Raw genomic sequence first — 59291 nt, 5'->3', positions numbered from 1 at the left:
GGGATAGGTTTTAAACAGTGAAACACAGTCTGATGAAATCTGTGCCCTGCAGAGGCAGATAATATTTATCAGCTGCAGATCTAGGCTCTCCCCACCAATCAACCCTACTTCCCCTGCTGCACCAAACAGTTACACAAGCCCCACATATACTGCATTAAAAGATAATCATTTTATAACCAACTCTTCCCTCCTGGGCTTCCAGTTTAGTTTCTAAGTCCCTGGACAACACTCCTAAGTGCAGTTAACTAGTAACAGTGGTCAGCAATATACCCTGCACTTCCCCCTTCCTAAACTTACACAGTACAACATGGAATTGCACTAGTTTACGTCTGACTGTATTCCGAACTTTCCTTCCAACTCAGGCAAATAAGAAACAGAATTGTCTCATTACTCTTGATTTCTCATTTTAGTGTCCTAGCAGTTCCACGGGGTCAGGAAATTCTTGGAAAATGTAATCAAATCCGCTGCAGCTGAGGCGTCTCCCCTCCCCCCACCTTTTGGGAGCCAATTTAACTTGTTCTCTATGATAGAAATAACTAAGTCTTGGAGATTTAAAAAAATAAAGCCTCACTTCCTAGTCACGCCGTTCTCTCTCCCTCTCTTTCCTGAAGACTGGATAATCTCAACTCTGTAATTCTCGTATTTTCCAGTTTTTTCTAGCGGCTATCGTTACACTGCACAAAGGACAGGAGGGGACAGGATAGCCAGGGTCGGTCATCGAACATTTTCATTCCAAATGGGGTGTTTTCCTTTTCTTTTTTAAGGACAGCCAGGGAAACACTGAAGGATAAGTAATGTACCTAGAGTATGAAAACTAGGGAAAACTGACAAACGAACATGTAGGAATCCCAGACAAATCTTCCCAAACCGTCCGAATGGAGTGGAAGTAAATTCTGATCCTCCACAACCCCTCAACTTGGCAACCCCAAGTCCCTGTAAAACAGAGTAATTGGCGGTGCGGCTCCGCATGACGTCATACCGCAGGCACTCCAATCCCACGTGGGGGAGCGCCTGGTCCGCCTCTCTTTAAACGGTACGCCACGCCTCCTTCTCTTTCTGACCAATCAAGTGCCGCTCTGTAGCCTCTTTCCTCCCTTTCCCGCCGTCCAGACCGCCCATCTTGGCACGCCGGTCTAATCAAGGAGGTCCTCCCTCTGCCGAAACTTACCGGCTCCCGGCGGAAGAGGGGCAGGGTTTCTATCTTTTGACTCCACCTTGGTCTGTGCAGCGCCGGCCAACCCGAGCCGTCAGATCGAGGGGGCGTGGCTTAGGGTCCCTTCCCGCAGTGTGCGGTTTACTGTTTGCAGGGGGCCGCTGGGCGCTAGACGAAGCAACCTCCAGCTGGTCTCTGGGTCGGGCGGGTCCTCCCAGAGGCGGCACCATGGAGCGCTCTCCTGGAGACGGCTCCGGTCCCAGCCTCGTGGACCAGCCCTCTGCTCCCTCCGAACCCCCTGACCAGCCCCCCGCCGCTCACACAAAGCCGGACCTGAGTTCTGGGAACCAACCTGCCGGCCCAGGCGCGGCGGGCGAGGCCCTGGCGCTGCTGACTTCGTTCGGGCGGCGGCTGCTGGTGCTGGTGCCGGTGTACCTGGCCGGCGCAGTGGGACTCAGCGTGGGTTTCGTGCTCTTCGGTCTCGCCCTCTACCTGGGCTGGCGCCGGGTCCGCGATGAGAAAGAACGGAGCCTTCGAGCAGCGCGGCAGCTGCTGGACGACGAGGAGCGGCTCACGGCGAAAACACTTTATATGAGCCATCGAGAGCTACCTGCCTGGGTGAGCGAGCACCCTCAGTGCTGCATAGTCCCCCTCCTAGTCCCCCGGTTCTAGGGGTCTCCCTCCTGTCCCTAAAGGCAGCTCCCCACCCTGGGACCACGGGAGGGAAACTCCCCTCTCGCCCCGCTAGCCGCCTGCCTGCTGGGACGCGCCACTCTTGGGACCGAGTAGCCACTCTTCCCCCTCCCCCCTCCTTTCCGCGCGCCCAGATCCCGATCCTTCCACAGAGTCAGGACTTCTTCCTCTGCTCCTGGGCAAGCAGTAAGAACATCTGGGGAGCCGGTCTCAGCCGTGGCCCGCCTTCCTAGCCATGCTGCTTGAGCGTTCCTCGCTTCTGGTGCCGCTCGCGCCTTGCTGCTCCCGGACATCCCCGTTGCGGCTCAGGCGCTTCCCTCGTCTCTCCAGTCTTCCTTGAGACTTTTTTTTTTTTTTTTTTTTTTGCCTATATAAGGCCATAAGGTTCTCCCTTTTCCCGCTCTTATCCCCGGGGACCCGCCGGGACCCAGGCCCAGGAGCACTGCCCAGGAGAGCCGCCGCCCCCGACCGACCCCCCCGCCCTCGCCTGGCAGCCCCAGGCAGTTGGGCCGCAGCGCAGCAGAGGCGACTGCGGGACGCAGGGCGGGGGTGCGGGGGGCAGGGTAGTGCGGCTGCTGCAGTGCCCGCTGCCCACACTCCACGGCCCTGGTCGGCCCCACCCTTTTCCGGACTGCGCGCCGCGCCGGCTGGGTCCGGGCACCCGGGCCCTAGGTCTGCGCGCCCTCGCCTCCTGCCTTCTCTCCAGCCCTGCTGGGGCAGCGCCCGTTACCCGGCCCCTCCCCGCCTCCGCTTTCCTGCCCTTCCCAGCAGAGGCGCCAGTCTGGGGGGAGAATGGCCGAGGAGAGGAACCAAAGTTGACACTAGGCAGATAGGGCCATGCTGCGCAGGCCCGGGACTGGAGAGGGGGGAAAGGGGGAGACCTCGTCCCAGGGGACGTGCAGCCCAGGCAGCAACTGTCTTTGTTCCTCCTGCTCCGCATCATGGAAAGCAGTCTCCTTCCTGAAGCGGGTGTCCCTCTTCCTCCCCAACACAAAGCACAGGTGTCCTTCCTTCCCATAAAAGGAGTCACACTGATGAAGAAGAAGAAAAACAACAGGGCTAGGGCCTAAATAGCTCTTCTGGCCCCTCTCTAACTCTAGGAGCTGCTTCCCTCTTCACCTTCTTGGTGTAGAAGCAGCTCCAGTCCGAGGTGAGGTGGGAAGGCTGCAAAAAGGGACCAAGACTTCTCCAATCCCAGGATTTCCTCCTTAAACTCTGATTTGTCAGGACCTCCCCCTCCAGAAAGAATGTAGCCTTCTCCTCCCTCCCCCGCTGCTCCAGCAGCTGTCATCATTTCACATCCCCCAGCTGTCCACAAAGCAACTTTGCGTGGCCCACAGCCTGTCAGGGCCCCCCATCAGACCGCGGCACCCCCAAACCCTGTGGAGGAGTGAATGCTCTGGACATCCCAGCACCCACCACCACCACCACCAAACCCTGGGTGTGAGGAGGTTCTGTCACAGCTTCTCCTTTCCTCTGTGGGCGTGCCATCCAGCATCTTAGTAGGAAACCCCAGGTGGAGGCTGTGCTCATCTCTCTCTCCCCCTTCCTTGCCTCCAGGTCAGCTTTCCAGATGTGGAAAAGGCTGAGTGGCTAAATAAGGTGAGCACTGATTGTCTGTTTTTCATGAGCGGGGAATGGGATTCGTTTCTCTAGCCAGACCCTGCCACGCTTCAGGTCTAGCCCCAGTGCCCTCTGTAGGCAGGATTCTGAAGGAACTTGTCTTTAGGGGGATGATTAGGCTCTCCTATGACAGGTTCCCTCTCCTTCCAGATTGTGGCCCAGGTGTGGCCCTTTCTGGGGCAGTACATGGAGAAGCTTCTGGCTGAAACTGTGGCCCCGGCTGTTCGAGGCTCTAACACCCATCTGCAGACATTTACATTTACACGAGTGGAACTGGGTGAAAAGGTATGTGCGTAGGAAGGAAAGTAACGGGAGGAAGGAGACAGGGCAGGGAAGGTGGGTGGCCCAGAAGGGGCTGAGATACTCCCCCCTTTCCCTTTTCTCTCTCTCAAGAATTTATCTCTCCACAGCCATTTCGTATCGTAGGCGTCAAGGTTCACCCTAGTCGGAGCAAAGAGCAGATCCTGTTGGATTTGAACATCAGGTAATACCGCTCATTCTTCCAGCCTCCCATTCAACAGGATCCTGGTCACTCTGACCGCTTCATCCCCTCTCCCCTCAGTTCAGCCCAGTACCAACTCTCTGTTCTCTTTCTTATCAACCGCCAGTTATGTAGGTGATGTGCAAATTGATGTGGAAGTGAAGAAATATTTCTGCAAAGCAGGAATCAAAGGCATGCAGGTGGGGCAGATGTCAGGGGCCCCCATAATAGGGAGACTTTGCCCTAAATTTCATCAGATGTGGGGAAGTGGGAGGTTGGAAAAACCAAGGCTGGGGAAGTTTGGGGCAGAAAGGCGGCGTTTTGTGGAGAAATGCTATGTTCTTCTCTTGCCCTAGCTACATGGTGTCTTACGGGTGATTCTCGAGCCACTCATAGGGGACCTTCCTATCGTGGGGGCTGTGTCGATGTTCTTCATCCGACGCCCGGTAAGGGAAAACATTGAGGGGAATGGGGAAGCAGGGAACACAGGATTGGGAGGGAGACGGTGGCCAGCTCTGGGGCTTGGGGGAGGAAGGGCTGAGGGGTCTGGCAACTGTTGGATGGGTGTGACCATGCCACCATGTCCTCTGTCCTGATCCCACTGCTCTTTCCTTCCAGACCCTAGATATCAACTGGACGGGGATGACCAACCTCCTGGATATCCCAGGACTCAGGTGTCAAGGATTTATTGAGCACCTAAATGTTCCAGCCCTGGGCTGCAGGTTTTTGGGATACAAAACAGTAAACGATGCAGCCAGTACCCTCCAGGAGCCTTGATCATCCTAGCTGGAGAGATGACAAATACCCCTGAGAAGTTCCATAGTGTGATTTTCCTCCTGTGGGGGAGCACGCGTTTGGGTAGAGAGTGAAGAGGGCTGCAGGCTGCTCCGTGGGGTAAACAGAAAACGAAGAGCTGGGACGGCAGTGAAGGTTCAGAGCAGTAGGTGGGGGATCCGGGTAGAAGAGTAGCAAAAAAGGATTCTCAAGAAAGGATGTCCCTCTAGCTTTAGGTCTCTTTTGGTTGTGGGAAACGGAGATGGGGTTGGGGGGATATTGGGAGTTGGGGCCACACTCACCTCTTTTTCTACTCCCCCATTCAGCTCCCTCTCTGACACCATGATCATGGACTCCATTGCCACCTTCCTGGTGTTGCCCAACCGATTATTGGTGCCCCTTGTGCCTGACCTTCATGATGTGGCCCAGTTGCGTTCCCCTCTTCCCAGGGTATGGCCTCTCCCCCATCCAATAAGTCCTCCTCTCAGGAACCTCTTCTGGGTCCTTAGTTTCTCATGATCTGATTCCTCTGCACAGGGCATTATTCGGATTCACCTGCTGGCTGCCCGAGGCCTGGGCTCCAAGGACAAATACGTGAAGGGCCTGATTGAGGGCAAGTCAGACCCATATGCACTTGTGCGAGTGGGCACCCAGGCGTTCTGCAGTCGAGTCATTGATGAGGACCTCAACCCCCAGTGGGGAGAGACTTACGAGGTGGGATAGCTGAGGAGTGGGACTGTCAAATGGGGGAGGCCCTGGGGACCAGCCGTGAGAGAAGATGCTGACTGGATGATCCTCATAATGTAGCCCATGAGACCCTTGTCCCTGTGTGTCCTTCAGGTGATGGTGCATGAGGTCCCAGGGCAGGAGATCGAGGTGGAGGTGTTTGACAAGGATCCAGACAAAGATGACTTTCTGGGCAGGTGAGACTCTGCCTGTGTTAGGATTCTAAAGCCTCAGTGCTACCAGGGTCACAGAGGTAATGACGGTCCTTTTCCAGACCTGAGGATTGTGTATCATTTTCCTTCCCGCCCTCCCCACCCCTCGCCTCCACCATGCGTGCCCGTGCACACGCACACGTGCACACACACGCACACACACAGAGTATCTGCTGAGTATAAGAAGGGAGTCTGAGATTGGCCACCTATTTCTAAGGTGGGTGAGTGGAGGACCCATGACACGCTCCTAGTTACAAGTCTCCCCTTTTTCCCTACTCACTGCCCCCCCCTCCAGGATGAAGCTGGATGTGGGGAAGGTGTTGCAGGCTGTGGTACTGGATGACGTAAGTTAGAGAAGAGGAAGAGGGAGCGGGGTCTCACCCACTGGGCTGACGTCTTGCTACATTGGTGGGGAAGAGGTTGTGTGAGTATCTGATCTCTGTTATACCTCACTTTCTTCTGCCTCTCCCGCCAGTGGTTTCCTCTGCAAGGTGGGCAAGGCCAAGTTCACTTAAAGCTAGAATGGCTGTCACTTTTACCAAATGCAGAAAAACTGGAGCAGGTAACCAACGTGGGAAATAGGAAGCTGGAAATATCGAGGACTAGAGGGCAAGGGTCTGACTACTCCCACCGCCGCCTTCCCTCCAGGTTCTGCAGTGGAATCGAGGAATCTCCTCCCGCCCAGAGCCCCCATCAGCCGCCATCTTAGTTGTCTATCTGGATCGGGCCCAGGATCTTCCTGTGAGTGTGGCTTCTGAGGGCGGCTGAACAGGAAGCTCTGGATGCAGCATTCCCATACCCGCTCTTGCCCTTCCCCCACTCGGCTTCAGAAGCAGCGGCATGTAACACAAGGGTTCCAAGGAGGGGATCAGAGCCACCTCAGGGAAAAGATTCTGAGAGCCCACCTTCCTTCACCGAGATAAAACCAAAAACAGCCAAGATGGTGACTTCTGAATTCTACCCCCACAGCTGAAGAAGGGGAACAAAGAACCCAACCCCATGGTACAACTGTCAATTCAGGATATGACCCAGGAGAGCAAGGTGAGGGCTAGGACAGCATTGTGGGAGATTGTGTGTGTGTGTGTGTGTGCGCGCACGCGCGCGTGTACGCACGTACATCTGGGTGGGAGGACTGTCCTTGGGATGAAGTCTCCCCTTTGGGCTGCCTGTAAAGGCAAAGATTTTCTGGAAAAACAGGAATGGTACTGCAGTACGCACCCTTGATCCCACCCTGTGCACCTCCAGGCTGTCTACTGCACCAACGGCCCAGTGTGGGAGGAGGCTTTCCGGTTCTTCTTACAAGATCCTCGAAGCCAGGAGCTTGATGTGCAGGTGAGATAATCACCTCCTGAGCCCCTCCTGAATACCCTCTTCTGCCTTCCCAGGTCTGTACCACGTCCCTCCCTCTTCCCTTTGATCATATTCCAGTCCATCTACCTAGACTCTCCATCTCCTTCATGCTCCCCACTCTTCCCCAACGGTCTCTCTAGAATCGTTATTTTTTTTAATATTTTTTTTATTTTGGAGAGCGCATGTGCGAATGGGCTGGAGGACAGAGGGAGAGAGAGAATCTCAAGCAGACTCCCCAGTGAGTGCAGAGCCTGATGCGGGGCTCGATCCCAGGACCCTGAGATCATGATATGAGCCAAAACCAAGAGTCAGTCAACCAGCTGAGCCACCCAGGCACCCCTCTAGAATCATTCTTTATAGGGGCACCTGGCTGGCTCAGTTAGAAGAGCATGCAACTCTTGATCTTGGGGATATGAATTCGAGCCCTATGCTGGGTAGAGATATTGCTTAACAAACTCCTTTTTTAAATATTTTATTTATTTGAGAGCGTATGAGTGGAGGGGAGGGGCAGAGGGAGAGGGAGAAGCAGACTCCCCACTGAGCAGGGAGCCTGACATGGGACTCGATCCCAGGACCTGGAGATCATGACCTGAGCCAAAGGCAGACGCTTAACTGACTGAGCCACCCAGGTACCCCTAAACTTTTAGAATCATTTTTTTAAATTAATTTACTTTTGAGAGAAAGTACACGTGCACAAGCAGAGGGGATGGGCAGAGGGAGAAGCAGACTCCCTGCTGAGCGGGGGGCCTGATGCAAGGCTCCATCCCAGGACTCTGGGATCATGACCTGAGCCGAAGGCAGATGCTTAATCGACTGAGCCACCCGGGCGTCCCTAGAATCATTCTTCATACCTGAGAGTTGTATACTTAAAATGAGTGATTTTGGGCACCTGGATGGTTCAGTCGTTAAGTGTCTGCCTTCGGCTCAGGTCATGATCCCAGCGTCCTGGGATTGAGCCCCGGATCGGGCTCCCTGCTCCGCGGGAGGCCTGCTTCTCCCTCTCCCACTCCCCCTGCTTGTGTTCCCTCTCTCGCTGTGTCTCTGTCAAATAAATAAAATCTTTAAAAATAAATAAAAAATAAAAGGAGTGATTTTATGGTCAATGATGCTCATTGAAATGATTATGTCTCTGTTTTCCTACTTCACCACATCCCCTCTTCCTCCTCTTCCTGCGCCTCTAGGTGAAGGATGACTCCAGGGCTCTGACGTTAGGGGCACTGACCCTGCCGCTGGCTCGCCTGTTGACTGCCCCTGAACTCACCTTGGACCAGTGGTTCCAGCTCAGCAGCTCTGGCCCAAACTCCAGGCTCTACATGAAACTGGTTATGAGGGTACGGAGACAGAGGAAGCGCTGAGGGTGGTGAGGGGCCTTGTAGATTCCTTGGTACTAAGAGTAAAGAAGAGGAATCCTCTAAGACCTAACGAGCTAGTGTATGTGGAAGCACCTAGCAGGCACACAAAAAAATGTTTGTTGACCAAACTGGGGAAAAAATGGTGTATGAGTAGCATGAGTGTGGAAGGAACCCTCTAGAGATGAGCCCAGCCAAGGCAGGGACCTGTTTTCCGAGCCTCTGCTCTGCCCCCAACCCCCACATCCCTTGCCTGCTGATGGCTCACTGTGCTTCTTCGATTGGACAAGTACACCACCCTCCCCAGATCTTGTACTTGGATTCATCAGAAGTGCACTTTCCCACTCTGCCTGGAACTCCTGGGGCTTGGGACCTGGACAGCGAGAGCCCCCAGACAGGCAGCAGCGTGGATGTCCCACCTCGACCTTCTCACACTACTCCTGATAGTCACTTTGGGACAGAGGTGAGTCTAGATCTGGAAAGGACTAGCTAGGGTCTGTTGCCTAGGTGTGCAAAGCCTGGTTCAGGGCTGGTTTTGACAGGTTTCTTTCTGACTGCCATCTGGTGCCTCTCTCTGTCCCTTTTGTAGAATGTGCTTCGGATCCATGTATTAGAGGCCCAGGACCTGATTGCCAAAGACCGTTTCTTGGGGGGACTGGTGAAGGGCAAGTCAGACCCCTATGTCAAACTAAAGCTGGCAGGACGAAGCTTCCGGAGCCGTGTTGTTCGGGAAGATCTCAATCCCCGCTGGAATGAGGTTTTTGAGGTCAGAACTGAGCAGCCAGGACTCCTCCAAGTCCCTTCTTCTCCCCTCTAGCTCTCAGAGTGGTCCGAAAGCCCTCTGGGGTTCGGGTGGTTGAGGGCAAGGTTCCTAGTCATTTGAAGAAGAAAAAGACACAACCCGTCTTTGCACTGTTTTCTCCCACTAGGTGATTGTCACATCAATCCCAGGCCAAGAGCTAGACATTGAGGTTTTTGACAAGGACCTGGACAAGGATGACTTTCTGGGCAGGTGAGAGGGTGAGGGTCCGGAGGGGAAGGCAGGCGAGGCCTCCGCAGGCCACGGGAGTCTGGCTCTGGGGAGATGGAGGCTTGGCTCTGATCACTGGCCTCTTGGTCTCTTTTTCTCCTCCACAGGTGCAAAGTGAGTCTCACTGCAGTCCTCAACACCGGCTTCCTCGATGAGGTGAGCAAGGCCTTCGTGACCCCTCCTGACCGTGACCCACGTCTCAGTCCCCTAGCCCCTCGGTCCCCACCCCCCGAAGTCTTAAGCCCGCCTGCGTCCGCAGTGGCTGACCCTGGAGGACGTGCCATCTGGCCGCCTGCACTTGCGTCTGGAGCGTCTGACGCCCCGGCCCACGGCCGCCGAGTTAGAGGAGGTAGGGAAGGGGCTCCGGCTGGGTCACGGCGGGCGCCGGCGTGTCCGGCTCGGCTCCGCAAGCCCACCGTGTCCTCCCGCAGGTGCTGCAGGTGAACAGTCTGATCCAGACGCAGAAGAGCGCGGAGCTGGCGGTGGCCCTGCTGTCGGTGTATCTGGAGCGGGCAGACGAGCTGCCGGTGAGAGCCGCTCCCCGCGCCCCATAGCCCCGGCCCTTCCTCCGCCTCCCTCAGGTTTGGGTGCTCCTGGGCCATCTGGAGTAGTAAATTCCAAATTCCTCTTTCCCGGGGTGGTGCTGGGGTGGGAAGAATGGTCTCTTTGAGGCCAGGAGGGTGGTGGCTGTCAAGTAACCACGGGGACCTGCTCGCTGGCCGGGGATGTCATCTGTGAGGGGAGCGGGAGATCAGCCTCACCGTGTAAGACCGTAGTTAATATTCAGTGCGATAGGGGCGCCTGGGTGGCTCAGTCAGTTAAGCGGCTGCCTTCGGCTCAGGTCACGATCCCAGGATCCTGGGATCAAGCCCCGCGTCGGGCTCCCTGCTCAGCGGGGAGCCTGCTTCTCCCTCTCTCTCTGCCTGCCTCTCTGCCTACTTGTGCTCTTTCTCTGTTAAATAAATAAATAAAATCTTTAAAAAAAAAAAAAAATTCAACGCGATACTCTCTCTCTAGCTCCGAAAAGGGACCAAGCCTCCCAGCCCTTACGCTACTCTCACCGTCGGAGATACTTCTCATAAGACGAAGGTATTAGGAAATGACGCAGGGCTATCTGGGAGGGATGAGAGCCGCAGAGGAGAGCGTTCCAAGGACTGACCATAACCCCTCATCTCCACCAGATGATTGCCCAAACTTCGGCCCCTGTCTGGGACGAGAGTGCCTCCTTTCTCATCAGGAAACCGAACACTGAGAGCCTGGAGCTGCAGGTACCATAAATTCATTCTATGAACATTTTGCCACCATGGGCTAGGCACTGAACCACGCACCGGGTATTCAGAGAGAAGATTTAGTTCTTGTCTTGACAAGTGCCACGGTGAAAGGCACTGTGGGGAAATGTGGAGACAGGAGCGCAGCCCCAGACGACCCCCGAGCTTAAGGGTAAACAGGCTCCAAGCAAGAAGAGAAGGAAAAGTCTCAGGCTGAGAAGGGAATGAGGAGAAAGAAGGCAAACTAGATCCAAGAGGCAGAGAGGAGCAGGAGCAAAAGGGCTCCTTACTCATGCTAAGAATGTGGATTTATCCTAAAGGCATAGGGAAACATTTGAAGGAGTGAGGGGTGACATACCCAGATTTGCCCTTTACAAAGATCCTACTGACAGCAGGGCGAAGGGCGGACTGAAGGAAGATGGTGCTGGAGGCAGGGAGGTCAGCTATCAGGCTCTGAAGCAAGACATGGTGAAGGCCGATGGTATTTATTTTATTTATTTTATTTTGTTTAAGATTTTATTTTTTTTATTAAAAAAAAATTTTTTTAAGATTTTATTTATTTGAGAGAGAGAATGAGATAGAGCATGAGAGGGGGGAGGGTCAGAGGGAGAAGCAGACTCCCTGCTGAACAGGGAGCCCGATGTGGGACTCGATCCCGGGACCCCAGGATCATGACCTGAGCCGAAGGCAGTCGCTTAACCAACTGAGCCACCCAGGCGCCCTAAAGATTTTATTTGACAGAAAGAGAGAGAGAGAGAGAGCAGGAACACAAGCAAGGGGAGAGGGAGAAACAAGCTTCCCACCGAGCAGGGAGCCCAATGCGGGGCTTGATCCCAGGACCCCGGGACCATGACCTGAGCCGAAGGCTGACGCTTAACGACTGAGCCACCCAGGCATCCGGCCAATGGTATTTAGTGGTGGTTATTTTGACGTGGGGGGAGAAAGAAGGAACAGCCTAGAAGTGGACTCCTGGGTTTTTTGCCTGGGGTAGCAGGACAGAGAAGGGTGCCATTGCTAACACAGGGAATGGACAAAGCAGGAGTTTTTTGTTTTGTTTTGTTTTTTAAAGATTTTATTTATTTGAGAGAGAGAGAGAGAGTGAGAGAGAGCCCAAGAGGGGGTAGGGTCAGAGGGAGAAGCAGACTCCCTGCCGAGCAGGGAGCCCGACATGGGACTCGATCCCAGGACTGCGGGATCATGACCTGAGCTGAAGGCAGTCGCAAAGCAGGAGTTTTTGAATCTGAGGTCTCTGAGACCATCCAAGGGGAGACAGCCATTCAGAAGGTACGGTGTTCTTGCCGCTCCCTCTTGTTTGAGCACCATGGGCAAGCCCCCGTAGCACCTGCAGTCCCGGGTGTGAGCAAGCAGCCTGAGGGCCTAGAGCGTGAGAAGACCCAGGAGGGACGGTTGAGCAGTGACGCAGTGATGGAGCAGACGGAGGAAGAGGGCCAAAGGGCCTGAGGTGTCGCCGGGGCAGGGGGGCATTTGCCAGGACAGAAGGGGGTCTGAAAAGATAGGAAGTGGCCAAATGTTTCGGAGAAACAAAATGAGACGACTATGACTGACTTTGAAACTGAGGTACCTGATATTTGGAGCAAGTTCAGTGGCGCGAATGGAGTAGAAACTGGATTTCACGGGGCTGAAGGGTGAACAAAAGTAAAGAGGTATGGGAGCCGGGAGAGGGGGCTGGAGGTAATCTAGGGATGCTTTTCCTCTTCTGGAGCGTGAGGAGTCAAAGACCTTCTGAAATTGGTAAAATAATTAGAGAATTACGTCAACAGAAACCAAGAGACCTTAGCATAACGTAACTGTTCCCAGCACTAGCAGAGACGTCCGTGAGCTCCGTTCCTGCCCTCGCACAGCCGGGAATGAGGAGACACTAAAGCTGGCAAATCGGGAGAGATACGGGCGTATTAGCTAGAATGATGCTAGAACTCAGAAGACAGGAAGGGTTTGCAGGTCCGTCCGTCTGGAGTGTGGAAATGAGGGGTGGATGGGCAGGAGCCATGCAGTTCCATGTTTGCTGTGCTTTTCCTCCACCCTGTGCAGCTGTTACAGCCCTCGGGTGTGATCTGTGACAGCTTAGGAAGTAGAGCACAGCCCAGTCTGGTTAGGAAAGGAAGCGGGGCCAGCGACACGGCTGCCCTGCGGCCGTCACAAAGGGGAGTCCCTCTCCAAAACCACCCAAGCGTTTGGACCTAGAACACCGGGGTTAAGTCGTTTGCCTCTTGATTCCACAGGTTCGGGGTGAGGGGATGGGCACCTTGGGCTCGCTCTCCCTGCCCCTCTCGGAGCTACTCGCGGCTGACCAGCTCTGCCTGGACCGCTGGTTCACGCTTAGCAGTGGTCAAGGGCAGGTGCTGCTGCGGGCACAGCTTGGGGTGAGTGCCAGGACCTGGCGGGCCGGGGGGACGGAGACCAGCGGCCGTGTTCTCACAGCCAGGGCGCTGAGCGGGCCCGGCCCAGTCACCGCTCTCTCGCCTGCCCAGATCCTGGTGTCGCAGCACTCGGGCGTGGAAGCGCACAGCCGCAGCCGCTCCTCTCTGAGCGAAGACCCGGAGCTCGGCGGGGGGCCCCCGCCCAGCGCCTCCTCGGCGACAGAGCTGCGGCAGCGCCTGCCACCCGGCGACAGGTGAGCGGCCGGAACGTGGAGGATGAGCTGCGCGGCCCCTGGGCCCCGCCCCCTCCCAGCCCTGTCTCCGTCTCCCACAGCGCGCTGGAGGCCCCAGCCGGGCCGCTGGGCCAGGTGAGGCTGACCGTCTGGTACTACAGTGAAGACCGGAAGCTGGTCAGCATCGTTCACAGCTGCCGGTGAGACCCCCGTCCGCCCTCCCGTCCCGGCTCCTGGCCGCCCTCCCCTTGGGCTGCCTTCTCACCTTCACCTTCCTGTGCAGGGCCCTTCGGCAGAATGGACGGGAGCCCCCTGACCCCTACGTGTCACTCGTGCTGCTGCCAGACAAGAACCGGGGCACCAAGAGGAAGACGTCACAGAAGAAGAGGACGCTAAACCCTGACTTCAATGAACGGTCAGTCAGTAGGCATTCAGGTGGAGCTGGGCGGCTCGGCAGGGAGCCCCTGCCTCTAACACCCAGCTGCCCCCGCACCCCCCTCCGCCAGGTTTGAGTGGGAACTGCTCCTGGATGAGGCCCTGAAGCGAAAGCTGGATGTCTCTGTGAAGTCTAATTCCTCCTTCATGTCAAGAGAGCGTGAGCTGCTGGGGAAGGTAAGAGGGCGAGGATGAGCAAGGCGGAGGTAAGGCTTGGGAGCTGCTGGGAGCAAGGCTGTCATCCCTCAGGGACTTAGGGAGGAAGCACCGCAGGTGACACTCCTACACGTGTGACCCGATCCCCTCGGCACTGGTCTGGAGCAGGAGTGTGTGACGATGGGATGTGTTCTCTGGAGACCTCAGAGTAACATCTGGCCCCCACCATCCTCCAATGCAGGTGCAGCTGGACCTTGCTGAGCTAGACCTTTCCCAGGGAGCGGCCCAATGGTGAGTATCTGGTGGGCTGGGGGTGGGCCTGGAGAGTTAAGCAGGAGAAATCCCAATCATGGGAAGGGAGAAAAGAATGCATGCTGAGGGGGCGCCTGGGTGGCTCAGTTGGTTAAGCGACTGCTTTCGGCTCAGGTCATGATCCTGGAGTCCCAGGATCGAGTCCCACATCGGGCTCCCTGCTCTGCGGGGAGTCTGCTCCTCCCTCTGACCCTCCCCCCTCTCATGTGCTCTCTCTCTCATTCTCTCTCAAATAAATAAATAAAATCTTTAAAAAAAAAAAAAAAAAAGAATGCATGCTGAGGGGAGAACCAGTGACTATCTGCAGTACAAGAGCCCTTGGGTCATGCTTCATTTCTAAGAGGACGCAAGTCCCCTTTCTGCCTGAGCCTTCTCTGCTTCTTCCCACAGGTATGACCTCGTGGATGACAAGGACAAGGGCAGCTCCTAGGAGCCAAAGATTCCCAGCCTGATCACCGTCTCCTTGCCTTGCCCCTCGCTGCATCACCACCTCAATGTGATGAGCCTAAAGCTAGGGCCCGAGGGCAGAGTCTGTGCCCCTCAGCCCTCTCCCCTTCCAGGCCCGGGCTGGGGCCTTTGCCTGACCAAAGAGGAGGACCACATGTCGCCCTTTACTGCATGGCCTTTATCCTTCTGGGCTCCCGGGGCAGAGAGCCAAGCTGGCTGTTTCCCGCTCCGCCTGCACAGCCTCCTCCTTTCACCCCAACTGCTCAGGGCCCTCTGTGCCTGTGCCGGCCACTGGCAGCACCAACAGTGGCCTTCGCTCATGCCAAATACAGCTTCTGGAAAGACCTCTTCTCCTTAATCGGATGGCCGCCTTCTTCCCCACCATGCACGGTCAGGGAGGGCAAAGCCATGGGGGGGGAGGTGGACGGGCTAACCACTCAAGCCAAGAGCCTCTGGGACTACTGCGTGTCGTCAGCGTACGGTAACCCAGGTGCCCGTGTCCAGTTCTGCGCCCCCCTTCTCCTCAAGTCTGTCCCGAAAATTACACCTGCTGTGATGACTAGGGCCAGTTTTTTGATTCACTCTGGGAACGAGAACGCTCAGCCACTCCTTGAAGACTTAGAATCTCTATCAGTCTTGGGGCCTCTGGCTGGTGCCTTGCGGTGGGCCTTGGAGGACTGGAGCCAGCCGGGCCGGTATTTGGTTCAGGTGTCTAGGCTGTTAACTCACTGACTAGAACTGAATCTCTTGGTTTTGCACCAACTCTGCCAATCCTCTGTATCTTATATTAAACATTATACTCAAACCAGCTGTGGCTCTTTTTCTTAAGGACAGGGAATCCAGCCTACTGTCACTATTTGCAGGTGACATATTACATAGAGGAAATCCTAAAGACTCCACCAAAAAACCGTTAGAACTAAAAATTCAGTAAAGTTGCAGGGTACAAAATCAACATACAAAAATCTGTCGCATTTCTATACACCAACAGCTATTTGGTAAAACAATCCCACTTACAGTTGCTTCAAAGAGAATAAAATACCTAGAAATAAATTTAACCAAGGAGGCGAAAGACCCGTACACTGAAAAATTTGCGACATTAAGGAAAGGAACTGAAGACACAAATGACACGACATTCCATGCTCAGGGACGCAAGTATTGTTAAAATGGCCATACTATCCAAAACAAGCTAGTCAATGCGTTCCCTATCAAGAGTCCAATGGCATCTTCCACAGAAATAATCCTAAAATGTGTATGGAACCACAAAAGTCCCCAAACAGCCAGAGCAATCTTGAGAAGAACAAAGCCAGAGGCATCACACTATGTGATAAAGCTACAGTAATCAAAACGGTATGGTGTTGGCATAAAAACACACAGATAAACAGAACAGAGAGCCCAGAAACAAACCCACACCATACAGGCTTCCCCTGCTATCTGAAAGTACAGCGTTCCTGTGAAACCTTTTGTACACCAAAATGACTGATATAAAGTGAAAAATCAATTACCGTTAATTGAGACGGAGAAATTTTTGAGAATTCCCAGACCCCACAAATAATCTCTTTTAGGCATCTCAGACACATCTTGCTAACGGACATACAAAATAAATTCAAATAAGGCACAGATGCTCCTAGTCCAAAGCTCTGGCATTCGGATGCTGCATGTATGCCTAGGAAGAAACTTGGGGGGCCACTCTCCCAGTGTGGGGTGCTCACTGCCTCCATGATGGCTCACTGGCAAAACAAAAGCTGAATGACATTTTTGCTTTTTACCCTTCTTCGTAAAAGCAAAAACCCCCTTCGGATTTCTTTTGGTTAGTGAAAACAAGTCTTAATGTAGGTCTTTCTTAAAAGCAAAGTGGCCTAACGTGAACTTTCACAAAGCAGGGGTTATCTGCGTAAGGCTAACTACTTTATGACAAAGGAGCCAAGTATCCTAGAGAATGGGGAAAGGACAGTCTCTTTAATAAATGGCACTGGGAAAACTAGACAGCCACATGCAAAAACAATGAGACTGGACCACTATCTTACACCCTACACAAAAATTAACTAAAAATGGATTAAACACTTGAATGTAAGACCAGAAACCACAAAACTAGAAAAAATATGCGATAAGCTCTTTGACATAGGTCTTGGCAATGACTTTTTTTTTAAAGATTTTATTTATTTATTTGAGAGAGAGAATGAGAGAGAGAGAGCACATGAGAGGGGGGAGGGTCAGAGGGAGAAGCAGACCCCCTGCCGAGCAAGGAGCCCGATATGGGACTCGATCCTGGGACTCCAGGATCATGACCTGAGCCAAAGGCAGTCGCCTAACCAACTGAGCCACCCAGTCGCCCAGCAATGACATTTTTTTTTTTTAAAGATTTTATTTATTTATTTGACAGAGAGAGAGCGAGAGCAGGAACACAAGCAGGGGGAGTGGGAGAACGAGAAGCAGGCTTCCTGCCGAGCAGGGAGCCCGATGTGGGACTTGATCCCAGGACCCTGGGATCATGACCTGAGCCGAAGGCAGACGCCCAACGACTGAGCCACCCAGGCGCCCAGCAATGACATTTTTTAATGTGATACCCGAAAGCAAAGGCAACAAAAGCAAAAATAATCACCTACATCAAACTAAAAAGTTCCCGCACCGCATACGAAACCAACAAAATGAAAAGGCAAACTACCGAATGGGAGAAAATATTTGCAAATCTGATAGGGCATTAATATTTGAAATATATAAAGAACTCACACAACACAATAACAAAAAAAAAGAAATCCAATTAAAAAAATGGGCAGATCTGAATAGACATTTTTCCGAAGACGTACAGATGGCCAACAAGTACCTGAAAAGATAGCCACCATCACAAATCATCAGGGAAATGCAAATTTAAACCACAATCAGACATCACCTCACACCTGTTAGAATGGCTATCATCACAAAGACAAGAAATAACAAGTGTGGGTGAGAAAAGGAACCCTCGTACACTGTTGGTGGGATATAAACTAGTGCAAGCACTAGGGAAAACAGCACGGAGGGCCCTCAAAAAATTAAAAATAGAACTCCCATGTGATCCAACAATTCCACTTCTGGTATACATCTAAAGGAAATCACTACCTCAAAAAGATACCTGAACCCCCATATTCACTGCAGCATTATTTACAATAGCCAAGACAGGGAAACAACCTAAGTGACCACTGAAGAATGAATGGGTAAAGAAATGTGGGGTGTGCATGTGTGTATACACACACACACATACACTCATACACACACATCGGAATATTATGCAGTCATAAAAGGAAGAAAGTCTTACCACTTGCAACAACATGGATGGACCTCGAGAGCATTATGCTAAGTGAAACAAGTCAAAGCCAAATACTGTATGATCTCACTTACATGTGGAATCTAGTAATAATACTAAAAAAAAGCTCATAGATACAGAGAACATATTGGTGATTCCAGAGGTGGAGGTTGGGGGATGGGAGAAATGGGTGAAGGGGGTCAAAAGACACAAACTTCCGGGGCACCTGGGTGGCTCAGTCGTTGGGCGTCTGCCTTCGGCTCAGGTCACAATCCCAAGGTCCTGGGATCGAGCCCCGCATCGGGCTCCCTGCTCTGCGGGAAGCCTGCTTCTCCCTCTCCCCCTCCCCCTGCTTGTGTTCCCTCTCTCGCTGTGTCTCTCTCTGTCAAATAAATAAAAATAAAATCTTTAAAAAAAAAAAAAGACACAAACTTCCAGCTATAAAATAAGACCTGGGATGCAACGTACAGCATCGTGACTATGGTTAATAATACCATACTGTATATTTGAAAGTTGCTAAGGCAAGAGATCTGAAAAGTTCTCATCACAAGGAAAAAAATTTGTAACTACGGAAGGTGGTAGATGTTAACTGTTAACTAGACTTACTGTTCATCATTTTGAGATGTATACAAATAATATGTTGCATACCTGAAACGAATTTAATGTTCTATGTCAATGTTAATTTTTTTAAATAAAAAAGGGAAAAAATGCAAGCTAAACTTAAAAAAAAAAAAAAGGCTTTCGATTTATGAATCATGTCAATTTAATTAGTGGTCACAACCTACTGTGGATGCAGCCACTGAGAATGTTGGTTCCGTTGAGGATGGTCAAGGGACCTGTGTGAAGTGGCTCCTTTTGAGTTTCTCAGTAAGACTCATTCCCAGTCGGGGCGCCTGAGTGGCTCAGTCGTTAAGCATCTGCCTTCGGCTCAGGTCATGATTCCAGGTCCTGGGATCGAGCCCTGCATCGGGCTTCCTGCTCAGCAGGAAGCCTGCTTCTCCCTCTCCCACTCCCCCTGCTTGTGTTCCCTCTCTCGCTGTGTCTCCCTCTGTCAAATAAATAAATAAAATCTTTAAAAAAAAAAAAAAAGGAAAGACTCGTTCCCAGTCACAGGGACGAATGAAGGCAGTTACCCGTCTGCCGTCCGCTGTCCGTTATGATCTCGTGGGCTGTGCAGGGAAAGGACTCCTAAGCCGTGAACCTGGAAGCTCTGCGCCCCAGCACGGGACCACAGTGTGTCTTAGTGGCAGGTGTCACCATATCCACAAAGGCTTCAGGCCTACGTGATGGGCTGCAAAATGAGAAATATTTTCTAACCATTCAGATATGCTCACTTTGAGCTCTGCTCCCTTTGGACCCTTCCTTAAATGGCAGCTAGAGAAGCTGCACTCTGTCCAACTACCAGATGGAAAGAGAGTGGGGAGGGGGTGGGGAGGAAGAGCAGATTACTGAAAATAGGCTCCGTGGACCAGGTGATTTCAGAACTGCCTTTGGAGGGGGGGGGATGCTTTATCATCTTCTCTGGAAGAATATAAACCTTAGGATGCTGTCCACTGGGAGGAGAGGAAAGGCTCAGGGGGATAAAACTAAACTCAGTTCCACAAGGTGTTGTCAAAATTCACCTTATTAGCAAAAGCTGAATTTAAACTTCATGCCACCCATGAACGAAGCTCCTATTTTTTTTCAATAACTCTTGTGTACTCACTGCTGGTCTTCTGCTGTCTCCGTTTCCTTCCCATCAACTTAAGAGGATTCTCAAGGGGCGCCTGGGTGGCTCAGTCGTTAAGCGTCTGCCTTTGGCTCAGGTCATGATCCCAGGGTCCTGGGATCGAGCCCCACGTTGGGCTCCCTGCTCGGTGGGAAGCCTGCTTCTCACTCTCCCACTCCCCGTGCTTGTGTTCCCTCTCTTGCTATCTCTCTCTCTCTGTCAAATAAATAAATAAAATCTTTTTTTTTTTTTTTAAAGAGGATTCTCAAGCCTTGACCATGAGCAAGAGGACACAGCTGCCCTCCCCCCAACCCAGAAACTTAATTGAGGAAGGAAAACCCAAGGGCAGAGAAACTTGTATTTCTAAAGTCTCTTATCGAGTTGTTCAATACTGGGCGTGTGGCCCAAGGCCTGCTGGCCTAGCTGGCTTCAGATAATACAAACAGGGATCTTGCAATGTGTGATTTTAAGAAGCACTCTTGGTCTGGGCGCCTGGGTGGCTCAGTTGGTTAAGAAGCACTCTTGGTCTAGTTCATCATTCAAGTAATTACATTTCCAGAAAACTAGAGGACATGGCACAAATTCTCCCATCCAGAAGGTCCCTAATCTTTCCCAACCTTTGCCAGTTAGGGGCATATAAGGGAGGAGGTACTGATCTACATACTAAATGCAAGACGAGACACAATTCAGTACATTGTTGTACTTATATAGACAAAGATGGAACAAATTAAGGGTCATTAATCACAAGAATTAAACAAATGTACATCTGTTACTTCTCAAACAGCCGGCCTTGGACACTAACACATACAGGATGCCTGCCTCTTCCGGAGAAAGGTAGATACCAATGCGTACGGGGACACTGTCACCAATGTCTGCAAATATGACCCTCTTTTTTTTTTTTTTTTAAGTTTTATTTATTTAACTAATCTCTACCCTCCGTGTGGGGCTCGAACTCACAAGCCAAGATCAGGAGTCATAGGTTCGGAGCTCGCCAGGCACCCCACAAATACTACTCTCTTGAAATGTGGCGGGGCACCTGGGTGGCTCAGTCGGTTAAGTGACTGCCTTCGGCTCAGGTCATGATCTCAGGGTCCTGGGATCGAGTCCCGCATCGGGCTCCCTGCTCGGTGGGGAGCCTGCTTCTCCCTCTCCCTCTGCCTGCCTCTCTGCCTACTTGTGCTCTCTATCTCTGTCAAATAAATAATAAATAAAAATCTTTAAAAAAAAAAAAAAAGAAATGTGGCTTTACAGGCCCAACGGGCTGTGGTCCACTGGGTGTGGCAGTACCGTCGACTGCCCAACAGCCGTTTCCCCTCTTCCCGACATACGGAATCCCAGAGCATTCCTGGTGGCAGCGTGCCGGCCCTGGGGCGCTCATCACGATCCTCTCTGCTAGATACTCTTTCCCAGCCTCCCCTGTAACTTGGGGTGGCTCTGTGTAGCCCCAGCTTTAGTCAGTAAGATGTAAGAGGAACTCAGTTGGGGACTGGAGTGTCAACAGAAGAAAGCCCTCACTGCCTCCTTCCTTTCTAGTTGGGTCACTGTAGGAAGGATGTGACGCCTGGAGCTGAAGCAGCCTTCTTTAAGGCCATGAGGTGACCAACATAAGGAGGAAAAACTAACTTGATTAAGGAATACATATTTTAAAAATTAGGATCATGCGGCATATACATACAATGAAATATTATTTAGCCATTAAAAAAAAAAGGAAAACCTGCCACTTGCAACAATATGGATGGACCTCTAGGGCATTATGCTAAATGAAGTTAAGTCAGAGAAAGGCAAATACTGGGGCGCCTGGGTGGCTCAGTCGTGAAGCGTCTGCCTTCGGCTCGGGTCATGATCCCAGGGTCCTGGGACTGAGTCCTGCATCGTGCTCCCTGCTACGCGGGAAGCCTGTTTCTCCCTCTCTCACTCTCCCTGCTTGTGTTCCCTCTCTTGCTGTGTCTCTGTCAAATAAATAAATAAAATCTTTAAAGAAAAAAAAAAAAGGCCTACTCAAGGGGCGCCTGGGGGGGGCTCAGTCGGTTAAGCGTCTGCCTTCTGCTGGGGTTGGGATTCCAGGGTCCTTAGATCGAGCCTCGCATCGGGCTCCCTGCTCCTTGGGAAGCCTGCTTCTCCCTCTCCCATTCCCCCTGCTTGTGTTCCCTCTCTCGCTGTGTCTCTCTCTGTCAAATAAATAAATAAAATCTTAAAAAAAAAAAAGGCAAATACTGTATGACCTCACTTAACTGTAAAAACAAAACACTGAGCTCACAGATTCAGAAAACAGAATGGTTGTGAGGGGAGGGGAGGGACAGCTCCGATTGTAGGAGAAATAGGCGAAGAGGGTCAAAAGGAACAAACTTCCAGTTATAAAATGAATAAGTCCTGGAGATGTAATGTACATGTGCATGGGAACTATAGTTAATAATACTGTAGTGCATATTTGAAAGTTGCTAAGATTAGAGGTGAGTTTTCATCATAAGAAAAAAATTTTTTTCTAACTATGTGTGGTGATGGACGTTAATTAAAACTCATTGTGGTGGGGTGCCTGGGTGGCTCAGTCGGTTAAGCATCTGTCTTCGGCTCAGGTCATGATCCCGGGGTCCTGGGATCGAGCCCCACATCGGGCTCCTTGCTCTGCGGGAAGCCTGCTTCTCCCTCTCCCTCTGCTGTTCCCCCTGCTTGTGTTCCCTCTCTCTCTCTCTGTCAAATAAATAAATAAAATCTTAAAAAAAAACCAAAAACTCATTGTGGTGATTATCTCACAATGTATAAAAATACAGAATCACGTTACACACCTAAAACTAATGTTACATGTCCATTATACCTCAATAGAAAGAAGAAAAAGGGGGCGCCTGGGTGGCTCAGTCGGTTAAGTGTCTGCCTTCAGCTCAGGTCATGGTCCCAGGGTCCTGGGATCGAGCCCTGCATCGGGCTCCTTGCTCTGCAGGGAGCCCACTTCTCCCTCTCCACCCCGCTTGTGCTCTCTCACTGTCTCTCCTTCTCTCTCTCTCAAATAAATAAATAAATAAAAATCTTAAAAAAAAAAAAAAAAGAAGAAAAAGGACTAAAAATCTAGGATCAGGCAAATAAGAGTGATTATATACACAAAACTGAACATAAGAAAGGTACAAAGAATAAAGGGGAGCTAAGAGAGCATCTGAGGGGCCTTATATCACCTCTGCAAACCTATGTCTACATAACACTTCCAACCCACTCTACCCCTTAAAATTCTTTACCTTTATTTACACAAAGCTCACTCTGGCCTCCTCTGAAATCTGGCTTACCTCCCAAGAGACCTCACTCACCTGGAGCACCCTCAAGGGGAGACTGCTCCCTTCCGTGAACCCCATATTCTTATACTGGGAGGTGGGGTCCACATTCTCCTTGCATCCCAATGCTGCTTCCCCACTGTTACTCTCAGAGCAGTAAAAATCTCAGCTCCTTTGGAGTTGATGCCAATCTGATACACCGTCTCTACCTTCTCTCATCTCTGTCATTCACTAAATACACAGGCACTCAATAGTTACTGAAGGGTATGGCACCCGGAATACTGTTGCCATCCTGGCGTCTTCAATGTATAAGGCAATAATTAACATCATAGTTCCTCACTGGGGTGGACAATGTAGGTTCCCTCCCCAATGTCCTTTCTACTCCTCCCCATTTGGACTGACTCCAATACACCTCCAATGGCAGACAAACCCTGACTGGCCCGTCAGAGTAACACCATCCTCTTTGTCACAGGGGCGGGCAAAACCCCCATGCCCAAGCCAAACAGGGCACGTTATTTCCCTAGTCATGGTGATTAATTCAAGGGTTGATGGGCATTTTTCTGTCAGTCTAGTTAGAGTGAAGTTCAGGAACTGATTCCAATGGTGAAGAAAAGCTCACTCTGCTGCGCCTGGCTGGCTCAGTCAGTAGAGCATGAGACTCCTAATCTCAGGGTCATGAGTTCAAGCCCCATGTTGGACGTAAAGCCTATTTAAAAATAATAATAATAAATACTTCCAAATTAAAAAAAGAAAAGCTCCCTCTCTTCCTCTTGTGGTATAAGGATGTGATACCTGTGCAGCTCAGCGGGGGAATCCAAGTAAGAAGCTAACAAATGGAGGACAGTGACAAGAAAATTAGAAAATCCCTTTGCGATGTCATGAAATCTCTGGATCAAAATGAACTTGAATCCCACCCTACCTCTTGACTTTTCAATTGCATAAGCCAACGAATCCTCTTTATTGGTTAGCCAGTTTTAGTCAGATTTTTGCTATTTGCAACTGAAAAAGCCCTAAGGAACATTCTCCTCAGATCCAATAACCTTCACCTCCCTACCCTTTCAATCATTCACTCTCATGGCCACTCAACCTAGTTCCTGTCTTCCTCTATATCCTTTGAAATTTTAATCTCAAATGCACTATTTTCTCCAACTATCTTACTTCTTCAACCTCGAGACCCAAGCCTGTTGATGACTTTCTATAGTCTCTCAATCTAATAGGCCACCTTTTTTTTTTTTAAAGTAAGCTCTACACCAAATGTGGGGCTTGAACTTATGACCCTGAGATCAAGGGTCGCACGCTCTATCCTCTGAGCTAGCCAGATGCCCCAATAGGCCACTTTTATACTCATTTCTCTATGTGGCCCAGACCACAAACCCTCTTGGACTCAGACTCCCAATCGCTTCCATGGTCATCCATCATCCCTACCCCACAACACTGTTCTAGCTCATTCATCCAAGCAGCTGAGTACTGCTGAACGGAGGAGATCACTCCCTCGTGGGTTGGTTCCATTACAAGCTCGATCTCCCACAGCAACCGCCCTCCATGCTGCCCAGCAAGTTCATGCAGGGAGCACACAGCAGACACTCGGGAAATGTCAAATGAGCATCTGTGACGGGGTCCCCAGTAAGCTGTCTCCCGCTTTTCATCACACCTGTTTCAAACCTTCACGACTTTCTCAAGCCACCTCCTCCTCTTTCTTATTTTAGTAAATCAATCACCTCATGTTCTACTACATGGTAAAAATACCTGGGAACTCTCTCGATCTCCTGAATCCCGAATCTATCTCCCTATAAGTAACTTACTAGTGTCAGTTCCCTTTTATCCAGCTAGCCATTCATTCTCCAGATATTTGACTGCCCAGTACATGCCAGGCACTGTACTCTGCTCGGCCCTAGAAAGAGTGTGTGTTGGCAGGGAGAGGGGGCAGAGACAGAAAGGACGTGGCAACAACCTGAGAAAAGGGAACATGGCCCCTTTGAAGATCCGAATGCTAGTAGATGTGGCTAGTATAGAGGTGGGGCCGGAACAAGCAGTCAGTGTTTGAAGCTGCTGGGGTTTGCGGGCCAACTAAAGATTTAGTCTTTATCAAAACACATGGAAGGATTTTAGGTAGGGAGATGACATGATCAAATGCACATTTTGAAAAGATCACTCCTCTTATTAAAGCTGTAGTTACCTATGTTAGTTTGTTCTCTGTCCTTTCTGTAGCTAAAAATATTTCAAATAGATTCCCAGGCCCTAACACAGACCTAGAGTCAGAATCTTTGGGGGCAGAGTCTGGAAGTTTGTCTGTTTACAAAGCTCCCAGGAGAACAGCTAAGTCGGAGAACCACTGTTTTAGAGCATTAAAAAAATGAAGCTAGCGTACTTACCATAAAACGTATTTTTCTGCTTCTATCTTGCATCTAGTGTGGGCTTACAAAAACGGGACTTGGGGCACCTGGGTGGCTCAGTTGGTTAAGCGACTGCCTTCGGCTCAGGTCATGATCCTGGAGTCCCAGGATCGAGTCCCGCATCGGGCTCCCTGCTCAGCGGGGAGCCTGCTTCTCCCTCTGACCCTCCCCCCTCTCATGTGTGCTCTCTGTCTCTCTCATTCTCCCTGTCTCAAATAAATAAATAAAATCTTTAAAAAAAATAATAAATAAATAAATAAATAAATAAATAAATGGGACTTGGAAAAGACTTTATAAACTACTCATGTATCATAAAACATCCTGGTTATGGGTTACCATGAATACCACTTCCTGGTCAAAATGCCAAAGGACTGAAGACATTTTTCCTAATAAATTCTCTCCTATTTACTTAGGAAATAGTGTTCGCTCTTCCTAAACTATTATGCACCTTAACACATTAGCTAGTGTTCAAAGAGCTAGTTAAGCTCTATAGGGTGAACCCACAATTATAGTTAAGCTCTACAGGGTGAACCCACAATTATTCAAGTAACTGAAGATCTATAAGTGCTGTGAAATTCCTAAAGTTGTTCTACTAGTTTTTGGTTTTTTTTCTTGTTTTTCAAGAGAGAGAAAGTGCATGCACAGGCATGCAGGGGGGAGGGGCAGAGGTAGAGAGAGAACGTTAAGCAGGCCCCAAGCCCAGAGTGGAGCCCACATGAGATCATGACCTGAGTCAAAATCAAGACTCAGATGCTCAACGGATGCTCAACCGACTGAGTCACCTAGGCGTCCCTGTTCTTAGTTTTTTGGGTTTTTTTTTAAAGATTTTATTTATTTATTTGAGAGAGAGAGAGAAACCACATGAGAGGGGGAGGGTCAGAGGGTGAAGCAGGCTCCCTGCCAAGCAGGGAGCCCGATGCGGGACTCGATCCAGGGACTCCAGGATCATGACCTGAGCTGAAGGCAGTTGCTTAACCAACTGAGCCACCCAGGCGCCCTGTTCTTAGGTTTTTTAATGTGTATGTTTCTTTTACTTTTAAAGACTTGCCCTTTCTAATTATTTTATGTTGAAAGTAATATTAGAATAAATATGCAATCCCTAAAAACATACAAATCACATGCTATGCGGGGAGAGAGGAGAGAGGCATTTGTCACAGAAAATCCACATACATGTTGTAGAAATCACTTATGCCCGGTTAAGATCATGTTCAGTACAGTTTGCATTATTTATGATTAAAAGACAAGAATGTACAAAAAATGAAGGCCATTCCTCCAATCTGTTTGCCAAGAGCCTTCATGTTTTCTCTTTGCACTACTTTTTTTTTTTTTTTTAAGATTTTATTTATTTATTTGACAGAGAGAGACACAGCGAAAAAGGGAACACAAGCAGAGGGAGTAGGAGAGGGAGAAGCAGGCTTCCCACTAAGCAGGGAGCCCGATGCGGGGCTCGATCCCAGGACCCTGGGATCCTGACCTGAGCTGAAGGCAGACACTTAACCATCTGAGCCGCCCAGGCGCCCCTGCACTACTTCTTTATAAAGCAGACAAAAATGCTATAAAGTCAGATGATGCCATAACCGCTTCTACTTGACAAAGTGCCAAAAGAGGGCTACAGCTAGACCAAGGGGAAGAGGAAAAAAAAAATCAGATAAACCGCATTTTCCAAATCAACTACTGCTGACATGATGAAAGACACAAAAAGGCATTTGTGATACAGCTCTTCACAGCCTTGTAACCAAACACTTATAAGAAACGTATTTCTTCTTCCTGCATTTCTTCAGGCCCAGTGATCCTTTATGGATATAAAATGGGGAAATACCAACTACTTCATATATTGGGAAGAGTAAAGGAAATTTATTTCACAAACACATACTAGTTACTCTGTGCCAGGCCCATTCTATTTTACAAATATTAACACATCTCCTCCTTCCAACAGCCTTATGAGCTAGGTACTATTATCCTTATTTTACAGATGGGGGAACTGAGGCACACAGAGGTAACTACATTTGCCAGAGGTTACCAGCAGATACCTGGTAGAACCTGGGTTCCAATCTAAACTGAGGGGTGTGAGCCCATTCTCTTAAGCTCCCCCTTTGCTGCCTGAGATAATTTAGCCCCTCGAGCGGTAAGGGCTCGGTGGTGGCCTCTGGGATAGCTGCTAACATTTTTACTCTTCCGAGCAGCTTGCCCCAACCCCAAACATCACTCACTGCCCATAACGTTTATTTATACCTCGCCCTCCCGACCTTGGGTGGGCTTTCTACTCTGAACCTCTCTGCCTGCACGCCCAGGTAGCCCCAGCCTCCAGCCCCAGGGGCACGGCCAGGGCACTTCCTGTATCAGGGCCTGACCGGCTGGTTCCCTCCCAGCACAGGTGGCACCTCTGATAATGGTTTGGGGAATGAGGTGTCCAATGCTGGCAGAGAGGTCCCAGACTGAAAGGGCCGGACGGCCAAGCCTCCGCTCCAGGCGGGCCCGCGAGGTCCCGGCCGCAGTATGGAGAAACTTCAACGTGGGAGAAACCGGGGCAGGTGACCATGCTTAATTCCAAATCTTAACATTTACTTCAACTACCAGCTCATTTAAAAACAGAAGAGAAGAAAAAGAAAAACCTTGGAGTTACTGTCCCAAGTCACACAGCAACTCAGTGGCCTCTGCCCTTACTACCAAACCGCGAGGTTAAGCTAAGCCGACCGCACCACTGTCTCCGCGGCAGTGAGCGCCTTCCACCCGGCCTGCGGCAGCTTCGCCCTTGACCCTGGTTCGGCGTTCTCCCACCGGCCGATGCGGGCACACACCCCAGCCCACGCCAAACGGGGAACGCACGGCTGGGCAAGGGAGACATCCCTTGTGCGGGGGGGCCCCCGCACGGTTTTAGGGTCAGGGGAATGGACTGTAAGCTGATCGTTGCCTTTTAGTTCCGGGACAAGAAGAGCGCCAAAACAGCCTGAGTCACCAACGGCCGCCACCTGCCGGAAGCCACTGCTCGGGCGTCCTCTTCCAGCTAGAGAGCCGCGTTTCCCGTGAGCCCGCGGGCGCTCGAGGACTACGACTCCCGGCATGCTTCGAGGCCGCTGGAGTTAACCCTTCGGGGCCCGCAGCCTCCTCCCAGCGCCCCGCCTCCGCCCTTACCTGGACCCCGCAGGGTGAGTTTTTGGGAGCTGGGGAGGGACTCTTTCCTTTATTTAAGCTTGATTTAAGGTATGCGTGCGTGCGTGCGTGTGCGTGTGTGTGTGTGTGTGTGTGTGATGTATTCTGGGAGGGTGGAATGATTCTGATTTTTCTAAAATGGGACAATGTTCAGTAATGAGATTCAGACGCATTTTTTGCAAGTGGGAGACAGATTCAACTCTCTGAACCCCAGGGTCTAAGTGGAATCACTACTATCTTCCTCAGAACGCTGCCTAAATCCTTTCCTTCCTTATCCCTAGAACAAAATAGCCAGCAACCTCTCCCCTCTCCCAACCCACCTCTGACTTAGACCCTACCCTGGTGTCCCCGGCAAGGTTTGGGACCTGGAGCCAGTGTCAGGGTTATTATTCTCTGGTTGGGGGTTAAGTACCTGGAGAGCCCATAGGACCTCCCACATCCTTTTTATTAGAGATTTTAGAATTTAGGTCCTTTGCCTCTCAGGGCCTGCCCTTCCCCTCAGGTGCCACCACAGAGTGAGTCCCTGCAAGTTCAGCAGGCACCCTGCCTTTGTCGGACTTGAATGACCGTGGGCTTGTGCAAAAGGGTTCCTTCCTTGGGATTATGGGTGGTGGGTGTTAAACCTGATCCTTGCCCCCACCCTCACCCTTAATACAATACTGGGAAAGGAGACAATGGGGGGTGTCACACTCCTCTTTCTGATACTATTCTTTATCTACATTGTGCACAATCCCAGTTCTGGGCTGGGAGGGAGGGCAGCAGGGACTGTAAGATTTGGGGATTATTAGTCTGTGGGGTCAACTACCCCTGCTTCTCAACCGTGGTCAGAGGGAAGTGGAGGACCTGCTTGTTTTTTTCACCTTTCACTGCTCCCAGACCCCAATTTTTTTTTAAGATGTTATTTTTGAGTAGTCTGCACCCCCAATGTGGGGCCCGAACCCACAACCCGGAGAGATCAGGAGTTGCATGTTCTACTGACTGAGCCAGCCAGGTGCCCCTCCCAGACCCCACTTTAACAATCCTACTTCACAAGGCCCCCCTCCCTGCCTCAGCCTTTAAGAACCTAAAGCTGCTAGAAAAAAGGGCTACTCTGTGTCAGGGGCTTGAGGCCTGGAATACCTGGATCCTCTTCTTTGCTTCACCCCTATGTCAGTGTCTGTCACTGGCAAGCATCCTATCCTTACCCCGGAGGTTGACTCCCTCATTCTGGGCAGTCTCTGGCTTCCTTCCCCTGCCCCCAAAGGGGCCATTGTTCTGGCCAGCATTTGGGGCCGAGTGAACAGAAGAGAGAAGACCTTGGGGCAGGAGTCCTGAACCATAGGAGTCCAGGGCAGGCCAGCATATCTCTCCTCTATCTCACCCTCCCCACCGCCAACTGGCTCCCTGCCCCTGCCCCCGCCCCTTGACATCCCAGACTCCCTGGCTATTTAAACAGAGATGGGTGCCCCCATCGGCACACTGTCCTTTGGCCACCGGACATCATGCCTCCCAAGAAGGATGTTCCCATGAAGAAACCAGCGGGACCCTCTATTGCCAAGCCTGCTGCCAAACCAGCAGCAGGGGCCCCTCCAGCCAAGACCAAGGCTGAGCCAGCTCCAGCTGCCCCTCCCGCCCCTCAGAAAACCCAGGAGCCCCCCATCGATCTCTCCAAAGTGGTGGTGAGTCCCGGGAAAGTGAGGAAAGAATTTGGAAGGGATGATACAGGGTGGGAAACAGCCTAGGGGATTTGGGGGTATCTAGAAGACAGGGAATCAGTAAGCACTGGACAGATATTAGAGATTTCTCTTAGTCCCCCCTTTGGAAGCATCCAGGCTTATGACTCTGCTGTTCTTTTTTGTTCTCTCCCTCTAACCTATAACATGTGTGTGGGTACGTACACACATTCTCACTGACCCCCGTGCTGGAGGCAGGGACCCGTGAGATGGGGAACATCTGGGTTCTGAGGACAGTTTCAAGGTGAAGAGAGGGAACTGGTGCCTGTTTCTGGCTGACAGTTCAATTCTAAAAGCCACAGCCCTGAACCCCAGGAGGGAAGGCTGAAGAGGACAGACTTGTTAGACAATCACAGCTGGGGGCCAGGGGTAAATTTAGCTTTTGTTCAGTCCCCAGTTATGTGAGGGATGCAGAGCTCAGGGCCCTGGAGGGAGGGAAACAGGTGGCATGGGATTAACCCTGTTCCCAGGAAACCCTCCCCCCCATAATTCCCCCTCTTGGGATTCTCCCAAGGTCCAGAGCTGGGAATGGGACTGAGGTGGCTGGGCTCCCCGCCTGGTCTCGTTGAGCCCCTCCCCAGAAGTGGCTGCCAGTTGGTTGGGAGGAGTGCTGGAGAGAGATTGAATGAGCCCTGTCATCCCTCCTCACCTGCTCTTTTCTTCCACAGATCGAGTTTAACAAGGATCAGCTGGAGGGTGAGGCGAAGCTGGTCCCTTAAGCTCCACGGTCTAGTCCCAAGCCCCTGGTCAGATCCTCTTTCTATTCCCGACTCCAGTCCCAACCTTGAAAACTTCCACGCTAGTGGTCTTTGTGTCCCCTATTCTGCCCAGCCCTAGCACATAGTTTCTGAACCTCCTTTCTGTCGGGGTGGGGGAGGGGTGGTGATGGGAAACCCTGGTCCCAACACTGACCTCTTCTTGTACTTCAGAGTTCAAGGAGGCCTTTGAGCTGTTTGATCGAGTAGGGGATGGCAAGATCCTGTACGGTCAGTGTGGGGATGTGATGAGGGCCCTGGGCCAGAACCCCACCAACGCCGAGGTGCTCAGGGTCCTGGGGAACCCCAAGAGTGATGGTGAGGGGGACGCCTGGAACAATGCGGGTTTTCGGGGTGGTGGTGGAACCGAGGAATGTTGGCAAGGTGACAAAGGATACTGGGGTGGGTCTCAGGACTTCAAAAACTGTCAAACTCCGGGTAGAAAAACAAACTGAATGTTGAACAGGATGAAAGCCTTCGTGGTAGGGATGGGAGCTGGGTGCAAGGTGACTCTACAGTGACCTCTCCCTCCCCTTTCTAACCTCTAGAGCTGAAGTCCCGGCGTGTGGACTTTGAGACTTTCCTGCCCATGCTCCAGGCCGTAGCCAAAAACCGGGACCAAGGCTCATATGAGGACTACCTGGAGGGGCTTCGGGTGTTTGACAAAGAGGGGAACGGCAAAGTCATGGGAGCAGAGCTCAGACATGTCCTCACCACCCTGGGTGAGGCAGGGACCAGAACTCCTGTGGGTTGGAGAGGAGGGGGTGGACCAAGAAGGTTAGCCAAGTAGGCAGAGCCAGGGAAGGATTATCGGCCTATAGGTCATGGGCAGGAGACTGAGAAGGTCAGAGCCATGGCGGCAGAATCTGAAGGGCTTCTTCCTGCAGGAGGTGAAGTGAGGGTACATGCAGATGCCTCCCAAAGGACAGAGGAAAGGGGATGAGGTGGAAAACTTGATGTTCTGTGGTGGAAGAGATGCTTGTGCTCTGTGATCTTGTAGCCCCTTAACCCTCTGGAATCCACTTTCCCTCTGTCAAAGCTTTCACCAGGTGCTAATGCAGATGAGATGGAAAGCAAGATGCAGGGACACATTCGAGCTGTTACCATTACAAGGAGAGGATCCCTTTGGGGTTCTGTTGCTATGAGCAAGTTTCCAAGGGTGGGAGAAGAGAAGGTACCACCCAGAAGAGAAAGGCCTGGTTGGGGAAGGAGGGAGGGCAGGGACTAAAATTCTATGTCTCGGGCTCAGGAGAGAGGATGACTGAAGAGGAGGTGGAGACTGTTCTGGCAGGACACGAGGACAGCAATGGCTGCATCAACTATGAAGGTGAGGAGCCAAAGGAGCAGAAGGGACAGGGGAGGAGGGGAGGCAGAAGGCTCGCGGTGTGTGGGTGGGGACACCCGGGGCCTGGATTGTCTAAAATCAGATGGATTATCGAAGGGTCTGCTTCTGAACCTCTCTTGCCTCCTCTCTACAGCCTTCCTGAAGCACATCCTAAGCGTCTGAGCTCTCCAGGTAGGGCTCCCCACACCCCACCTGGAGAGGCAAGTTTCCTTTCCTTCCCGCAGCCAGGGCAGAAAAGCAGGGAAGTGCGTTTTCGTGTCCTCCTGCGCGCGAGCGACAGGCCTTGGCAGCTTTCGTCTTTTTCCACAGATGCAGCGGGGTCGGACACTGCCCCCCTTCCCCGGCAGGCGGAAGCACGTTCCTGCCACTAGGAGGCCACCTCTTGTTTCAAAATAAAGAGACGATTCCTCCCTAGGCGTCCGACTGTTGCTTTCTTCAGTCGTGGGACGGGAGGGGGGGGGTTAGGGAGGGAGGGGGGGCGGGCAGGGGGGGCTCTCCTCTCCCCAATCCGATATCCTCTGATCTTCCCGCTGCACGGAGGAGCAGCTTCCCCACGCCCCGCTCGACCCGCTTCGGCGGTTTCCTCCCCCCAGCTAGGGCTATGCAGGAGGAAGCAGCAGCGGGCCCCGCCCACCTCATTACTAATGTAGCGATATTATCTGCATAAAGCCAGGCCGGGACTCCTATTGGCTGGATCAGCTGAGGGTGACGTCACTGGGACGTACTAAGACTAGGGTTGGGCCGGGAATCGGAGCCATTACTGCAGGAAAAGGTCCCGCGGAGCGGAGCCGTCAAGATGGTGGGGCCCGGGACCTGGAACGATGAGCGGGATTTGGGGCGAGAGGCGGGAAGTCGGGGGTAGGGGTTTGCAAAGGGAACCTGAGGGCCTGGAAGGTCGGGGGTGGAGTTGGAAAGTTTGGGGGTCCGGTCCTGTCGGGAAGCGAGTCCCCCCCACGGAACAGGAGTTTGTGGGACTGGGATGGAAGCTTGGGGGATAGGGGTTCAGATGCTGACTGCTCCCCTCTTCTCTGAGCAGTGTGACTTCACCGAGGACCAGACTGCAGGTAAGTAATCTCTGGCCCCTACTGAGGTCATGTTTAGGGAGAGGGACCCCCGCCTCTAGCACCTACCTCCTAACCCCAACCTGTCATCTCTTCAGCACCCCCAGGGAAGTACTTCCTGGATCCCCTTCTCCTTCTTTCTGGATCCTCCATTTTCTTTTCTCACTCTTTCTTCCTCCCTCCCCTTCCACTCTAGATCCGAGCCCCAAGCCCCGGGTGAGTTTTAGGTGGTGTGGGTATGTGAAACAACTTGGTCGCCTAATGCCTGCTGTGTGTGGTGTGGGGAGGGTGTATTAAGTTGCCTGTGGTCCTGTCCTTTAATCAGCTTCTGCCTCTTTTCTCCTCCTGTGATAACCCCCGCCCCAGCTTGGAATTGTTAAGATTGTAAAAAGCAGTGACCTGGAATTTTGAGGAAATGGGGACAGGGGGATTTGCTGAGGACACTTCACAGCTGTACCCTCTGAAGGTCTCTTTCTGTACAGGAGGGGTTGGAAGTGGCAGGCTGGGATGACCCCAGTCCCAGGCTGCTGCTCCCACTTCCTTATAAGGACAGGACCCAGACAGGGCGGTGGCAAATTCCTGCCCTGAGCAGAGTAGTGAGGCTGGGCAGGCTTGCCTTAGGCACAGGGGCCTGTGAATGGATGTTACCGTTCTGCCCAGGGGGGAGGAAGGCTGTGTCATTATGTGGGACACCTGTGTTGGGAGGCAGGGACACTAGGTCCCTCTTACTGGACTTGGGTATACAGTGATACAAATACCTGGTTTCCTCAGCATGAGCAAAGTTGAATGGGCAGAAGGGGTTGTGAGGGAGAGTATGGGTTAACCCCCATATGCTCAGTGCTGATGTGTATCTCAATCTTCAGAGTTCAAGGAGGCCTTTCAGCTGTTTGACCGGACAGGGGATGGCAAGATCCTGTACAGCCAGTGTGGGGACGTGATGAGGGCCCTGGGCCAGAACCCCACCAACGCCGAGGTGCTCAAGGTCCTGGGGAACCCCAAGAGTGATGGTGAGGGTCCTCACGAACAATTTCTCAGTGTGGTAATGGGTCTACAGTTCTTCAGCTGAGAGCTTCCCTTTATCTTCATAGGCCCAGGACTCAAGCAGGTTTGTCTCAACTAGCAAATCCCACAGATTTCTCCTGCTTTGAGTGGGAGCCACCTGCTCACTTGTGGTCCCCGTAATCTCCTCAGTCCTGAGAACCCATGTGACTTTCCTTCCACCTCCTTTATGGCAGAGATGAATGTGAAGGTGCTGGACTTTGAACACTTCCTGCCCATGCTGCAGACTGTGGCCAAGAACAAGGACCAGGGCACCTATGAGGACTATGTCGAAGGCCTTCGGGTGTTTGACAAGGAAGGGAATGGCACGGTCATGGGTGCTGAAATCCGGCATGTTCTTGTCACCCTGGGTAAGGCTCTGCCCTTGCTCCTTGAGCGGAGGTGCCGCCTGATACACACCTGCCACCCAGTTCCCAAAATGCTTTTTCTCTTTCCCTCTGCAGGTGAGAAGATGACGGAGGAAGAAGTAGAGATGCTGGTGGCAGGACATGAGGACAGCAATGGTTGTATCAACTATGAAGGTGAGGGATGAACTGGGGCTCTCGTGAAGCAAGCTGTCCAGGCAGGTCATGCCTGGCGTTTGGGGCTCTCCCTGCTCCCTGGGTTCCAAAAAGCCAGGAGGCAAGGAGCAGGGCCCAGCCTGGCCCAGGAGTGGGAGGCCATGGGAACAGGACAGGAAAGGAAGGGATAATGTGTGAAGGGGGTGTGTGTGGGGGAAGGAATGGGGAGTCAAATCAAGGGAATGTCTGTTCCCCTACTGCCTGACCCCTTCACCCCATGTCTGTGTCTGGTCTTCACCATGAATGTCTCTTCCTTCCTGCAGCATTTGTGAGGCATATCCTGTCTGGGTGACGGGCCCAGTGGGGCGGGTACGGCTCCTCCCAGCCTCCCCTTCTCTAGTTGCCCCCTCCCCAGTGTTTTTCTGCCCAAGCTCTGCTCTCTAGCCCTTGCCCTACCCCTACTACCATCTGACTTCCTCCTAGCATGTTTCTGCATGGAGCTGACTGGGGAGGGGAGGGGAGGGGTTCCTCAAAGAGGAAGACAGCCTGGGGGTGTGGTACCTCCTTTTCTCCTAGAATGGGCTCTGAGGTTTTGCTTATAGGGCCTGGGGTGCTCGTGTCTGGGAACTCGCACCGGCCTGTCCCCGTCTTGCTTCAGGGTGATCTTTTGGCCCTGGGGATAGGTGGTTGCATAGGGGGGTTGGTTGCCTGCCCCATCGTGCTGCTATAGCTGATTAGTCTTTTCTTCTTCCTTCTGCTGGGCAGCTTGGAGGTACCCTAACCCAAACCTCTGTCTTCTCCTGCCAATGGCTGACAGTAGCTGTAGGTGTAGTTGAGAACTTCTCTGCCTCCTGCTGTGTCCTTGCTGCTCAGGGTGGGGTGGAGGAGCTAACAGTGGGTGGGAGGGGAGCTGGGGGCCGAGAGAACTGGGCAGACTCAAGGTGGCTCCTCTGCAAAGCCAAGGTTGGTTTCTGCGGGCACGCTCCTGTGCTACCCTTGTGGTCCTATGGTCTCCTGGCCCCTGGTGGACCCCTCCCCGCAGCCCTACTCCCTGGCTCACCCGTCTCTCTGATCCACAGAGCTCGTCCGTATGGTGCTGAATGGCTGAGGACGTTCGAGCCCTGTGTCTTCCCCTGTGTGAGACTGCATGTAGCCCTGAAGGCGTCCTAGGTCCTCCTGTCACAGCACCTTCGCCAGCTCGTCTCTCTTGGATGATATTTGCTGTCAGCATTCACCAAATAAACTTGCTCTGTGCCCTAAGCATGGTTCTGCTTTCCTTTGTGAGCAGGGTGAAGGGGAGGAGAGACCATCTAGGGTCAACAGACCAGGGGCTGGGAAAGCTGGGGGAAGGGCTGGTAGGATCCATCTTTGTGTCATTTAAGAGATGCTGGCCCCATTCATTGATGCCACTACAAAGGCTACCCCTTGGGGGATTAAGGAAGCCATACATCCCTGTAGGACCAGGGCTGACCGTCCTCATTCTCTTACCCAGGAGGTCCTCCTAGCCCTCCGACTGGTTAAACCCAGCCCTCACCCTCCCAAGCACTGACGGCCTTTGGTGGGGAAAGCCCAGGGAGTGTCTGATGGAGAGAACGCCAGGCCCAGTCAGCACTGCCCAAGCCTGTCACTTCGGCAGGGCTAGGGGCCAGTAACAACACAAGTACGTGAGATGCCTGCCTTCTTCCCGCCTAATAAGGGAAGGAATGAAGCCCTTACTTCTGCAAGGATAAATATACAAAATCTCCAGGTTGTGAGGATGTCCTTCCAAGTCTCAAACAGCTATTTTTGGGGCAGGTGAGGGCCGGTACCCGGCTCCCGTACCCACACACAGCCCAACAGCTGTGCCGCCTGCAGCCCGTTGCGGAGAGAGGCCCAGGGTCTGCGGGCCCGTGGCAGCAAATGCCCCTGGGAAGGACTCCGGGAAGGCTGCCCCCAGCCCGAATCCCCCTGCCTGACAGCCACGGGTCAGAGAACACAGAAGGCATTCACAAGATGGAACTGAAAGCAAATTAATTTATAAAAAAAAAAAAAAAAAAAGAAAGAAAGAAAGAAAGAAAAAGGAAAAGAAAAGAAAAAAGAAAATTTACAGAAAACTTTTGAACAGAAGAAAGGTGCCAAGACGCAGAGGAAGAGAAACACGGGGACGTGAGGAACAAAGGCCTGGTGGGAGGGGCCAGGAAGAACCGGTGGAGAGCCTGGAGTCCGGGCTGCCTTCACGTCAAGGATGAAGAAGGGAAAGGTGGTAGGGGAGGCAGTGGAATCCAGGAGCAGAGCCGAGCTGCAAGCTGGGGGTAGGCACTACCCTGGGTCTGGCACCCCTCCTCCACTGTCCCCAAATCCCAGGGAACCCCTAGCTACCAGTCAAGGTTCTGATGGTCTTGGTGGAAGAGGTTAGAGGGGTGACCCACCAAGTCATAAGAAGGAGGTGCTTAAGTGCTTTTTGAAAAATTCAGGTTTTTACAACTCCCCCTCCTCTCTAGCTCCCCTCTGCATGTCTTCTAAGAGCCCAGGGAAAGGGCCCAGGGAGGAGGGACAGGGCCCTTTTTTCCTCTATTACCTACCACAGGAATCCCCAAAATACGTTTCCCCACCAAATACACATACGCTGACATCAACTACGCAGGTGACTTTTAAAAACACAAAACTGACATTCAGGGGGAAAGGGGTCATTTGCTGAGCTGGGGTGGCCTAAAACAGCAACGCTGAGGAGGCAGCAGGAGAGATCAGTAGGAATAAACTGGGGTTGGGGTGGCTGAGGGGGTTTAGGAGTGGATTCGGTCACTAATGAGGGACTGGAGGAGACAGATTTTGCACCCTATTCTATCCCCAGAGCTCTCCCAGAACCTTAATTCCCCTTTCCTGTCACCTCCCTCCAAAAAATGTAAAAGTTGGGTTTTGGTTTTTTTTTTTAGTGGGTGGAGGGAGCTCCAATGTGGGCTTTTTATGTCTCTCTACTTCCTTTAAAGGGCTTCGTTGTTGTTGTTTTTTCCATCCATAAAAAATGCAGTAGTTTTGAGGGGGTGCCCCCTTAAAAGTGGTTAATTAGAACCTTGTATAAACACCCTTCCCCAGCCCTTTCTTTGAGGGCAGCATCCCCATCCCATCCTCTCTCCCAGACATTAGAAACATCTTTTAAACAGAAGTCCTTGAATAATCCGATATAAAAATGCATGCCTCTGACAGGCATGGTGGGGGCTTTGGAGGGGCAGGAGGAGCTTTCCTTACGTAGTGATGAACTCTCCAGGCTGGGGAAGGGTCCCAGTGGTGGGGAGAGGGCTGTTCCTGGAACCTTGATCTCCATAGGGGGTGAGGGAGAGAGATGTCTGGCTGGCTCCTCACTGTGGAGGTGGCACAGGGGTGACTGTGCCTGGGCTCGGGGCCGTGGGGTCTGGAGGCAGGGGGGTACCTGGGTCTGTGGAGAAAAGGAAGAGGAATCAGCCAGGGTGAGCAGGAGAGGGATCCAGACGCAGGCCACCTCAGACAAACAGAACTGGGCATGGCATGCAATGGGTGGGTAGGTGACCGAGGTAGCCTTTCCCCAACGCCCTCTCCCACCTCACACTGGGAAAACTGAAATACCCCAAATCTTCCTGCCCCCAAGGAAACTCTCTAAACGGGGCACTGGAACATGATGGGAACAAGCAAAGAGGGTGCCGATCATCATGCAAACGGGTAGCTGTTTTGCAAGTTTACAACTGAGATGCTGTGCCTTAGGACTCCTCCGTGACCCACCAGTGAAAGGCCCCAACGTCATCCCAGAGCTGGCAGCTGCCGGGTGGGGAATGGTGGAGGACAGCCAGAGAGGCCCTTCCCCCTGTGTTCTCATTTACCAGAGCGTTCAGAAAGGGTTGTGCAAGTTCTATTAGCTAAGCCCTTCCCCTACCTGCCCCCGCCCCCGCCCGTCCCTCCGTGTGGACCCCTCTCCCTCCCCCTCCTCCCCTCCAGGATGCTGCTCACCTGGCAGTGGGCTGGCACTGGGCAGGAGGTTGCCCTGAACAGCTGCCACAATGGCAGGGCTCTGGGCTGCGGCGGATCCGAGCCCCGGCCCAAGAGGCAAGGAAGATGGCATGGTGGTGGTCGCCGGCAGGTTAGGATGTAGAGGGTTCGCCATGGACACAGGCAGGTTAGGTGGGGGGAGAGTGCCCGGGGCAAACGGGAGATGGTGCTGATGCCCATGCAGGTTAGGAGGAGGGGGCAGGTTAATACTGATGGAGTCGGCTAGACTACCAAATGGGATGATGGATGGAGCGGGAGGAGGAGGAGGCGGCATGCCAAAAGGCAAACCCAAAGGAGCATTACCCGCCACGCCTGGGTGCCCGCTGCCTGGCACTGCCCCTGGCATCATTGCGGGAGGAGTTGGTTGGTTGGGGAACGGCGAGGGGCCTGAGAACAAAGAGCAGAGACCAAGAAGGTTAGAGGCAGAAAGTCTCCCTGGCATAGCAAGGACGATGTAGCCACGCCTCAGCACCGCTTCTCCTGACCCAGGACTACGTGGTACATCCTTGGAACAACACCTCAAAGATCTGGATGTGGGGAGGAAGCCCTGCTGGCTCAGGGATGTCACAGAGGTGAACCCATCTGTAGAAATCTCCAGTCCTGTCCTACATCCCTTTCGAGGGCGAATCGGAACGCTCACCCGGAGCCCCCTGGCCAGCAAGCGTTCCGGAAGCCATCACTTACCATGGGGTCCAGGGGGGGGTACCCCTGGTGGGACTGCCCCAGGCTGGGGGGCTCCAGCTGGTTGCTGCTGCTGCGGCCCCGCGGCTGACCCTGCCTGCCCAATCTGTTCAGAGGGGCCCAAGCTTCCGGGGGGAGCCCCGCCGCCAGCGGGGGCAGGGGCGACGGAGGCCGGAGCCATAGCCAGGCTGTGAAGCGCGGGCGGCCCGGCAGTGCCCGCCGGTGGGACGGGCTGGGAGCCTGGCGGCAGGGCTGGCGGGGGCTGCTGCTGCTGCTGGTGCATCTGCTGGAAGTGCTGCTGCCGGGCCCTCATCTCCGCGTACTTCAGCTGCTCCATGTGGAAGGCTTGTCTGTCGGCCAGGAGCTGCTGCCTCTGATACTCCAGCTGCCGGAGCCAAGTGAGCGCGGGTGCCTGTCAGCCGCGTGCACGGGCCGCGCCCTGCTCCGCCCGCCGACACACCCCACCTCTCCGTCGGGCAGCTCCCCACACCAAATGCCAATCTTGGGCTTGGGTGTCCCGGGCCCTGCCCCGTCCTCCCTCCACTATTCCCACCACCGAGTCTTCTGGAGCCCGCGTGGCTTCTGTGATGGGGTTCATCTAGTGGGAGCCCTTATTCGTTTCAGCTCCAAAGCTCTGACTCTGGCATTCTTTTCTTTCTTTCAAGATTTTATTTGAGAGAGAGAGAGAGCACAAGCAGGGGGAGCAGCAGGCAGAGGGAGAAGCAGGGAACCCGATGCGGGGCTCCATCCCAGGACCCTGGGACCACGACCTGAGCCGAAGGTAGATGCTCAACCCACTGAGCCACCCAGGTGCCCCTCTGTTATTATTTTCTTTCCTCTTTTTAAAAAAGAGTTTATTTATTCGTCAGAGAGAGAAAGAGAACAAGCAGGGGGAGCAGCAGGCAGAGGGAGAGGGAGAAGCAGGCTCCCCACCGAGCAGAGAGCACGATGCGGATCTCGATCTCAGGACCCTGGGACCATGACCTGAGCCAAAGGCAGACACTTAACCAGCTGAGCCACCCAGGTGCCCCTCTGTCATTATTTTCATTTGGAAAATGCTTCCAGTTCCTCTTGTCAACTCGTGTTCTTTTCTTCCCTCAAAATTGACTAAACATTCACCATTCTTAGGAAGCCATCCCAGATCAACTCTTTAGCCTCTGAGCTTTGCCTTTATTTTGTTATCTCTCAGGACGTACAATCTGAATTTGTCAGATACTTTAAACATTCACTGTTTTTGATGCGTCCGTACTGAATATTGGATGTCTCCAATTAAACCGTAGGTTCTGTTAGGATCCCTGTCTTATATTTCTTTTTATATCATCTCAAAAACAAAATGGTTCAATACCTTGCCCATCCCAACCCCTTTCCAAGTTCACCTCCTGGGTCTGAAGCCCCTTCCCTCTCATCCCTTAAACCTACTCGATGGCTCAACAGATATTTATTTACTGAGAGTCTACAATGTGTCAAACACTGTTCAAGGACCTGGACGTGAGGCAATGAAAAAACCGACTAGACTCTCTGCCCCAGGATGCCAACATTCTGTGGGACCTCGGGCTCCAGGCTTCGCCTGTGGGCCACTGTGTCCCCAACCGCTCAGGGCAAGCTCCTCCTGCTCCTCTATGCTGAAGCCAGGTCACTCTCAGGCTTCCTCCACTGCTGCTGACCCCCATCCTAAACCCAGGCCCGGCTCGGTGTCAAAGTGTGGCCCCTGGCTCCACTGGCCCCCACGGGGTGCTACTCACTGCCTCTCGCTCCCGGTCCATGATGGTCTCCAACTCTTCAAAGTGCCGGAGTTTGATCTCCAACTTTTTCATCTGGGTCTCCACCAGCAGGGCCACTAGTGATTTGATCTTCCTCTCCTCCACAGCGGCCAGGTGCTAGGGAAGGCGGGAAGGGCGGGGAGGGCGGCACATGAGCGGGAGGGCCCACCGGAGGCGGGCCGGGGACAGAGCGCTAGGGCGGAGGCCGGTGGATTTTAAGAAAGAATTTGCTGTGGTCACAACCCACAGAGTAGCAAAGGCTTCATATTCTTAAAAGAACATGAAAAGAAAGAGAGTGGCAAAAGATAAGACAAGGTCAAATAATTAGAGGATAAAAACAGGCCTAATGGTAAAAAGCTTTGAAGAGCTTAGAGAAGAGATGACCAACTCTCCCTCTCAGATCAAACTGAGAAGGAAACCGGCCAGCACCATGGAAGTGAGCGTGGGAAGTGAGATCAGAGCAGGGGGCAGCGCCTTCCCTGGGCGTCTTCTGGGCCCTTGGCCCTCACCTTGGCCTTCACGGCGGCGGCGGCCAGGGCGGCGGCGGCGGCGGTGGACAGATTGCCTTCACCAATGTCCCGCTCCACCTTCGTCTTCCTCTCCCCCTCCGACTCCACCACGTCCTTCAGCACTTCCTCCTGCCCTTCCTTTGGCTCCTTCTCCTTGTCCGGGTCAACTGGGCCAGGAAGAAGGTGGGGTCAGGCCTGCCGCCCACTTCTCTCCCCTAGACACCCAACCACCACGCTGGGAGGCTCACCTATGGGGTCCCCGTCGCTCTTCTCTGACTCCTTCTCGCTGTCACCTTGTTTCCCTCTCTCTTCGTCCTTCTTGGGGACCTCGCTGGTCTTCTCCTTTGTTTCTTCTTCGGCAGCCCCAACTCCTTCTCGGGGTTCCTGAGGTGCCCGTGAAAGAAAAGCGGACAGCGTCAGGGCAGCCGGTCCTCACACAGAGGGCCAGGCTGGGAGGCGAACCTCCACCTCCTCCGTCGGAGGTTCTCTGGCTCCCCTCCCCACACTGCCGCGCCCAGCACCTCCACGCACCCGGCACCTCCACCCTCCCGGCCCAGCTCAGTCCCGCTATACCTTGGGCTCCTTCTTCTCCTCCGTGGCCTGCCCCTCTGCCCGTGCCTCATCCGTCCCGCTCTCCTCTGGGCCCGAGGGTTTGGGGGGGGGGGTGGAGAGAAAATGGAAATGTCTGATACAGAGTCTGTCTCTGTAAAGCTTTTCCAAAAGCCCGCTCTCCTAGCCAAAATCCTAGTGAGAGGGCCAGGAGGGGGCCGCAGTGGCCAAGGTGGAGTCCTGGGGACCATAAAAGCCCCACCCGTTCTACCCGTGGGTCTCGTGCTGTGAGGATGAGGCGAGGCAGGGACTCCAAAGGGGAGGCCTCGGGGCAGCCGGCAGCCTCACCGATCCGCTCAGGCTCATCAGAGGTGGTTCCTGCGATACCGCTGCTCTCCAGACCGAAGGCCGGGTCTGCCTTGCCCGTCACTTTGGCTGCCTCCTCCACTTTCCGGACGTGGGCCTCCACCAAGGCTGTGGGCACTTCCTCCTTCATCTTGGAGAACTCCTCTGCAAGATCCAGAGAGGACAAGGCTGGGGGCACGGGCGGGCAGGCCGTCGCGGCTGTCCCTGCGAAAGCTACCTCGGAAGCCCATCTCTTCGTCTAGACCCGTGTGGAGCTCGACAGGTGCCTGAGCCGGCGCCAGCGGCAGACAGGGCCAGCAGGGCGGCCAAACGTGAGGGCCTTGCTAGGTCTGAGTAATCAGCCTTTCAAACCAAAGAGGCCAGGACCCCTCCACATTACCTAGGGCCGACTTCGCAGCAGCAGAGGCGACTCGAGGATCGACGACAGAGGCCAGGAAGGCAACAGTGCTCATAACAGGGTTGCCTGACTGACTGAAGGGGATAGGCTGGTAGGCCAGGGGGCCCAGGGAGGCCTCTGAGTCCTCCAGGTACGGGTCTTCAATGGGAAGACGAAGAAAATGCAAGATGCACTCATCCTGCGTGCGGCTTCCCACGTGCTCTGACACTTTGTTCCAGTCATCTTTGTACATTTCCAGTGCCTGGTGGTAGTGGTGGAGACACAACTTCCTTACTTAGCCACTTTCCTTGAAGGTCAACTCCCCCCATCCTACTAAGGGCAGCGGGCTTCAAAGCTCTCTGTGTTGTGGTATTTGTGGAGTCTGCTGGGTCCCAGGGGAATCTCCAAGTAGCACTACGAGAGGATACGGAGTTAATGAAATGGCCCAAATGCCTGGCCTGGAGCTGTTCCCTGGGGCAGGTGTGGCAGGCATCAGGGAAGAGAGAGACTGGGGACAAGGTCACGCTCTGCCCACTCACGAGTGCGGCTGGCAGCCTGGCCACTTCCGTTCTCATAGAAAACTCTCCTTTTCCTTGCCCCAATTACCTCCAGGAGGAGCAGGGTCTCCTGTTCCGTCCACTCTCGAGTGGCACTGGCCGCAGCTTTACTCTGCAGGAGAAACAGGCGGGTCAGAGAGAGGAGCCCGTGACTTCTGAAGGCCGAAGGTGCTCCCCACCTGGAGTCAGCCCACACCTCCATACCTTGGAGGGGACGTTCTTCTTTGTGTACATGTCTGTGCGCAGCCCAAAGTTCTGCATGTCTGTCGGCTTCTCTTTGCCTTTGTCAGGGAAGGTGAGCATTTGCTGGGAAGCAGAGGTCTGCTATTTGTAGAGGGGAAAGGAAGAGGTGAGGACGAGTGACCACGGGAGCCAGGGGCGGACAGAAGAGAGAAAACAGACAGAAGGAGCTTCCTTCCCGAAGCCAGGGACACCCCTGGGCGGGGGGGGACTTCCTCCCTCACTGCTGTAGCTCCTCGCTCTCACGTCTCTTCTCCCCGCGCAGGGGCCCCCCAATAAAGGGGCAAATAAGAAGCCCAGCGGGGTCTACACCCCACCTACCAGCTCTGGCTTGCCCTTAGCCGTCTCTGGCACCAGGTCATCCAGCTCTTTGCCCTTTCGCCCAGCCTTGGTATCAGCATCAACCTGGCGGCCCTGGGGGACAGAGCTTGGCGTCATGGAGGCTGGGCGGAAAATGACCAGGCCAAGGCCCTGGAGGCCTCAAGACCAAATGCTGGGTGGCCCACAAGCTCTGGGGGCACTCATGCCACTGTTCCATGTTCCCTTAATGATTAATTAGATCTGTAGTTGGCATGATCCCCATTTGTATTCACATCGACCTTTATAGGTTCCCTCAGGAGCTGGACAATTGGGTTCTAATCCTAGATCTGGTACTCTGTGACCCTGGGCAAGCCACGTAATCTGTCTCCACTTAATTTTAGTAATGTATGGAATGGAAGTGACAATAATTATGAGGCAAAAATGAAAAAAAGGTTGGAAACACAACAAAGTTCAAAAATTTCATGCAACTTAATTTTCCGCCATTTTTCTCTATCTGCTCCATGCCCTACACTGGCCTGTCTGCTCCTCGAGGACAAGGAGCATCTCTTCTCCCTCAGCAAGTCCTCACAGTCTTAGGTGCGGAGGCTGAGAGAGGGTGCTAAACACACGGGGCTGCCTCCTGTAGCCCTCTGCATCCCACGGAAAAGGAAGAAGCCTCAAAACACTCCTGAACCATTACCCTAAAAAACCAGGAAAAGAAAAGTCCAAAGAAGCCCAGTTTTTCCCAGCGCCGCCCCACCCCCGCCCCCACAGCCCCTCACCCTACCTGCGGGGTCTTGGGCTGCAGAGGCACCAGCCCTGATGGCGTGTCTGCCAAGACATGGAAGTGAGAGGTGGGCGGAGGCCCCATTGGGGTTGGTCGACTCTCAGCATCCACCTGGTAGTTAATAAGACCCCACTGTTCTAGGAAGGCATGGACCCTGGCAGGAGAGAGGTGGAGACAGGGTCACGTGGGGCCGCCAAAAAGGGCCAGAGGTGGGGGTGTAAAGCTCCCTTTCCCCAGCCCTCTTCCCTGCCCATTCTACTCGCTGGCAAATCCCTAAATGCCAGTGACACCCAGGCCTCCGTCTCCAGTCGGGACCTCTCTCCATATCCGCCCACCTAGTAATCATCTCTTCCAGGAGAGCCAGGAAAATTGAACCAGGATCCTTCAACTACACGTGCACTCCTCCTTTCTTCCACACGCCAGAGAATGTCACTGCCGTTCCCTCAAGTCACACACATGCCCTGAACGTGAACTGTGCCTTTCTCTACACGTGTTTTTTTTTCCTGCTCGTTCCTCTACGCTCTTTGCTGGCAGCTCTCCTTCTGCCAAGAGACTTCTGTGGGCAGACATCCTTACGGGCCCCCTCCCCTCAGCTGCAGACCCACCTCATGATGGCACAGACATCACCGGCCAGGTTCCTGCGGCAGGCGGTGGAGGTGAGATACTCTTGGGGGTTCAGCCGGTACGTGTCAATCATGAAGTTTCGATAAGCCAGGTAGCTTAGGGGAGAGAGAGATGAATGAGAGGAAGAAAAATAAGTCCGCTGAGGACTGAGGGGTAGGAAAGGTGATAAAAGAGCTGATGGTTCCTCCTGCGTGACAAAGAGAACAGAGTGGATTGTCTGCCTCGGTAAACATTGCAGGTCTACTACGTGCTAGATGCAACGGGTTCAACCATTGCCACGTTTTCCTTGATGGCAGTTGTTCAGTTAAATGAATCATCTCAGGGCACCTCGGTGGCTCAGTCGTTGAGCGTCTGCCTTTGGCTCAGGTCATGGTCCCAGGGTCCTGGGATTGAGCCCCACATCGGGCTCCCTGCTCCGCGGGGAAGCCTGCTTCTCCCTCTCCCACTCCCCCTGCTTGTGTTCCCTCTCTCGCTGTGTCTCTGTCAAATAAATAAATGAAATCTTTAAAATAAAATAAAATAAAATAAAATAAAATAAAATAAATCATCTCCTTGGCTGTACTTGGGGAAGTTTCATCAAACTTTTGAACAAGCAATCAAAAAGCAAGAAAAAGTGCCCTTATTTCCAAAGGCAGGTGTTAAGGGGAAGTCTCTATCCCCAGTCTCTCCAGCTAGTCAGCATGACATACTATAAAAAATATATATACTATAAAGAATATGTTTTTGTTTCTTTTTTTTTTTTAAAGATTTATTTATTTATTTGAGAGAGAATGAGAGACAGAGAGCATGAGAGGGAGGAGGGTCAGAGGGAGAAGCAGACTCCCCGCCGAGCAGGGAGCCCGATGCGGGACTCGATCCCGGGACTCCAGGATCATGACCTGAGCCGAAGGCAGTTGCTTAACCAACTGAGCCACCCAGGTGCCCTATGTTTTTGTTTCTTAAGTAAGCCCCACACTGGGTGTGGAGCTCACTGAAAAAAAGAAAAAATGTATATACACACACACATATGTATTTATATTTATTTCTATTTTTTATTAGAGAGAGCGTGCACAGGGAAGGGACAGAGGGAGAGAGAATCTTATTTTTTTTAAAGATTTATTTGAGAGAGTGCATGTGCGTGGGAGGAGGGGCAGATGGAGAGAATCTCGAGCAGACTCCCCACTAAGCCCAACGCAGGGCTTGATCCCACGACCCATGAAGTCATGACCTGAGCCAAAATCACTAGTTGGATGCCTAACCGACTGAGCCATCCAGGTGCCCCAAGGGAGAGAGAATCTTAAGCAGTTCCATGCCCAGTACAGAGCCTGATGCTGGGCTTGATCTCATGACCCCAAGATCATGACCTGAGCCAAAATCAAAAGTCGGACACTTAATTGACTGAGCCACCCAAGCGCCCCTAGAATATATATTTTGAAGGTGGAAAGCTCTAAGTTCAAATCCCAGTTCTTCCATGATGGCCTCGGGCAAGTTACTTAAATTTTTTGAACCACAGTCTCCTAATCTGTAAAGTGGGAGTGTCTGCTGAGGAATAGAAAGACCTGTAAAGATCTAGTACAGTGCCAGGCACATTTCAGCAGCTCAGCAAATGGTAGCTATTGGGTGGTATAGCATGAAGTTTGAGAACATGAGCCAGTCTAAAGGATTCAGATCCCGGTTTTTCTACTCACTGGCTGTGTGACCTTAATCAAGTGACTTAACCTCTCTGTATCTCAGTTTCCTAATCAGTAAACTGGAGAGGATAATAGGACCTACTTCTAAAGCTGATATAAAGATTAGTCAATACCCGTAAGACACTCAGGATAGTGCCTGGGAGATAGTAAGCTTTCAGTAAACGCAGGCAATTATCACTATTTACTATCTCACACCAAGAGAACCAAGTGTAGAACAATTCTAGATCCAGCCCTGCCTACAGACCAGGTTGAACTCCTGTCACCAGGTCATTTCTCCCTTTTCCTCTGGAGAGAGCAAGCTTCTTCATATATACAGCTTTCCCTGGGAGGAAGAGGAGAGAACCATACCAGGTACAGGGAAAGAAACATGGTGGAAAGGCAAGATGGCCCCAGGGAGGGGAAGCTGAGGAAGAGCTGGGAAGCAAACCCATTCAGTTCCCAGGGAGATTGACACTTTCTCCCCCTTCTCATTATGACATTTATCCTGGAGCATCCCTAACCATAGAAGATTGCCAAGACTCATTCAAAACCAAACAGGTTTGGCTTGAGGCAACACCTCCAGGAAGACGAAGACTTCCAAGCCCCAAGCCTGCACTTTACACAACACTTCTCTCCATAGAGCCTTCTCCAGCCCTAAGTTCAGAGTCTTGGATCTTCATAGTTCCTCCTATTGTCTTTTTTTTTTTTTTTAAGATTTTATTTATTTATTTGACAGAGAGAGACACGGCGAGAGAGGGAGCACAAGCAGGGGGAGTGGGAGAGGGAGAAGCAGGCTTCCCACTGAGCAGGGACCCCGATGCGGGGCTCGATCCCAGGACCCTAGGATCATGACCTGAGCTGAAGGCAGACGCTTAACAACAGAGCCACCCAGGCGCCCCCCTCCTCTTGTTTTTCTATTAAAACCTACTCTCAGGGACCAGCATGGTCATATACATTTTAGTCAAAGCTATTATGAACGCCAGGGATATCTGCATTTTAGATATCTTAGTAATGATGGCTTGGAAGGCTCTGGACTCTGTTGAAAGAAATGGAGGCATCAGAGCAGGTACCCGTTTTGTACAGAAGACCATGCTTAATCCTGCCCCCAGGCAATCCTAGAGAGCAGCTACTGTGGCCATGGTGCTGGGCTGGGGCTGCTCGTGGGCAGAGATCACGTCTTGTAAGAGTAGCCCGGTGCCTGGCTCTTGGAAGGAACTCAAGAAATATTTGCTAAACAGGATATTGCTGGGTCAGGAAGGGTGATCAGGGACAGGAGGGAGAAAGAGAGTCGTGTGCTGAGGTTTCCTTACATTTCTGGAGTCTTGGACTTGTTCTTGCCGTTAAAGAACTCGGGGAGAGCCCTCCGCTCGATGGCATGAACACTGCAAGAGAAGACATAACACATTCAGAAGGCACTGGTGGAGAGACGGGAGCCTCGGAAGGAAAAGCCTAGAAGGAAGGGAGGGAGGGAAAACAAAGCAGTTTTCCCTTCCTTGGGGAGAACTTCCCCCAGGGCACTAATACTCAAAGAGACCAGGAACTCCCCTAAAACCGAAGTGTTCCCCAGTCTACCCGGCTGATGAAGAAATAACTTATGTGGAGACAGGAAGAGGAACAGCTCGTTGGCCCCTGGAGGCAGGGAAATAGAGAAGCAGTGAGAAGCTGGAACAACAATACCTATTATAGTCAAACCAGGCGGCGTAGCTGGGAATGATGATGTGGTGGGTCTGTTCAGTCACGTTGTCCTCATGTAGGTCTGGATTCTTCGTCTGCTCCCCCTTGTTCCCCGTACTGTTTTCATCTTCATCCTACAAGTATGGAGGCTGCTGGACACTCAGCATTCCCATTTTGCCCCTGGCAACCCTCTGCTTCTCCCACACCCCAGGAAAGTGGGAGCACTAAAGATGAGTATGGGAATGAACAGTTATAGGCCCTGGAACTTGGAAAGGGTCAGAGTTTTGAGTTTTGAACAACAGCTAGAACTAGTCTAAGGTGGGAGAACTCCAGGGAATGGAAAGCTCTGGGTAGAAGGAACTTAATAAGCACAACTCAGAATCCCATAGAGAGGCAGAGAGGGCCTTTCTAAACTGGCTCCACCTTGCCCGTGGTCTCCATGCTTTCATCCTCCTGTTCATCTGAAAGAGAGAGACAGCAAAAGAGAAGGTTGGAGCCTCCTGAGGGGCAGCAGGACCCCACTCTCTGAAAAGCCCTGGCGGGCTAGGGGAGGCTGGCGGCTGAGCCTCCCCTCCTCCTTACCCAGGTCAGTCATGGTGCCTCCTTTGACTGGGGCGGACTCTGAATCCTTCTTAGTGTTGACTGCCAGGAGAGAGACAGTCATTTTATCAGACAGGTTCTGCCCAAACCAAGCCCCTACCTCTCCACTGTTAACAATTCTAGAGATCTCGTTCCCTCCCCAAAAACTTTCTCCATCGGATCACAAAAGGTGGTAACTCCCTCCAGGCAGTCATTCTAGGCCTTGAAACTCACTTGCCATGCTCCCTCCTTCCGCCGCCAAAAATTCACTTAACTTTTTTCTTATTAAGAAGCATCTTCTACTCTATGGACACTCATAAAGCATTCCTGTCTCTGCCAGGCCCCTCTTATCTCCATCTATGTGTCTGTGAGCCCTTAATGGACCGAGACAGGGTCTGACCAAATTACTCTGTAGAGGAGTGGTTGGATCTTCAACCTTTTTTTTTAGAGCAGAGGGCTTCCCTTAACTGAATCTGTACCCACCAGCTCAGGAGAAAACAGAAGAGAGCCGCTGTGCTCTCTGCTGTGGTTGCCGAGGGGCTGGAAGCCGGCCGTCCTCTTTCTCCGTGGCCCCCTCCCCGCCCCTGAAATACACTCCTGGGTATCTGGAGCTCGTCTACAGAATACAGGTGGCAGTCCACCTTTGCAGCTGCTCCACTCTCTAACACTGCAGAGCAACGGTCTCCCAAGTGGGGTTCTCACACGGGATACAAGAGATGGTCCACTGGAATTCAGGCAGAGAATCGCAGGACTTCTCTTTATATTGGTTTTTTTGATCTTATCCTTTACATTTTCCCACTTTTAGGTAATGTTTGCACGTGTTTTATAATGTTCCTAAAGTATCCTTATAGTAGCACGCACATAGAACTTGTGCTTAAATAGTTTACTGACAGGGCTGCCTGATCAGAAGCCGTCTGGAGAGAACTACCGCCAGGCACAAAGCACAGGCCACGATGCTGATACGGACAAAGTCAGAGCACTGTCCATGGTGATGAAAATAATTTTAATAACCAGCTAAATTGAAGGGAAAGATCCTCCAGACCTGAAGCGGGGTGAGGGAACTCAGCCCTGACAGAAGGTAGGTCCCAGGAGCTTGGTGTGGCCCATACCTGTTTTAGGCAACGTCACCTCCTCTACATTGGGGACTGGTGAAGGCTCATCCATGTCCTTTGTCAGGTCTTCTTGCTCCTCCTCTCTGTGGCCACGCTTCGACTTGGTGTAAGGTGTCGAGGGACTGGGAAGGAAAGGGAGTGAAAGATAACCCAGTCATGCCTGGACAAGGAGCCCCTGGAAGTTGAGGTTTCAAGGGCAGCGAGCAAGAGAGAATCCCAAAGGTGGAGCTGAGCACACACAGAAACCAGTCACTACAGAGTACTGGGAAAGGCAATGGCTTTCACTTGGAAGATTTATCTCCCTCTGAGTTCACTGGGGGCTGCAACTAGAACTAACAACCGGGCAGCTAGATTCGACCTCATCCTCCCTCTCAGGACACCTGCAGGGACCTGGCCTACCCTGCTCAGGGCCAGGTGGCTATGGGGAGGCGTTTGTCCTTCCTGCCTTCACCATGGTGTGGAGAGAATGGCGAAGGTGGGGGCAGGGCAGGGGCCGGTATACCCTTTCTTAGCGTTTTTCTTCTTGGCTTCCGGGGTTGGTGAAGGAGAGGGAGAGCGCTTCCTCTTCTTATAGTTCCCCCCTTTCTTGTCCCGTCGATCTGAATCTGGGCTGTTCACCTGCAGGTTGGAGAGTGGGAACAAATGTCAGCCAACAAGCCCCACTGAAGACCTATCCCGAGACTTAGGCTAAGGGATCAGGGAAGAAAGAAGAGGACTTTTCACCTCATCCGTCAGCGTCTTGGCTGAAATCTTCTTTCGGCGGGAGACGGGGCTTTTGTCATCATTTACCTCATAGTCTTCCTCGTTCATCCACTCATTGAAAGTGTCTGTGTCCAGAATCCACTTTGCATGAACCTGAAGTACAAAGGCAGGCTGTGCTGGAGAGGAGCCTGAAAGCCACAGCTGTCTGAGTGCCCTTGACAGAAAAGCCCAAGGATGCGGGAGCCCGGGCTTCACCTCCAAAGAGTGCTCTGGTCCCGGTCCTCGTCTTTTTTTTTTTTTTAAATATTTCTAAGGAATACCTACACATAACATGGGGCTCAAACTTACAACCCCAAGATCAAGAGTTGCACGCTCTACCAACTGAGCCCCCCAGGCGGCCCGTGGCATACTTTCTGGGGTCAGGGGACAAGAAATGCTCACCTTCCTAGGTTTCTCAGGAGTTGGAGCATCTTCCACAGATGCTTCAATTTCACTGGCTGGGATCCATGTGTCGTAACTGCCACGGGAAATTGAGTGTGAAGTACGACCAACAGGATGGAGTCACAGAAAAGTAAAGTACGTATCTTTCACCTTTTCCACTTATAAGAAGTATAGGGTTGTTGGGTTCTTTTTTGCTATGACTATTTTTCCAATTACACTTGATCTTAGCCAAAAGGCCGAGAAGCGATTATTTTTCCAACTAATACTGCGGTTCCTTCCATCATAAAGTAGTAAGAGCAACTCCAAAAAAAAAGGAAAGAGAGAAAAGAATAACCCCAACACAACTACTTGGTATATATATTTTTCCCAGTAAATTTTTCCTGTATGATTTTGTTTTTACATAATTGCAATGTCACTAGATGTTATTTTATAATCACACTTTTTTGCATTTAATATTTATCTACAAATTATCCATGTGATTTATTTTTTCCCCCATGTTATTTCTATCAGTTCGATGGCTGCAAAATAGTCCACTGAGTAGATATACAAATTGCTGAAACATTTTCGCACTGTTAGACATTTAGACTGTTTCTATCATTTATCACAGATTATACCAGAATAACCATTTCACACATAAAGCCCCAATCTTTTTAGCCTAACCCTCATCGAGTAAGTCCAAACCTCTCCCAAGAGAGAAAATTCTCATAATAGAGAGGAGGAGAACAAATGAACAGACCTAGAAATAACCCCAAAAGAGTGTCTGCTTGCCTTGCTAGATGTTCTAAGGCTTCTCAGTCTGGCTCCTATACTTAAACCTGTCCCAGGACCCTGTCCTCACCTGTCAGGATAGTAGCCCCAGTGCAGAAGAACCTGCTTATCCCGCTTCATGACTGGTCGTACCCATTCCTCTGGGGACAGAGACAGAACAAGGAGAGATATAAGCTAAAGGGATACACAGAAAATAACTGTACACAACTCGTTGCAGCCAGGGACCTGGAAATAGGAACGTAAGGCAGTAGGAGCGCTCAGGGCTGAAAGGAGAGAGGAGGAGCCCAGGCACTGTGCGGGGGCTGAACAGTCCCCCACTCCTAGTCCAAGCCGTCCACTGCAGAGGCCAGGAAAACCCAGGTCTCACCTTCTTCCAGGTTCCCTGGGACAGGATACACAACATGGGAGGCATTGTTCTTATCTTCAGTGACTGTTCCCTGGATGGCATGAGGAAAAGCAGGTGAATAGTCCCCTCTGAATTACTCATGGGTGTAAATAAGCCAAAGTAAGATTTAACCACAGATCTGCCTTCCTAATCATATTTTGCTCAGAATGGTATTAAAGTTAGTTTGCATTCTTTAAACACACACCAGCTGAGACGCAGAGGCAAAGAGCTGGGACAGTGCTAAAATGAAGAAAAACTAGGGGCGCCTGTGTGGCTCAGTCATTAAGCATCTGCCTTCGGCTCCGGTCATGATCCCAGGGTCCTGGGATCGAGCCCCGCATCGGGCTCCTTGCTCTGCGGGAAGCCTGCTTCTCCCTCTTCCGCTCCCCTTGCTTGTGTTCCCTCTCTCACTGTGTCTCTCTCTGTCAAATAAATAAAATCTTTAAAAAAAAAAAAAAAATTCTGGGCGCCTGGGGGGCTCAGTCGTTGAGCATCTGCCTTCGGCTCGGGTCATGATCCCAGGGTCCTGGGATTGAGCCCCACATCGGGCTCCGTGCTCTGCGGGAAGCCTGCTTCTCCCTCTCCTACTCCCCCTGCTTGTGTTCCCTCTCTTGCTGTGTCTCTCTCTGTTAAATAAATAAATAAAATCTTAAAAAAAAAAAATAAACATAAAATAAAATGAAGAAAAACTAAAGAACTGAAAGTTGCTACAGATAATCCTCTGAACAGATAATCTGCATATGGGAAATGTAAAGTTGACTGTATGTCCCCAGCAATGGCATCTGCTGGTTATTACACAGTTCCAAGGTAAAGGTTTCATTTCTCTGAAATCAGGCAATCTCTGGCTTTCCTAATCCTCAGGCCAAGGCAGTCTCTAGGAACAGTGATTCAAACCTGTCAAGACCAGGAAATGGGAGGAGAGAACTGAGAAAGAGACGCTCAAGGCTTTAACTCTAGTCTTTTTCCAAGTAGGGAGAGCGCCTTTGCAATAGAAAACATGTCACCCAAAGGGATGCTTATTGTACTGAAAACATCAGGAAAAGAGTCATGGAGTTTCCAAAACGTCTTCTGACCCACCCACTCACCTGGTGTCTCTTGATAATGTCCTTTAATTTCCCTAGCAGTTTAGGTTCAATTTCTGGGCACAGAAAAATGTTAGGTCGAGACAGGCAGTTATTCTGTGGGGAAAAGAAATAGATGGGATGAGATCATGGGGAAGGTGTGTTTTAGATTTTCATTGAGGGAATGGAGATGGACGGGGAAGGTTCTTGACTATTACCTGCACCAAGGACTTCTCAATGGTCATGAACATTTCCACGTTGCGGTCCATGCGTGATGGATTCTGGAAATCGTAACGCCGCCTTGAGAAGAGGCAACAATCTAGTGAGTGGTTTAGATCAGGTCTGAAGATGAGGTTAGGGTATGTGACTTTTTAGCACGGGAAATCAGGAAGCAATGTTGCTCACAACTGTTGCCAAAATGGCCTGGGATCTGGGGTTCACTAATGTCAACTCCATGAATCATTTTGTACTTTATCCGAAAGGACAAAGGAAAGTTGAGATGCCAACCGAAGAATCCCCTTTCCTCTACAATACACACACTGACGCACACATACATGCTCATTCACTCTTGGAGACTATTTTGGCTCTGACTCTCAGCCACTTTCTGACCCAGCAAGTCCGGCCTACCAACCTAGCAAAGTAAGAGACTCACAAGAATGTCTACCTATGCTCTCCCACCCCTAGAAAGACCTAGGAAATCATAAAGGGGGAGTCCCCCTAAATGTAAGAAGCATAGAAAAGAAGGCATCTCACCATCCCTGGTCACTCTTGAATTTGTAGGCAGCTGCAAGTATATGGCACAGGGAGCCTCCTGCTTTGAAATCTAAGAAACATTTGATCTACAAAATTGAGACAGGAAAGAAGTATGTGAGAGTTACATCCTAAATTCTCTTTTTAACAATCCTTTCACAAAATCCCATACTGAACTAATCTTTTTCTCAAAGCTGGCTTTTTTTTTTTTTTTTTTTTTTTTAAGATTTATCTATCTATTTGAGAGAGGGAGAGTGTGTGTGGGGGGAGAGGCAGAGGGAGACAGTCTTAAGCAGACTCCTCACTGAGCACGCAGCCTGATGGCAGGGCTCAATCCCATGACCCTGAGATCACAACCTGAGCTAAAATCAAGAGTTGGAGGCCCAATCGATTGAGCCCCAAAGCTGGAATTCTTTAACCTCTATGCCACGGTATCACGTGGCCTGGAAGAAGTGGGGGAGAAAGAAATCAGTATTCACAAAGCCCCAATTTGTGCCACGTACTTACTGGGTTACCTCATTGACCATTACAGAAACCCTATAAGGTAGAGATATTAATCCCATCTGGAGATGAAGGAACAGATACTCAAAAGGTTTAAATGGCTTGCCTAAGATCACAGAGATACCAAGTGGCAGGGCTAGGATTTGAACACAAGCCTACGTAAATTCAAATCCTGTACCCTTTTAACCGTGCCATGAGAGTTTCGTATAGGAGCTTAGACACTCTCAGATAACCTGTTGAATGAAGTATTTTTTTTTAAGATTTTAAGCAACCTCTCCACCCAACATGGGGCTCGAATTCGCAACCCCCAGATCAAGAGTCGCACGCTCCACGGACTCAGCCAGCCAGGCGCCCCTTGTTGCACGAAGTATTACGAAGACAAAGAAAGGGGGTGGTAAATTGGGGACTAGGGCAAGCCAGTAATGCCCTGACCTGGGATGGGGATAATAGGCAATTACCCAAATCTCAAAAAGGATGAAATTTACAAAATACCCACAACTCCCTCTCCAGTTTGGAGAATTCATCTCTGCGTTTGCACTCACCGGCAGTTTTGTGAGTGGTGCATTGCTGACATGTTTGCCAAAAACTTCTTCCTGAAACTGTAGCAACTGTACAACCAGGCTAGACAAGGACTTGTTGGTAGGTGGTTCAGCTTGGATATACTGGGGAAAGAGGCAAAGGGAAGAAAAGCAGACCTCAGATAAATTGTCCACTATCTCCCTTATTTCTTCCCAGGGGACTCTGGAAGCATCTGGGGGAGAAAAAATAGAGTCTTTTTCTCCCACATGTCTAGTTTTTATCAAGAAAATGGCAGAAGGGAAGCCCTCTAAGCCCCTCACAGGAAGTTGAAATTCTGCTGACCCCCAACTGAGCCTGCCAGCATTGGGTGCTGGAGGCAAGTGGGGCTTCCTAGTCCTTCTCAGCTACACTCTGAAATCCGAGTTGTAGGACCCTGATTTCTAGCCAACAGCACTGAGGGCAGTAAAATTCTGAAGGTTCATTAAGTTCAGGCAATGGAAGCAGTATCTTTGAGGCTCTAAGCAAGACAACAGTGTATTTCTTGGGGGTAACTTTGTGAAAGGCCAAGACTCTCCCTATAACGTAGCCTAATAAGAAAGGTGCAAGGAAGTGAGGCAAGGCAAACGGACTGAGAGCGTAAGCTTGTGCATTCTGCTTCTGCTAGGAACTGGGCACAAATGTCTTTGTAGGCTCTCCAAGATGGCAAGGACCAGCTACTACCCAGCCCGGTGAGAGACTAAGAAAACATCTATCCTTTCTGAGGAAACTGTATCTGAGACAAGCAACCCTGGGCCTCCTTACACATTTCCATGTTATGCTACCTAGTATCCTAGTCTCCTATTCTAATTTAAATCTGAGCCAGGAGGCTAACTTTCTCTTTACCTTTTGACCCCTGTTTCCTCAACCCTAATCACAGAGAAAAGTGCTCCTCTCAGTGGGAGATGTAAAGAGAGCCTTGAAGGAAGAGGTAAACGACAAAGAGCTAAGAACTTGAAAGCTGAATTTGAAAGCTCACAGGCTGTCAATCCCCCCAGGGCCAGAGACTAAGCCCCTAGACTGTTCTCCCTTCCAAAAGGTCAAAGGTGGAGGCCTGGGAACCAGAGCCTCACGCTGGGGTACAGGCAGACCACAGACCCAGCAGCTGTTTGTCAGGATTCTGACATTCAGAGAGACCTCCGAGATAGGGCCAGAACCAGGATCAGAGGGGTGTACTCCTAAACCACCCATCACACTTCTGACAGGCTGCAAAGCTGGGCAGGAAGAACTGGGGAGCTAAAGGAAAGCCAGAAAGAGAACCTCTAACTGGGGGCAGTGAAAAGGAAGAGGCAAACCATCTCCATAGAAAACCCCCATGTATAGATGTTCCTTTCAACCAGGCCTAAAGACAAAGACAACACCAGAAAGAGGTTTGATAGAAAAGTCAGGTAAAGCTTTTTGAACCCTTTGTTCACTACCTTATTATATCTCCAGTTACGGGCTTGGGGGGCTGGAGATATAAAGCGTGTCTTAGCCTCTGAACCCCAAACCAAAGGCAATGCAAGGCCAGGTGGCCGGGTGACTTCATTGTGAAGCTGAGGAATGGTTTAAAAGGTCGCTGCCCAGGAACTGCTACAACCTGACTCCTAAGGGGTTTGTTGCCCCTTGGATGGAGGTGGGGGACGAGCGGTAGAGACAGGTGGGGGGGGGGGGGGCTTCTTCAGGCTGATGAGCAGCCAAGGGCCTGCTCTGTGGCTATTTACCCTCCTGCTTTCATCATCTCTCCGAACATACACAAAGCACTAGGGAGGCCTCAGCCCTGCCGGTACCTGGCTCCGTGGGGAGCTCTGGCGGGCACCGTGGCGGGCACGCTGGGGAAGGGGGGGGCATCGGGCACCCCGTCCACCCTCGGCCGCCTCTCCCGGAAAAGCCCGGAAGGCTCTGGCCCAGGGGAGGGTGGGCGGCTGGCACCGGGACCCGCCGGGCAGTGGAGAAAAACAAGGGGCAGAGGGCGCAGGAGGGAGGGCGGGGGCTGGAATCCCAGGCTGCGGGGGGCGGGCGGGGGGGGCGGTAAAAGAGGCTGGGGGAGGGGCGCGGGCGCCGGCGGGCGCGCAGGGGCTGCTCCCGAGGCCGCGGGGGAGGGGCCGCGGGCCGCCCGAGGGTGGGCAGGATCGGGGGGGGGGCTGCGGGGCCGCGGTCCCTTTGTCCCGCCCCCGGCCCCCGCGCGGCCCTGCCCGCGTACCTTCTTGTAGTTCTTGCCGAGCCAGAGCCTCACGTTGTCGAACTGGGTCACGGTGTCCGCGGCCTCGTAGTACTTCACGTTGGGGCCGCCGTCCTTCTTCCGCACCGCCATCTTCTCGGGCTCGGGCCCCGCCGCCGCCGCCCGCCCCGCTCAGCTCAGCTCCCGCCTCCTCCGCCTCCTCCTCCGCCCGCCTCCCGCCGCCTCCCGCCGCCGCGGCCGCCGCCTCCCGCCGCCTGGGCCGGCCCCGGCCCGCGCAGCGCCCCCTGCCGACCGGTCGGGCGCGGCGGCGGCCAAGCTCCCGGCGCGGGACCCACCCTGGCGGCCTCCCTGGCGGCGGCGGCGGCGGCGGCGGCGGCGGGAGTGTTCGGAAGGCGGCTGTTTCCTGGAGGGGGCGCCCACTCCCCTGAGATCGTTCTCTTCCAGACGCGAAGCCTTTCCTCACTCTTTGCCTCTCAGCCCAGGGAGTGGGGTACCTCTCTAGCTTACCCCAAGCGGACGTCCGTCGCTGGAGGAACCCCCAGCTCACAGCTCCGAGTGGTCCTTACCTTGCACATTCCCAACCCCACGGAGCCCTTAATCTCAAGGAACCCCAGACCCCTTTCCCCAGGAAGTTCCTTTCTTTCTTCCATCCCCAGGACTTCCCCGTTTCAACTCTTCCTGAGTCTCCCTCACTCCTAACACCTTGCCTCAGCACCCCCTCTCACTCCTTAACCCGAGGAGTCCTCTAGCCGCCACCCCGGGGCCCAGCCCCTTCCCTCCAGCTGATTCCTCTGCAGGCCCCGCCATCGCCTTCTAAATAGCTTTGCGCTCTTTGAGACCCCAGTCGTGTCTGGGCGGGAGGACACTCCCCGCTCCCTCCCTGGGTCACCCGGCCCACCCGCCTGTTCCTTTGAGTGGCGTAGAGGCGAGGTAAGGGGCGGAGGGCGGGGGTCACAGGGTGTGTGTGTATGGGGTCGGGGCCGGCTTCCCATTGCTACACTCCCTCTGTGGTCGCAATGCGGACCCCTTCTGTAAGCGCGCGGCGAAACTTGCTTTTGGAAGTCACGGTGGCCGAGTGGTTAAGGCGTTGGACTCGAAATCCAATGGGGTTTCCCCGCACAGGTTCGAATCCTGTTCGTGACGGCTGCTTTTTTCCCCCTCCTTCAGGGTACGTAAAGGGGACCCCCCGCGCACGTGTCTTTCGTGCACTTCCCTTTCTTTCTCAGAAATAGAAGCCGAGAGGTCTCACCTCTGGATTGGGAGGGTGTAGGTGATCATGGGAAGCTTAATCGTGCACAACTGTATTGGCTGCTAGGATACAAGGCACTTTTCCGAATTCTGTAACTTCAGGTTTCTTAGAGCTTTGGCACA

The 59291-nt window shown here is 52.2% G+C and overlaps 4 protein-coding genes, 1 long non-coding RNA gene and 2 other non-coding genes across 15 annotated transcripts; 5 read left to right on the top strand and 2 right to left on the bottom strand.

The window, feature by feature from the left end:
• Positions 1-1278: 1278 nt before the first annotated feature.
• ESYT1 (extended synaptotagmin 1) lies at positions 1279-15428 on the top strand. Its single transcript, XM_045873221.3, has 31 exons — positions 1279-1771; positions 3407-3448; positions 3620-3754; positions 3880-3953; positions 4078-4150; positions 4307-4396; positions 4569-4624; positions 5051-5174; positions 5262-5438; positions 5565-5647; positions 5958-6006; positions 6138-6224; positions 6311-6403; positions 6632-6703; positions 6908-6994; positions 8194-8343; positions 8669-8824; positions 8951-9127; positions 9291-9373; positions 9499-9547; positions 9651-9740; positions 9823-9918; positions 10409-10480; positions 10573-10659; positions 12900-13040; positions 13149-13291; positions 13372-13470; positions 13554-13685; positions 13777-13882; positions 14103-14152; positions 14564-15428. Exons 1-31 carry the CDS (start codon positions 1382-1384, stop codon positions 14601-14603), a joined length of 3303 nt encoding a protein of 1100 aa, XP_045729177.2. The 5' UTR covers positions 1279-1381; the 3' UTR covers positions 14604-15428.
• A 1189-nt stretch (positions 15429-16617) lies between these two features.
• Positions 16618-25320, bottom strand: LOC135364420 (uncharacterized). The gene is made up of 3 exons (XR_010411500.1): positions 19603-25320; positions 19031-19188; positions 16618-18945 (listed from the first exon to the last, which is right to left on the bottom strand). It is a non-coding gene; the product is annotated as an uncharacterized LOC135364420 (long non-coding RNA).
• TRNAR-CCU (transfer RNA arginine (anticodon CCU)) lies at positions 23490-23562 on the top strand. Its single transcript has one exon. It is a non-coding gene; the product is annotated as a tRNA-Arg (tRNA).
• Positions 25321-28256: 2936 nt separating the features above from the next.
• MYL6B (myosin light chain 6B) lies at positions 28257-32631 on the top strand. Its single transcript, XM_045873218.3, has 8 exons — positions 28257-28401; positions 29841-30063; positions 30786-30813; positions 31047-31190; positions 31421-31594; positions 32122-32199; positions 32351-32388; positions 32527-32631. Exons 2-7 carry the CDS (start codon positions 29887-29889, stop codon positions 32377-32379), a joined length of 630 nt encoding a protein of 209 aa, XP_045729174.1. The 5' UTR covers positions 28257-28401; positions 29841-29886; the 3' UTR covers positions 32380-32388; positions 32527-32631.
• Positions 32632-32886: 255 nt separating this feature from the next.
• Positions 32887-36097, top strand: MYL6 (myosin light chain 6). 2 transcript variants are annotated; one of them, XM_045873220.2, is made up of 7 exons: positions 32887-33016; positions 33254-33281; positions 34142-34285; positions 34514-34687; positions 34781-34858; positions 35161-35206; positions 35917-36097. In XM_045873220.2, the coding sequence occupies exons 1-6, from the start codon at positions 33014-33016 to the stop codon at positions 35187-35189; spliced, it is 456 nt and encodes a 151-aa protein (XP_045729176.1). In that variant the 5' UTR covers positions 32887-33013; the 3' UTR covers positions 35190-35206; positions 35917-36097. The 2 variants fall into 2 exon arrangements, with proteins under 2 accessions (XP_045729176.1, XP_045729175.1); XM_045873219.2 differs by lacking the exon at positions 35161-35206.
• SMARCC2 (SWI/SNF related, matrix associated, actin dependent regulator of chromatin subfamily c member 2) lies at positions 34782-58124 on the bottom strand. 8 transcript variants are annotated; one of them, XM_064591078.1, is made up of 30 exons: positions 57942-58124; positions 55747-55866; positions 54707-54792; positions 54172-54253; positions 53978-54070; positions 52875-52944; positions 52578-52647; positions 51740-51815; positions 51320-51451; positions 51099-51214; positions 50594-50718; positions 49488-49547; positions 49329-49366; positions 48909-49039; positions 48542-48613; positions 45564-45677; positions 44959-45112; positions 44193-44285; positions 43836-43955; positions 43681-43743; positions 43078-43336; positions 42681-42842; positions 42357-42421; positions 42032-42167; positions 41784-41950; positions 41257-41391; positions 39518-39899; positions 39137-39220; positions 38795-38860; positions 34782-38249 (listed from the first exon to the last, which is right to left on the bottom strand). In XM_064591078.1, exons 1-30 carry the CDS (start codon positions 58050-58052, stop codon positions 38173-38175), a joined length of 3459 nt encoding a protein of 1152 aa, XP_064447148.1. In that variant the 5' UTR covers positions 58053-58124; the 3' UTR covers positions 34782-38172. The 8 variants fall into 8 exon arrangements, with proteins under 8 accessions (XP_064447148.1, XP_064447149.1, XP_045729169.1 ...); XM_064591079.1 differs by having other exon boundaries at positions 43836-43952; XM_045873213.3 differs by having other exon boundaries at positions 38795-39220.
• Positions 58125-58981: 857 nt separating this feature from the next.
• On the top strand, positions 58982-59063 carry TRNAS-CGA (transfer RNA serine (anticodon CGA)). Its single transcript has one exon. It is a non-coding gene; the product is annotated as a tRNA-Ser (tRNA).
• The last annotated feature ends 228 nt before the right edge of the window (positions 59064-59291 follow it).

This window comes from Mirounga angustirostris, unplaced genomic scaffold (assembly GCF_029215605.1).
Source record: "Mirounga angustirostris isolate CCGP_5_RB_7025 unplaced genomic scaffold, mMirAng1.0.hap1 SCAF_5, whole genome shotgun sequence".
In the NCBI taxonomy this organism is placed as follows: Eukaryota; Metazoa; Chordata; class Mammalia; order Carnivora; family Phocidae; genus Mirounga; species Mirounga angustirostris.
This window is presented reverse-complemented; position numbering and strand designations above follow the sequence as displayed.

Excerpts from the sequence above, each read along its gene's own strand:
- ESYT1 (XM_045873221.3), top strand. The coding sequence starts at position 1,382 with ATGGAGCGCTCTCCTGGAGACGGCTCCGGTCCCAGCCTCGTGGACCAG. Across the intron at positions 8,344-8,668 it reads ACATGAAACTGGTTATGAGG|ATCTTGTACTTGGATTCATC; the intron begins GTACGGAGACAG and ends CACCCTCCCCAG. Across the intron at positions 14,153-14,563 it reads TCCCAGGGAGCGGCCCAATG|GTATGACCTCGTGGATGACA; the intron begins GTGAGTATCTGG and ends TTCTTCCCACAG.
- MYL6B (XM_045873218.3), top strand. The coding sequence starts at position 29,887 with ATGCCTCCCAAGAAGGATGTTCCCATGAAGAAACCAGCGGGACCCTCT. Across the intron at positions 31,595-32,121 it reads ACATGTCCTCACCACCCTGG|GAGAGAGGATGACTGAAGAG; the intron begins GTGAGGCAGGGA and ends TCTCGGGCTCAG. Across the intron at positions 32,200-32,350 it reads TGGCTGCATCAACTATGAAG|CCTTCCTGAAGCACATCCTA; the intron begins GTGAGGAGCCAA and ends TCCTCTCTACAG.
- MYL6 (XM_045873219.2), top strand. Across the intron at positions 33,282-34,141 it reads CACCGAGGACCAGACTGCAG|AGTTCAAGGAGGCCTTTCAG; the intron begins GTAAGTAATCTC and ends CTCAATCTTCAG. Across the intron at positions 34,859-35,916 it reads TGGTTGTATCAACTATGAAG|AGCTCGTCCGTATGGTGCTG; the intron begins GTGAGGGATGAA and ends TCTGATCCACAG.
- SMARCC2 (XM_045873213.3), bottom strand. The coding sequence starts at position 58,052 with ATGGCGGTGCGGAAGAAGGACGGCGGCCCCAACGTGAAGTACTACGAG. Across the intron at positions 43,744-43,835 it reads AGAAGAACGTCCCCTCCAAG|AGTAAAGCTGCGGCCAGTGC; the intron begins GTATGGAGGTGT and ends TTTCTCCTGCAG. Across the intron at positions 39,900-41,256 it reads TGGACCGGGAGCGAGAGGCA|CTGGAGTATCAGAGGCAGCA; the intron begins GTGAGTAGCACC and ends TGGCTCCGGCAG.